General features: G+C 57.6%; 1 protein-coding gene across 1 annotated transcript; it reads right to left on the bottom strand.

The window, feature by feature from the left end:
• Positions 1-11,003: 11,003 nt before the first annotated feature.
• Positions 11,004-52,121, bottom strand: LOC309603405 (scavenger receptor cysteine-rich domain-containing protein SCART1-like; the record flags this gene model as incomplete). The annotated part of the gene is made up of 5 exons (XM_082338261.1): positions 11,004-11,014; positions 45,209-45,523; positions 45,610-45,930; positions 46,517-46,831; positions 51,791-52,121. The coding sequence occupies 5 exons, from the start codon at positions 52,119-52,121 to the stop codon at positions 11,004-11,006; spliced, it is 1,293 nt and encodes a 430-aa protein (XP_082194387.1).
• Positions 52,122-53,540: the final 1,419 nt, after the last annotated feature.

Raw genomic sequence — 53,540 nt, 5'->3', positions numbered from 1 at the left:
CCTCCTAACCATTGTGGGAGGTAATCCACGGGCCATGATCCCTGCTGGGGCTGGCTGGGGTGTTCAGGGCACTGCAGCCACTTCTGTGGGGCCATAACCCAGGGCTTACCCTGACATGGCAGCTCTGTCATGGCCTCTGCACTGTGGGACCAGCATGGCCCAGGCAGGGCATGGGGGAAAGAGCAGCTGGAAACCACAGGGTGAGGAAATGGGTGCTCCCACTGGGGTGCATCACGGCACCTATCAGAGAGCCATTTTGACTAGAAACTGCCTGTGGCCAGCAGGATGGAAATGTCTCTGTCAGCAGAATTATTCCCCAGGCACCAGGGCCTCTCGCAGCCCCACAGCCTGACCACGAGCCTGCTGTCCCTGAGACGTGCCCCTTCCCTACCACTGTGTCTTTGTTCTCTGCTCCCCCTGCTCAGCCTCAGGGACATGACCCGACACCTGGGCAGGCAAGCAGCAGCTCTGGGTCAAAGCCCCCAGAGACTTTTAATAAGAACCAATATGGATGCAGAGTGTAAAAATGGGAACAAAAATAGAGGAAACCCAGGACATTTCTGCTGCCTGTGGTAAAGGGAGATGGTTCCCTGGTGCTCACAGCTCTCCCAGCTGCACAGGCCTCTCCTCCCTCCTGCCTGCACCCAGCTGCACAGCAGGGATGGGGTCTCCTGGCCTGGGGCTCAGGGACTGTTGGACACCAAGCTCAGCTGTCACAGCCTTTGTGTCCTCACGGGGATGTGCCAGAGACACCTCTTCAGCATCATCATAGCCCATGCTCCCCAGGGACATGGACGAGGTGTCTCCTTCAGCTCCAGGGACCTCAGCACTCCTCCAGGAGTGCAGGCTGCCCTCTGCAAGCAGCAAGGCAGGGCATTGCAGATTGCCCCATGGGGTCTGTACATCAACTTCCTCCCCACTCCTCACCACATTCAGCTCCTTCTCCCACCCCAAGTCCCTCCAAGGAAAACTCCTGGGTCAGGTTCCCCCTTCCCAGGAGCTCTGGGTGTCCGTATGGTAGCAACTTGCATGGCACCAGGGATGTCACCCCAGGAACCGGCAGCGCTATCTTTCCCTCTCACCTCCGAGTGCATCCCTGGGCCCTGCTCCCTCCTCTGGTGCCCTGGGCATTTCCCAAGCTCCCTGCCCAGGGGCAGCATCATCCCCAGGGTCAGAAACCTCCCTGGCATCATCATAGCCATCCACTGGGTCACCTCCGGGCAGGACAAGAACATCTGAAAGGAGAGGGCAGCTGGTGACAGTGAGAAGATACGTCCTGCAGAGCAGAGGATGGGAGGATGCGCAGGGACACAGGGCTGACACACTGGTGTTGGCAGCACCACAGGAGACCCCCATGTCCTCCCCATCTCTGACGGTGACACCTCTGTCCATCACATGGCTGCAGGGAGATCAGCCCCTTCCTGCCTCCATTACCTGGTGCTGATCCCACACCATCTTCCTCCTCCTCACTGTCCCCAGGGGAGGGCTGCAGCTGGGTCAAGGAATCCTCTGAATAGGAGCCTGGCGAGATGCACAGCGGGTGTTAGGGAGCGAGCCCCACGGACCTGTCTCATGGTCAGCGCTGCTGGGGAAGGGGGACCCACAGAGCTGGGGCTGCATGGGGAGGAGGGCTGGGAATCTACCCTGCTCCCCCAGGACAAACACTGTCTCAAAGGTGCTCCCAGAGCTGCCCTATCGTAGCCCCTTCCCTCACTCCTCGGGTGTCACATGAGGTGTAGGGGCAGGAAGAGAAGGGCTGTCCAGCTGGGATGGGCAAACTGGTTGGGAGGAAGCTCCTCTCCCGGGCCCAGGACCTGGATGCTCGCCCCACAGACCACACGGCCCCAGTGCTGCAGGGACCATGGGCTGGGAGGCTTCAGGGGATCAGCCCTGTGTTGGGGCCAGGGGAAAGGGTCCTGTAGATGGGCCTGCAGGGAGGACCCACACCCACCTGAGTGACCAAACCTTGCCTGCTTCTCCCACACCAATCTCCTCATACATGGCCTCGGGGAAGAGCTCCTGAGCCCTCCTGGAGCCTGGGGACAGAGGCAGGGCTGGCACAGGGACAGGCAGAGGGGTGATGGGACCTCACTGTGCTCCCCCAAACCTGTTCCTTTGGCCAGCCCAGGACTGGTCTGACAGCACAGCCCCATTGCACTGTCCAGGCACGGCTGCCACATCCCCAGTGAGGGCAACATTGCTGTGGAGATTATCTGGGGCAGCGTCACCCTCGCATCATCCTTTTGGAGACAGCACTCGTGCCCCTCTGGCCCCTGAGTCATTCCCCGCCTTGTCTGACCGTGGAGCAGCTCCCATGTTTCCTCGCCACCTGGAGCTGCCCCTTGTCTGCCCCATGGGTCTATAGCAGGGCCCCTGCCCTGCCAGGGGATGGGCGAGGATGGGCAGGGCTGGGCAGAGGGACAGCTTGGGGGCCTGACACCATGGAGATGGACTCTACTGCCCCATGCTCCTCCTGCCATCTCCCTTGCCCCAGACCCCCCTCCAGCACTACCCAGAGCACTGCCAGCCTTGGCCATCTCCACTCTGCCATTTCTCTCCTCGCCCCGTCACTAGCTCCCCCCGCCTCTGGGCTCTCTCCACCCCTTGCTGCTGGTGCCCCACAGCCAGGCAGTCAATGGGGCGGTGCATAAGACAGGTGAGAGCACACAGTCTCATCCCCCCAGCTCTGCCTGTACCCCTCAGTGGCACCCCGCAGCACCCCACAGCCCTTCCAGGAGGCATGGTCCCTGGGACTGCTATGGAAGGACCCACCTCTGCGCCCAGCCCTGGCGCTTAGCACTTGCCCAGCCAGGAGGGCTAGGAGCAGGCAGAGAAGGGCCCCCAGGATGATGCAGATGATGACGGGCACTGAGACTCTCCCGCTGCTGGTCAAACGATTTCGGGTAGGATCTGCATGGGCAAGAACATGGAAGGGGCAACACCAGGCCTGGGAGAGGTGGGGGCAGCACCAGTCCTGACTCCCATCACTCAAGGCAGCAGAGAGTGGAAGACCCCAGAGCTGAGTAATGGGGAAGCTTCCACCCTGCTGAGCAAATTACAGACCTCCCCAACTCTCCCACCACCACCCCAGTGCCTCCTCCTGGGAGCTTCACACCCCAGCAAGGAGCCCCTTCCATCCAGCTGTGGGTCACAGCCTGGTGATGGGGATACCCAGCCTCGGGCGGGAGGACAAGTTACCTGCTCGGGGTGGGGATGCTGCTGTCCTGGCTGGAGCTGCAGAGGAGGAAAAGGAGAGCTGGGCTGAGAGGACGGGTGTGTGGGTACTGGGGAGCCTCCTTCCCAACACGCCCTGTGTGTGTCTGGAGATGTCCCTGACACATCCCACCCAAATTGCCCCTCCAGTAGTGCTAGAAAGGCAGGCCGGGACAGGGCCCACGGCCTCTGCTCTGGGCGGCAGGCAGGGTGGCACAGGCAGCCCAGGGGACAGCCCTGGGGCTGCAGGGCCCCACAGGCAGTGGCCTGAGGACACCCAGCTCCACTGAGGCTGCTCCCCACCTGGCACCAGGCTCCTGCACTCTGCAGGAATGGCCTCGCTCTTGGGAGGTCAGGGGCCATGCCAGGACCAAGTGGGTAAACGGCCTTCTCTAGCTCCCTGCCAACACCTGAACAAGAGGTCCCCGTCCTGCCACTCACCTGAGCAGCGCACAGCAGCGTCTTCCTTATGCCGGCAAGCACCACCATCCCCGGGCCGGGCCCAGCAGTCCTGCAGGGACAGCTCCATCCCACAGCACTCCACCTGCTCCAGCCAGATGGGGCCTTGCCCCATCCCAAATGCAGCCCCATTCAGGGCAGACACCGCAGGGCCACAGCCCAGCTGCCTGCACGCCACCTCGGCATACTGCATGTCCCAGGAGTCGTCGCACACCGTCCCCCAGGAACCACGGTGCCAGACCTCCACTCTGCCTGAGCACCCGTCCTCGCCTCCCACGGCACGAATCTTCTCCCTGTCTGGAGAAGGCAAAGACCTCCCATGGCACCCAGACAGCAGGCAGAGCCCTGCCAGACAAGAAGCCTCCCCACACTGCACGTTATCCAGCCACGCAGGGCCAGACAGCCTGCCATAGGGCAGCCGTGTTTCCAGGGATCCTCCATCCCCGCAGCCCAGCTCCTTGCATGCCAGCGACACCGTGTCGAGAGTCATCGAGTTGGAGCAAATGCTCCCCCACGTCCCGTTGTAGAAAACCTGCAGGTGCCCGGAGCAGCCGTCGCTGTTGTCCAGCCTCAGGGCCACGAACTCTGGGAGGGAAGGCACCAAGGGGGAACAGGCTGGTCTGGGGCTGTGGGAGAGGGGGTGCCTCTGCACTCCCCAGGCCCTCAGCCGGGCAGGGGCATGGCCAGCACATCCCTCTGGCACCCAGGGGCAGAGAGAAGTCCCTGATGCACAGACACCCCTGCCCTTCCCGCTAACACTGGGGAACAGCTGAGCTCCCCAGGGCCCCCCAGTGGGACTGAGGGTGCCTGTGCATGGGTGTCTGCAGGACAGGCTCAGGCAGGAGCTCAGAGGCAGCCAGGGACAGCCTTTGCTCTGCCAGGCTCTCCCCACGTCCTGGCCTCCCCAGGAACCAGGGTCCCACCACAGACCTGAGCAGATGACTCCTGCGTCCTCTTTGTGCCCGCAGTCGTGCTGCCCCCAGGACCCTGCTGGGCAGTCCCAGAGAGCAGCTTCGGCCCCAGAGCAGTTCACGCTGTCCAGCCATATCTGACCAGAGCCTTCCCCAAACCGAGCGGAGCCAACCGTCTCCACCGCCCCTCCGCAGCCCAGGTGGTGGCAAATGACGGCAGCATCAGACAGGTCCCATTGGTCATCGCAGACAGTCCCCCAGCTGCCCTGGTGGTAGATCTCCACTCTCCCCGCGCAGCGCCCAGACCCATTCACCAGCCAGACCTGCCGGCTCCCTGCAGTGGAGAGAAACCCCAGATGCTGTCAGGGGCTGGCTGCCCACCCACCTGATCATCTTGGGGGCCTGTGCAGTGCCGCTCATCCCAGCAAATGACTCCCATGTCCTCCACAACCCCTGCCGCCAGTGCACTCTCGGGCAGGGAGGTGTTGCATTGGGTCAGGTTGGTCTCATGCCCTGCGCACCGGACCCCTCGCAGCCCTACGGGGCCCGTCCCTCGCTCAGGCTTTGGGGGGTTGTAGGCTGTCTCTCCTTGTCCACACTGCAGCTGCTGGCACACAACGTTGGCCTCCCGCATGTCCCACTGGTCATCCAGGACTCTGCCCCACGTCCCACGCTGGAAGATCTCCACTCGCCCATTGCACCGGCTCCCTCCACCCACCAGCCGCAGGGATGCAAAGCCGGCTGAGCCTGGGGAGAGCAGAGATGCTACAGCCACTGGAGGCACCGGGGGACATGGCACCCTTCAGGGAGGAGGGCAAGGGGGAATTCTCCAACCACACAGGACAAGATTGAGCCTTGTGCTGATGAGAAGCAAGGGCAGAGCCCAGGCCCGCTCTGCAGCTCATACCCAGGTCTGCTGCTGCTGGGGGCACCCAGGCAGCTCCTGCCTGGGTGGTGGGAGGAGGCTCTGCAGGGCTCTCTGTGGGGATGGGATGCGGTTGTCTGCAACTAGAGGGATGGAGCAGAGCCCTGCAGCCCTGTCCCGGGCTCATCCCACAGCAGAAAAACACAGGAGCCCAGGCCTGCCAGTGGCACCAGGGCCTAAGCCGCTGCCCTGGGGGCAGATGGCTGCCTCCATTCAGTCCCCTGATCTCCCACAGCAGAGCAGTCACTCTGAGCAGGCAAAGCCCTCCAGAAGGCTCCTGGGGAAGCAAGGGTTTCTCCAGGGAGAAATTCAGCCTGGTACTGCCATGGGACCCCTGCTTCAGGTGGCCATGTTGCACACAAAGGGCAAATGGAGTTAATGCAGCGTTTTCCAAGCGCTCACCTGAGCAAATGACAGCGGCATTGTTCCCATGGGAGCATGGTGAGGCCCCCAGGGTGATCACTGGGCACTGTCCCAGGTGGGCTTCAGTCCTGTCACAGTGGAATGAGTCTCTCCAGACAGGGCCAGTCTCTCTCCCAAAATGTTCTCCTCCAGGAATGGACTCAGCAAACCTGCAGTTGAGTTGACGACAGAGAACATGGGCATCCGAGAGATCCCAGCGGGAGGCACAGAGGGTCCCCCAGGTCCCCAGCACCTGGACCTCCACCCTCCCTGCACACGCCGTGCTGCCGTTCACCAGCCTGAACCCTGTGTACTCTGGGGACAGAGAAGGAGGACTCAGGGTGGATTGGTGCTCTTGTACCCTCAGTAGCTTGCAGAGAGGCCAGAGGGACAGCATGCCTTTCTTCTCCTTCTGCACTATTTTCATGCTGCAGCCAACCCATCACCCATCCTGTCCTCACACCTGGCCCATCATGGTCCTTGCTCTGATCCCTGACCCCCGGCACAGCTCAGGTGTTCAACACCCCACCCTGAGTCCTTACGTGTGCAGCTGACAATAGCGCTGTTCACATGGGTGCAAGGCTGGTCCCTGGGAGACCCCCTGGGGCAGGAGGCGAGGAGGGATTCATTCCCCACACACTGCAGCTCTCCATCCCACATGGGACTCATCCCTTCTCCAAAGTGAGCAGCCCCAGCCACAGGCAGGGCCACACCGCACTGCAACTCCCTGCAGACCACGTCGGCAGCTTTGGGAGCAAAGTGGAAATCACAGACAGTTTTCCACTTTTTCCCATCATGGATCTCCACACATCCTGAGCAGTGGCTCTTCCCTTCCACCAGCCAGACAAATCCTGGGGAAAAAAAAAAAAACCAAAAACAACCAACTGAGACCGGTCTGGCAGTTCCCACAACACCTCCAAGCAAGCCATGACCAAATGGCCCATTGCACATCCCAGGGGAAGCTGTTGGGGGAGTGCTGGTGACACAAACACATCCAGGCCCCCCTGCAACCCTTCTCTACACCATCACAGCACTCAAGGGTGTGTGTCTATCTCAGACCCACAGCAGACCCTGCAGACCATGTTGCCACCTTTGGGATGAAAGCATGAGTCACAGGCAGTTTTCCAAGGGTCCCCATCATGGATCACTATATGTCCTTAGAAGGGGCTATTCCCTCTGACCAGCCAACCAGATCCCTCAGCAACCAAAGACCCCTGAGAGTTCCCACAGCCCTCTGGCAGTCCCTTGACCACATCCCACCTGATCTCCAAGGTGGCCAAAGGCAAAAAGCCTCATGACCACCCCAGCTGCTCTCACAGGGTGCTGATGGCACAAAGAGAGCAGGGCCCGCCTGCCGCTCCTCAGAAATCAGCCCAGCCCTTGTGGGCTTGCTTCCCTCCCAAACCCACTGCCACAGGCACTGCTCAGACGAACTGCTGCTGCCCCACAGACCTTGGGCTGCCTGGCACTGGTCCCTGGGCACTGCAGCACCCAGAGCACTTGGGGTCTAGGGAAATGAGCACAGACACTTTTGGTTGCTGAGCGCTCTCTGTCCCGCTGAGCTCAGGGCCAGGCATGAGGAACCTCTTGGTGCCACCAGAAACATGCCCTGTTCCCAGGGGGGTCTTGGGCTGTTGGGGCACCTCTGGGAGATGGGACATGTCACAGGGCACAAGTGTAGTGAGGCTGAACCTGCGGTCGGTGTCTGTGCCAGCCACCTGCTCTGGTGCCTGCCCAGAAAAAAGGTCCCCAGTCATGGCCAGAGCGCACTGCTGGATGCTCATGTCCCTGGCCAACAGCCAGGCAGAGGGCGGGAGAGTGGACAGAAGAGCAGCCCTGGGCTTACACAAGCTCCCAGTGCAGGGGCAGGGACAGAGGAGAACCAGTCAATGCTGGCAAATCCAGAAGTGCAAGGTGGCCAGGGGCTGGGACAGACATAAGAGGCTGGGCAGCAGGTCAACACTTCTGGATGGGACTGTGTCCCCATAGGCAGGCTCTCATGGTGTGACCCTGGGAGAAGTACGAGGTGCCACAAGCCACCTTGCTCCGCAGACCAGGCCAAGCACTCCTCCTCTCCAAGCAACCCCTTTGCTTCAGCCAAGGGACTTGTGCCTGCCAGGGAGCACAACCCCAAAGCAGCTACCATCCCATGCCCTTCCCTGGTACCGTGGGTGGCCACATGAGTCACTCTTGGTGCCCCTGGCATGGGGGCACCTGGCCCTTGGCACTGCCAGGCAGGTCCTGGGTGAATAAGAGGAGAAAGATGGGAATCAAGAGACAATGCAGGGCAGGGTGGGGGATTCATCTGAGCCAGCTCAGGGGCCAGGCAGAGTGTGGGCACCTTAGGTTAGGCTCTCTCTGGGCTTTTCCCAGGGACTGGGAACACCAGCAATGAAAGCCTCAGCTCGGCAGTGCGACTGGCCACATTGGGCAATGCTCTGGTGCCCACTTGTTACTCCCTGAGGGCACAGCCAGGTCTCTTTTCCATCCCAGCCCCAGAGGTGGGGAATAGGCTCCCCCCTTACCTGAACACATCACTCCAGCGTCACCAGCATGAAGGCAATTATTTTCACCCCATCCTCCATGTGGGCAGTCAGAGAGGGCAGATTCAGTGCCATTACAGCCAACAGCATCCATCCAAATGGGGCCAGATCCTTGCCCAAAGTATCCAGAATGAGGAGCTCCAACAGCAGACCCACAGCCCAGCTGCTTACAAACCACTGCTGCATTGTTCATGTCCCAGTAGTCACCACACACTGTCCCCCACCGGCCCTGTTGTTTCACCTCCACTCTCCCAGCATCGTGCCTGCTGCAGTTCACCAGCCTCACCTCCACAGCACCTTCAAACACTGACACAAGACCAGTCAGGACAGCACTGAGCCCCGGCACTGTGGGTCTGAGGGAACCCCTGCCCAGGTGGAGTCAGAGGTGCCAGGGTGGGAGCCCACTCCCCTCCAGGCTGTCCCCAGGGCACTGCAGGGGTCCCTTCTATCCCCACGAGCTGCGCAAGGCTGGGGATGCCCAGCTCCGGTCCTGCTGGGTCATTTGTGGCCCCACAGACTTTGGCACCTCCTTCCATCACAACGGCCCCCTGCAACCTGCCCTCGGCCCACACCCACCCAGGGCACCCACCCCTCCCCAGACAGCACCCTGAGAAGAGACCTGCCCCCACCAGGGCTCCCCCAAGCATACACTGCTGCTTCTCCCCAGGGCCCCGAGATCCCCTGCACTACAGCCTGCCTTGGGCATCTCCCAGCTCATCCTCCACCCGCAGTACTTTCTGTGTCCCCTCTGGTGCAACATGATGATCCCAGTGATCCCTCCCAACCCATGCCCCCTCCTTGTCCTTGAGCACCAGCCCAGCCCTGCCCTTGTCTAGGATCCCCCAGGAAGGTCACCTCTCTGCCAGCCTGCGGGAACAGACACCCCAGGTCCCTTGTCTCCACAGGCTGCCCCCTCAGGCTGGAGCTCACCCCAGTGCTCAGCACCCCACCCTGAGTCCTTACATGGGCAGGTGACTATAGCACTGTTCGCAGGGGTGCAGGGCTGGTCCCTGGGAGACCCCCTGGGGCAGGAGGCGAGGAGGGATTCATTCCCCACACACTGCAGCTCTCCATCCCACATGGGACTCAGCCTTTCTCCAAAGTGAGCTGCCCCAGCCACAGGCAGGGCCACACCGCACTGCAACTCCCTGCAGACCATGTCAGCAGCTTTGGGACCAAAATGGGAGTCACAGACAGTTTTCCACTGGTGCCCGTCATGGATCTCCACCCGTCCTGAGCAGTGGCTCTTCCCTTCCACCAGCCGGACAAATTCTGGAAAACAACAAAATAACCGGGAGTTCCCAGAGCCCTCTGGCAGATACACGGCCACATCCTGCATCACCTCCAAGCAAGCCGTGACCAAATGGCCCATTGCATATCCCAGCGGAAGCTATTGGTGGTGTGTTGGTGACACAACACATCCAGGCCCCCCTGCACCCCTTCTCTACACCATCGCAGCACTAGAGGGTATGTGTCTGTTGCAGCACCCCGCACCACCCAGACAACCTGCTGCTGCACAAGGCACCCTGTGCTGCCCAGCATGGTCCCAGAGCAGTGCTCTGGTGCCCATTTGTTACTCCCTGACAGCACACCCAAGGTCCCTTCCCCCGTCCCAACCTCAAGGGTGTGGAACAGGCTGTTCTTTTACCTGAACACATCACTCCAGCATCCAGCTCATGAACACAGTTATTTTCACCCCATCCTCCGTGTGGGCAGTCAGAGAGGGCAGATTCGGTGCCATTACAGCCAACATCATCCATCCAAATGGGGCCAGATCCTGGCTCAGTGTCCATACTGAGGAGCTCCAACAGCAGACCCACAGCCTAGCTGGTTGCAAACCACTGCCGCATCGTGCATGCTCCAGTAGTCATCACACACAGTGCCCCACTGGCCCTCGTGTCCCACCTCCACTCTCCCAGCACAGTGCCTGCCCCCATTCACCAGCCTCACCTCCGCAGCACCTTCAAACACAAACATGGAACCAGTCAGGCACAGCACCAAGCCCCAGCACTGTGGGTCTGGGGGAAGCCCCTGCCCAGGCCACGTCAGAGGTGCCAGGGTGGGAGCCCTCTCCCCTCCAGGCTGTCACCAGGGCAGTGTGGGGGTCCCTTCTATCCCCATGGGCTGCGCAAGGCTGGTTGTGGGCAGTTCTGGCCCTGCTGGGTCATTTGCCATCCCACTGCACAAGGCACCTTTTCCCACCCCAACGGCCACCTGCCCCCTGCCCACACACACCTGCACACTGTGCCCAGCCCTGCACAGGGCACCCTCTCTTCCCCAGCCCAGCACCCCCTGGACAGCCCCGTGTACCCAGGCCTGCAGCTTCCCATGCAAACCGCCTGCCCCGGCACCATCCATCCATACCCACCCCCACCCCCAGGGCTTTCTGTGTTCCCACCAAGACGATTCCAATGATGCCCCCACCCACATCCGCTCCTCACCCCTGGTGTCAGGGCCACTGCACTGGGCCGGGCCCCCCAGGAAGGATGTCTCTCTACGCAGGTGCCCCCGTCCCCTTCTCTCTGCGGGGCACAAACTGCCCGCATGGGGTCAGGGCTCCCCTGGAACAAGGGGGGCAGTCAACAACACACAAACCCTCCGGGGTACCCCAGAGGCTGGCAGTGCCCTGGGCATCTCTGGGTGCTGCCGTCACCAGCTAGGCCACCACCGCCTCCAGAGGCACAGTGCTGGGCAACAGGGGGTCCCAAAAGGGTGCCCCAGGACAGGCTGTCTATGAATCCAGCCAGGCACAGGCTGCCTTCAACACCGGAGCCCTGGAAAAGGAGGTACTCTCCCATCCAGACAGGCAGGCACAGGGTCCATGGACTTGAGCACCTTCTGACCCTTGTCTCAGTAGCACCTGCAAAGCAACCCCATTCCCAGACGGATCCCAATGACCCTGCGGGTACCCGCTGGCCCTGGGCTGTGGGACAATGGAACTGGCACTTACCTCTGCACAGCTGTACCCAGAGGAGCAGCCACAGCATCTGAGGGGACAGGAGTCCCCCTGTGCCCATCCGGAGCCTCCTGCCCTGCCAGCACATCCCTGCCGCGCCACACTCCCTGCCACAGCTCCTGGGTACTCATGGGGACAGTGACGACAGGAGGGCAATATATGTCTGCAGATCCCAGCCCAGCTACAGGATGAGCCAATCAAAGCAGCAGGACCTTTTTAGACATTATCGGGAGCTATCTCCCCTCCGACACAGCCCAGCCCTCCGATGAACTTCTCCAGTGCCATTCATGACCATATATGAGAGACGGCTCTGCTGCAGGTGTCACGTCACTGTGGTGGGGGGCTGTCACAGGACAGGGCTGGTTGTGGGGGAGGAAAATGGGTTTTTCACCCCTTGAGCCCTGCTGTGTTGACCAGGAGCGCTGAGCATCTCCTATGTCAGGCACATCCAAGAGCCCAAGGTGAGAGCATCCAGCCACCCCCGTGCCATGGGAACCACAGGGCTGGGACTGCACCGGAGGCTGTGTCAGGAAGGGAAGGAAGGAGCCCCTGACCCTGCTACAGACCCCGCTGTGCTGGGAGCAGCAGCTGGGAAAGGGCCTTAGCCCAGGCCAGAGCCCCATCCCAGGAGTGCTGGCTCACCCATCCTTCCCTGGAGAGCCCCTTGGAAGGTCCCTCATGTCCCTGCCCTGGCAGCAGACCCACAGCCCAGAGGCTCAGACATGTCCCTGACTCTCAGCCTGTCACCAAGGGGCCGTTATTCCCCACAGGCGGATCAGGAGCTCCAGCCTGCAGGTGCACAAACCACAGCCCCCGTGGCCTCGCAGCACTCCCCGCGCTCCCCCACAGCGCCCAGGCAGGAAGTCTGTGGTTTCCTCCTGGCACCGTGCCCAGGCACATCCCTGCGGTGCCCAAGAGCCACCCCCACCCCGACTGCTCCAGCCAGGGCTGCAGGGGCTGCTCCTTCGGCCTCACAGACACGGGGCGGGCAGCTCCCGTCCCCTGTGATGCCCTTGTGAGAGCACACAGCCGCTCTGCACCGAGCCCCACAGCCATGGGGTGCCATTGGTGATGTGACCACTGCCACCCTCCTACTGCCACCTCTGTGTGCTCATGGGTTATACTGATGGTGACCTCACACCCTCCTACTGCCAACGCTGTGTGCGCATGAGTTACACTGTCACACATGTGCGCGGTGTATGGACTTCTGCTGATGATAGTTCTTTCAAAAAGTCGTATTTGGGCATGGTCTAAATATTATTTTGGTGCCATCAGAAGCACCTACACGAGCTATGTGCCAGCTCCTGACCTATCAGCTGCTCAGGCACCAGTGACATCACAAGTTCATACACAGCCCCTGGCCTATCTGCTACTCAGCCACAGATGATGTCATAGCATCTGCCTCTGATGTTGGCCTGCTCCTGGCCTATTGGCTACTTGGGCACCAATGACCTCAAAACCACCTACAGAAACTGTGGGCCTGCTCCTGCCTTATCAGCTACTCAGGCAGCAGTGACCTCAAAACAACCTACACATACCCGTTATCGTTTAACCCCAGCCAGCAGCTAAGTCCCACACAGTCGGTCACTATTTCACTAAATAGAAAGGTAATTCTACCCCAGCCAAAATCAGTACAATGCCAGATGCCTGCTCCTGCCCTATCAGCTACTCAGGCACCCGTGACCTCACAAGAACATCTACACCCATTTGCCATGTACTCGCTGTTGAGGTACTCAGCCTCCGGCGACCTCACAAGCACCTATCAGGGCCATGCACGTGGTCCTGGCCTATCAGCTATTCAGCCAAGAGTGACATCACAAGTACATACCCAAGCCATGTGTCTCCTTCTTGCCTATCAGCTACTCAGGCACCGGTGACCTGACCACCACGTATCCACCTACTTGCTATCCACTCGCCTATGAGATACAAAGGCACAAGTCACCTCACAAGCTCCGACACAAGCCACGTGCATGCTTTTGGCCTATCAGCTACTCAGGCATCAGTAATCTCACAACCACTTACACAAGCCGTGTTCCAGTTCTCAGCCTGTCATCTGCTCAAGCACATACTAACCTTTTTGCTATGTGCTGACATGGTGGAGTGACCCCAGGTGGCAGCCCCCACCCAGTCACTTGTTCACTCCCCATCAACGGGATGGAGGAGGGAGCTGGAAGGGCAAAAGCGAGAAAACACATCTCGTGGGTCGAGATAAAGACAGTTTAATAAGTGGAGGAGTAAGCACTCACAGCAGGAGATCGATGCCCAGACAGTCTCTGAGCAAAGGACACTTTGGAGAACACACCCTCCTCCCCAGTTTTATTGCTGACCATGACATCATATGGCATGGAATATCGATTTGGTCAGTTGGGATCAGCTATCCTGGCTTTGTCCTCTCCCAGCCTCTTGCCACAGCCAGCCTCCTCGCTGTTGGGGCAGAGCGAGAAACAGAGCCTTGACGCTGTGCAAGCACTGCTCAGCAATAGCTACAATGTCGGCTTGCTGTCAAAGCTGTTTTGGCCACCAAGGCAAAGCACAGCACCACAGGGGCTGCTAAGAAGAAAATTAACTTCATCCCAGCTGGACCCAGTACAATCTCCACCTCTTATTCCATACCGTGTGCATCCTGCTCAGGTTCTACAGTATTCAACATATTTCCATCCACCACCACCACTCCCTTCCCCATCCTTTGACATGACATAGACACAGCATACTGGGTTTGGATTGCTCAGGGGGATCTGGACAAGTCCCAGCACACTCCTGACTTCTCCCCTCACTCAGTCAGCCAGAGCTTATTTGAAACGTTCAACCAGGTTATCAACCTCAGGACAAGAAAACACGTGTATCACTAGCCCACACCCCACACTGGTCTTACAGCTAGCTGTCAGATCCCCCACAACCCTGGGGAAAGGGAGTTCCCCACCAGCACCCTTCCCCTCTCTTTGGCACCTCAAAATCCAGTTTGCTGTTCATGGGCTCATTGGCTAGTTCCTCTTGTTCACATGGTCTTTGCTCAGATCCTCTGTGGGTCTTCTCCATATGGTCCCCATGCACATATTCTTCTGAAGCTGGCATTTTGTCCTGTTTTTTTCATGTTCGCAGACAGCTTTGCCTGTGTCACAAAGAAAAGCTGAGAGTCCTCCCCAGTTCACCCTGCGTGGCCATCCTGCTGGCCTGGGCTGGGATGTGGGGTCCTCCTAGGCCAATTCACAGCATTGGGCTCTTCTTTGTATGCTTACAGGATTTGGGCCAAGGGCCCCTTGGTGGCCTCCTGGGAGGGGGCCATAGCCCTCGGGCATGTTCCAGCTTGGCTGTGTCCTCCCCACCCTCTTGACGTTCCTCCCACCCCAGACATGTCTGGGCTGCTTCTGCAGCCCGGTAAAGTGGGGGACCTTGACCCACCCTTGTACTTTGCTTTCTATTCACATTTAAACTCTGATTATTCCTTCCAGTAGCTCTTATTAAAGCAGGTTTTATCCATTTGATACCTATGTTGTAATGGCTATATAGATTCAATTTCTCTGCCTTTATAAATGTTTACATATATATATAAAAAGGCATACACATGTAAATGTTTATAGAAGTATATGTATTTAAAATATTGTATCTAATCATAAATAAATAAAAATATAGTTATACTTATTTGTACACTCAGTTTTAGATATATTTCTAAAAATGTGTCTATTGTACATCAATCTGCCTATTTTTCTATCTGAGCACTTCCTTGTCCAAAGGAGGCAGGCAGCCAATCAAAGGGCTGCATGGGAACACATGGGTCTGACGGTGTCAAAGAAATGGCTGCCAGCCAACCACAGCGCAGTATGAGATCACGTGGGGAATGAGGCTGTCACAAGTGGCGGCCTCTCTGTACATAATGGCAGGGGGCTTCCCTTGCCGACTGCTTCTGGGTGCAGTGGGAGGGGAGGCTCCTCTTGCCAGCCAATCACAGGATTTCCTGAGAAGACGTGGGTTTGATGCTCTCAAACAATTGCTGTCAGCCAACCACAGAGCAGTGTGATGTTTAAGAACATGGCAGCTCACTGTCGTCAAATGGTGGCACCACGTCATAAAATGGCACCACCACGCCCCAAATGGCAGCCTAAACAAAATGGTGGCCAAAACAAAATGGCAGCCCCAGTGTATGCAGGGTACGGGCCTTCTGGGTCAGATGTACTTCCGGGTCAACCAGAAGGGCGGGGGGGGGGGGGGGGAGGGGGGGAGGCTGCTCCTTCCAGCCAATCACAACCAAGCACGTGACCCGTAGAGGGGAGTGCCTTCCAGGGCAAATGGCCCCTGAGGCAGCTGGGAAGGGGCGGGACTTCTGCTGGCAGCTGGTGGGCAGGGCGTGGCGCATGTCTGCCCTCTGGTGGCTGTGGTGCCTGTGCTCCTGGTGTGTTCCAGGGCCATGACCCAAACGAGCACAAGGAAGGCCCGTGGTGAGGTAAAAATGCTCCTTTGAACCGCTGTCAGAGAACGGGTCACTGCGGTGTCAGAGCTTCAGTGTCTGTGCCTGACGTGAGAACTTTCCCACCTCCCTGTGCTTCCAGGCTGCACAACCCTTCTCCAAAAAACCGCTGCGGGACCCTCCTGGGTCTCGTGGGAAAATGTGCACGACTGTGCTGAGGATCCCCTGGGAGCAGGGACAGCACAAAGCCTTTTCCGCGTGCCTCCTCCCCTGGCCGTGGTCTCCCTCTTTATCAGCACCTGAAGGCCGCCTCCATCTCCTCCCCATCCCTGGGTCTGGTGATGGCAGCTCCGTACTCAGTGGTGCCTCCAGCAGTGACCCCCCTCATCTACAGCATGAGGAACCAGGAGCTCAAGGATGGAATTAGGATTACATGAAAGTTTCTGCAATAGTGATCAACTCTCCATCTCTCTCTGCAAACAACTCCCAGGATATCCCATCCAAACCTGCTGCTTTGGTGTATTATCATTATTGTTACCAATACCATTATCATTACCTTTCCCATTATTGTTACTTGTGGTTATTGTGTTCCTAGAGAAATGTTTGGATTTGTCTCGCTTCTCCAGAGGCATGAACCTGCTCTGTCTCACCTGGAGCCTGGGTAAGAGTGTGTCTAACACTGGGGCGGAGCTGACTGCCCCATAGCCTCTCTGTAATAAAACGGGATCTCCCCCGTGCAGTGGGGAGATGAGCAGCAGTCATCCCCATCCAGCTGGAGCTGCCCCACACCCTGAGCAGCAAGGCCAGTGTGGAGTCGCCCTGTGACCCCAGGCACCACAGCCAAATCACCCTGCAGAGCACCATCGCCAGCTCGGGGCCCTGCAGGGGTGGTGGGGAGGGGGCGAGGAGCAGCCAGGTAGATGAGAGAAAGGTTAGGGAGAGATCAGAACAGAGATGACCTGGGCTGGAAATTGCCTCAGAGACAAAAACACCAGCGTTCACCTAATCCAAGACAATGCCCAGGGTGTGGGTCCCCTAAAGTGTGGTCATGGTGCAGAGCCAGAAGTCCTTGCTGTCCGGGAGCTCCACCAAGCCTGGGAAGCGGATGAAGAAGGACTGGTGCTGACGACTGTGCATCCCTTTGTGCCATCGCCCCGCCTCAAGGGTGGCATCAAAAGGGAGGCTGGGACTCTGCGTCAGGGCTTGCATGAAGGAAGCATGACTCAGCCCAGAGTTCCCCTCAGTCCCTAGCCAGGCAGGGCTGGCACCCCAGTCAGTGCAATTGCTCTGCGGACCCAAGGGACACGCTGGGTGGGGAGATGCAGGGAAGCCAGGATTGACCCCAGCACTCCCGGTAGCCTCTCTGCAGCCAGAGCAGCTCTCCACAGCTGGGAGGAGATGCGCTGCTGCTTTCTCCATGGTCAGGGCTCTTTGGGGGCTGTAGCCACTGGCACTGCCTGCTGGGAAGCCCAGACCTAGTTCTGAGCCCCGGTGCCCTGCACCACAGCTCTTAGTACCTCCCCTCCCATGCCACCATCCTCTCTCAGAAGCACCACCAAGTGCATTACTCCCTTGGCAGGTATGCAGAGGAGCTGCTGGAGGTCTTCTCTGCTCCCCCATGCTGCCCCCAGCTCTGCCTCAGTGTCAGCCCACAGGCACTGCCACATTCCCTCCCTGTTAGGTGCTGGGTGTCTCCACATGCCCTCCTCTGAGCCCATGCAGGGATCCCCAGGGTGTCTCTCTCCTTGGAGCTGTCACCAATGCCTGGCGGTGCAGTCGCAGGGGATCCCAGTGTTGCCACACTTGGAGAGAAGGTTGTGATTGTCCTTGGTCAGAGTAGGCATCAGGATCTGTCTAGCGGTCAGGAGGGAACAAGGAGTACAAGAGACAATGAGGACAAGAAGCAGGAGGGGGATTTTCAAATGAGGTTTAAGGAAAAAAGCCCACACCTTTATAGTTGCTTCGTGTTGGGTCTGGGGCCCAGAGATTTTCAAAACTCAAGTGGAGAAAACACTGACCAGCCTGATCTAAGGGACAAGCTCTCCCTGCTCAGAGCAGATTGTGGCACTAGAGACCTCCATTGGTTCCTTCTGACTGTTCTTCATGGTATCTGTGGAGACTGCCTAGTCTAGTCTAGACTAGGGCACCTACTGGGGTTGCCCAATACAGGGTGCAGCTGGGTTTGGAATATCTCCATGGATGGAGACTCCACAACCTCTCTGGACAACCTGTTCCAGTGATCCACCACCCTCACAGGAGAAAAGTGTTTTCTTATGTTGAGACGGAAGCTCCTGTGCTTCCATTTCTACCCATTGCCTGTCACTGGGCACCACGGAGAAAAGTCTGGCTCCCTCTTCTTCATTCTCTCCCATCAGGTGTTGATACACATTGATAAGATCCCCATGAGCTTTCCCTTCTCCAGGCTAAAAAGTCCCAGCTCGCTCAGCTTCTCCTCCTGAGGGATTCTTGTGTGCCTTCATCATCTTTGTGGCCCTTTGCTGGACTCGCTCCAGTAAGTTAATGTGTCTCTTTACTGGACAGCCCAGCACTGGAGGTAGTGCTCCAGATGTGGCCTCACCAGCGCTGACTAGAGGGGCAGGATCACCTCTCTCGACCTGCTGGCCAGCCTCTCCTGAATGCGGCCCAGGAGGCTGTCGGCCTGCTTTGCCACACAGCCACACTGCTGGCTCGTGGTCAGCTTGCTGTCCACCAGGACCCCCTGATCCTTCTCTAGAAACCTGCTTTCCAGCCAGCCGTCCCCCAGCCTGTCCTGGTCCATGGGGTCCTTCCTGCCCAGGGGCAGGGCTCTGTGTTTCCCTTTGTTGAACTTCATGAGGTTCCTCTCTGCCCGGTTCTGCAGCCTGCCCAGGTCCTTCTGAGCAGCAGTGCAACCAGCCGGTGTATCAGCCACTCCTCCCAATTTTAGATCATCCACAAACTTGCTCAGGATGCCCTTGGTCCCATCCTCCAGGACTGTAATGAAAGGCTGAACAAAATGGGACCCAGTATCAACCCTTGGGCTACCCCACTGGTGATTATCCTCCAGCTGGACTTTGTGCCACTGGACACAACCCCCTGGGACTCAGTCAGTTTTCAGTCCCTCTCATTTTCCACTTAGCCAGTCCATACTCGCTCAGCTTGTCTATAGGGGTAGAATGGGAGACAGGCTGACAGCTCCCTGCATCCTCTTTCTTGTTCTGCTTCAAGATAAGGTTTCCATTTGCTTTCTTCCCATCCTCAGGAACATCACCAAATCCCCTTGACCTTTCAAACATGATTTCAGGTCACCTTGCAAGGACATCAGCCATCTTCCTCAGCACTCATGAGTGCATCCTCTCAGGTCCCAAGGACTTATGTATGTGCGGTTTGTTTAAATGTTCCCTAAGCTGAGACTCCTGCACCAAGGGTAAGTCTTCCTTGCTCCTTGCCTCTGGTCTTGGGGCCTGGGATTCCTGAAGGTTGGTCTTACCAGTAAACACAGAGAGGAAACAGGCGTGGAGTACCTTGGCCTCTTCTGTCTTCTCTGTCACCAGGGTCCCACCCCATCTAGCAGCAGGCCCACATTTTCCCGAGCCTTCCTTTTGCTGCTGGCATCATTGTTAAATCCTTTCTTGATGCCCTTCATGTCCAGATGGAATCATCAGATTGAGATCGAGATGGGCTTTGGCTTTCCTAACACCCTCTCTGAATGCTCGGGAGGTTCTTGGTGCCCTCCAGAAATCTCCTGAGTGTCTTGTGCCCTGCTGTGCTGCCCCTCCGGCAGATGTCCAGCTGGGTAATGTCCCCCATGAGGACGAGGGCCTGCAAATGAGAAGCTGCTTCTACTTGCCGGAAGAAGGCTTCATCTGTTGCTTCTTCCTAATCCAGTTCATCCACAGCAGACACCAACTACAACATTACCCGTGGTAATGTTGGTCTGCCCACTAATCCTGATCCATCGGCTCTCATCTAGCTCCTCACCTGTCACTAGCAGAGCTCCATGCTTTCCTTTTGCTCACCCACAGACAGGGCACCTTCCCCTCCTCAGTGACCTGCCCCATCCTTCCTAAAGAGGCAGCTTCCATCCATGGCCACGCTCCAGTGCTGTGAGCTATCTGACCATGTCTCTGATACCTAAGTGAGATTTCAGCTCAAGAACTGCCCACAGACTCCTAATTCCTCCTGTTTGCTCCCCAAGCCATCTGCATTCCTGTGCAGGCCCATCAGAGGTGTGCCCAGCCATGCTGATTCCCCGCTGAGACTGAGGGCTACTTGACAGGTGCCCACAAACAGCCCTGGTTGTACCCTTTGCTTCACCTCCAACTTTCTTATTCCCTGTTTCCCCCCTCCCGAGTTCTTCCCTTTGGTCATCCTCAATCCCTCTCATTCAAGAAGCCCACCCCTGATTTCCCTTTACCCGCTGGCCCTGGCTTTGCTTGCCTGTTGCCCTCCTTTGGTGTTTCTGGGCTGGCAGCATTGGGAATTCCTACCTTGGTCAGCAAGGCCATTGAACTACTACCTCCTTATATTATCCATCATGGCCTTCAATTCCTCATGCTGTCATCTTGTTAGAGGCACCACAGGACAGGGTGAGCCACCTACACGCACACAGGAACAGCTGACACAAGGAAGATTCAGTTCATGGGGACCTTGGGACCAAACGCTGGGATTTGGCCAACAGAAAGCTCATCAAGTTTGACAAGGAGAAGTGGCCAGTCCTGCATCCAGGGAAGAATAACCCCATGTATCAGGGCAAGCTTGGAGCTGACCATCTGAGGAGTGAGCCTGTGGAGAAGGCCGTGGTCGCTACAAGGGATGCAATAGGAGCCAGTGGAGCATGCTGACCATGAATAAGGCCAGCTGCACACGGGGCTGAATTAGGATGAGCAAGACCAGCCAGACAAGGGGAGTTACCTTGACTCAGCGCTGTTGTGGCCACATCTGAAATAATCTGTCCTGGTGTGGGGCTCCATGTTCTGCAGGAGTGGGGAGGAACGGGAGAAGGTCCAGAGGTGGCCTGCCAAGCTGGGCTGAAGGGGCTGAATCACATGGCTTGTGTGGAGAGACCGAGGGACCTGGGCTGCTTTGGCCTCATGGCATAGAGGCCAAGGGCAAGGTTGTAGTAGCCTGCAGTCGCTTGAAAGGTAGTTTCAGGCAGGCTGAAGATTTCCTTTGTAGAGGAAACGGCATGAGGAAGGAAAAGCTTTGGAGTCTGAGCCTGGGCATGAGGAAGATGAAATGTCACTTGAAGGGTGGTGGCGTGGTCCAACCGGTCACTGGTGGTGGTGGTGTTTGTCTGTGATCAGCCCATGGCTTTCTGTTTCAGAGAGAGATATTGGTACAGGCAGGGACATGGGAGGATGAGAGCAAGGTGGGGAAGTGGATCGTGTGTCTACAGCCTGTAGGGAAACAGGCACAGCCATGGGACAGTGTAGGACATCCTGGGGTGGAGATGGCCAATGATGACAGCCATACAAGAACTGCTTTTGACAGAGAGATAGGAAGGGATAGATATAAATGCCATGAAGCAGATGATTAAAGAGTTCATTTGACTTCTGAAAGATGGGGCGAGTTTCTAAGTCCCTGAAGCTCAAAGCATCGACGAGATAATCAGGAGGTATCTGAATGAACAAAAAGCAGGGGGAGGGGGGAGCCTGGAGAGCAATGGGAAGGGCAAATGTCCCGCTACCTCTGCTGAGAAGATGCCCTTAGACATGGCCATTTAATCAAGAGAGGTGGGAAGACCTGAAAGATAAGGGAGATGGAATACGCAGCGTAATATAATAGATAGAGCAGCCATAATGCAAGTACAGGAGATCAATATTTTTTCTCCTATGATTAATGCACTCCCTGCAAATTCCCATTCTGGCATGATGGGAAAACCCTGCCACTATATTAAAAGTACTCAATTGTTTCAGCTGGTGAAAATGGGCTCCTATTTTTTTCTCAGTGTTGCAGATTTGTTCACCTTTCCAGGCAGACCTTGTTTGCCTGACCATAAAACACCCAGGGCGGCTTTTAGAGGCCTCCGTGTACCTGAGGTGTTTGCCGGGGGCTGGCAGCTCTCAGGCAGGGCGTGTGGGAGAGCAGAGCCCCTCGGGATCTGCAGGCAGAGGCTGGGCAGGGGGTTCCCAGGGCATCTGCACTGGCAGGAGGTGTCTGTGTCTCTGTAGCTGAAGGCATTTGGGTCCTACATCCAACCACAATAAAATTTAAAAGCTGAAAAGTGTTTTCAAAAATTTTCTTTGCTTTGCAGCTTTCTGTTTAATTCTTTGTTTTATGTTTATTGACATTTTCTAAACATTTTTCTTTTCAGGCTAGCAGCATTTAAAGAAAAGGTCATTTTGTGTCTTGCCCACAGCCCTGTGCCCCCAAGACAGCTCCTGCCCAGGACTGTCAGCGATACCCCTCAGTCTTTGCCGAGAGAGAGTCACACTGGGGTATCGACCTCTTTTCGCTGCCTGAGATGTTAGTTTAGGTGGTCACATACAGCACAGGAAGATTCCTGCCCCATAAACATTTGCTCTGTGGTTGTCAGAGAAGGGGCCTGACACCATAGGATCAGTTCAAGTTGGAAGGGACCTCGGGAGTCCTGCAGTCCAACCTGCCAGAAAAAAAAGGGTCAGACCAGGTTGTTCATGGCTTGATCCAGTCTGAGTCTGGAAACCTCCAAGGACGGAGTCTGCACAGCATCTCTGGGTGACCTGCTCCAACGCTTGGCTCAGCTCACACTGAAACAGACTTTCCTTATCTGCAGGCTTAATCTCTCCTCTTTCACCTCCCACCCCCTGTCTTTTGTCCTCCCACCATGCCCCATGGTGAAAAGCCTGTCTCTCTATTCTCCATCAAGTCCTTGTAGGTACTGGCAGGCCTCAGTGAGGTCCTCTCAGCCTTCATTTCCCCAGGATGGGCTAGCTCATCTCCCTCAGCCTCTCCTCAGGGGAAAGGTGCTCCAGTCCCTGACCATCTTGGAGGTCCTTTGCTTCAAGCAGAGGGATTCAAGCACTGAGCCCAGCAGGAGGATGGAAATGGCCAAGCAGGACAATTCACCCATAAACTTGGGGTGTGCTGCCAGTGCTGGAAATGGCCAGGGAGAAAGGCTGGGGGGTTACAAATGTCCTGGGGCACCTGCCCCAACTCTCCATGGCACCAAAGGCACAGAGCAGCCTCCTCTCTCCTGCATCTGCAAGTCTCAGCTCCCTTCCATGAGCCCTGGCTCTGCAGCACCAACCCCTGGTGTGAGTCCTCACCCTGCAAGGTCAGACAGCTCAGCTAACTTCAGTGCGTTCCTCTCCCGAGCACTTCCCAGCCCAGCCCAGTCCCTCTCTGGTTCTCCCCATCACTTCCCACCCCCTACCCATCTCCCCCCTGTCCAGCCCAGAAAAGCAGCCCATTCTGGGCTGACCCCATGGCAGTGCCCATTGATGGGTACTGCAGAGCTCTGCACACTCAACCCCACAGCCCCAGCCCCTCTGAAGGTCACAGTAGCTCCTGGGAGGCAGAGAGGTGTCTCAGCCTCCCCATCAGGTGCAGGGCTGAGGGCCAGCCATGGCATGAGGAGATGGAAGCCAGTGGCTGCTCCTGTCTCCAAGACATCCTTATTGTCCACTGCCAGCAAGCCCCTCTGTGCCAGCCCCTCTCCCAGGAAAAGACTCCTGGCCCAGGGGATCCTCAGGCTTCTCCGGCTGCCCAAGCAATAGAAAAGCCTGCCCGAGCTGGTGCATTCAGAAATAGATTTCTCTTTGTCATTTATAACCCCCTGCAAGCACAGAGGTGCTGCTTTGCTCTTCTCCAGGCATGTCCCTGCCCCCAGAGAGCCTTTCACCAGGGAAGTTTGTCCATGCTGGCCTGACCTGCCACTCCTACCCCCTCCCCGTGCTCTCCACAGGGCCCCAAGCTGTTGGTACTGCTCTGCAGAGCGAGTGGGCCGTGGTGCCTGAAAGCCATGGGGTGATGTCCCAGGCAGATCCCTGTTGATCATTCACCATCTCCAGAGGAACTGGGCACCCACAGGTGAAGGCTCAGCCCAGGCCCATTCTCTAACACATTGCCCCATGCCCTCCTCCCCTCATCCCATGGAGAAGCCAAGCAAAGCAGCATGGCATTGTGGGGGCAATTTCTTCAGCCTGACCTCAGCTTTGGCAGAAGAGCCCAACCTCCAGACACCAGCACTGAGGAAATCCCCTTTTATTCCAGAGATGCGACATGGGAGGCGAGCTGTACCATTGTGCCAGCCACATGTGAACAGGCCTCTGGGTCAGACAGGCTGGGTTCAGGCCTCTGGTGGAGTGGAGTGGATGCAGGCATGGACAGACACAGTTATCACAGGCAAAATGCCCAAAGCACAGGGGGTTCCGAAGATGAATTTGAAATCACTTCTGAAGAGACACGAGCAGGTTAATGCTGCTGAAAAGAGCTGATTGAATCAGCTGCTTCAATGTGTCTTTAAGCTCCTTGTTCCTCATGCTGTAGATGAAGGGGTTCACTGCTGGAGGCACCACTGAGTACAGAACTGCCACCACCAGATCCAGCGATGGGGAGGAGATGGAGGGAGGCTTCAGGTAGGCAAACATGGCAGTGCTGATAAACAGGGAGACCACGGCCAGGTGAGGGAGGCATGTGGAAAAGGCTTTGTGCCGTCCCTGCTCAGAAGGGATCCTGAGCACAGCCTTGAAGATCTGCACATAGGACACCACAATGAAAACAAAACACCCAAATTCCACAAAGGTGCTAACCATGATAACCCAAACTTCCCTGCTGTTTGTGTCTGAGCAGGAGAGCTTGAGGATCTGGGGAAGTTCACAGAAGAACTGGTCCACAGCATTGCCTTGGCAGAGGGGTAGTGAAAATGTACTGGCAGTGTGCAGCACAGAACTGAATAAACTACTGCCCCAGGCAGCTGCTGCCATGTGGACACAAGCTCTGCTGCCCTGGAGGGTCCCATAGTGCAGGGGTTTGCAGATGGCAATGTAGCGGTCGTAGGCCATGATGGTGAGAAGAAAATATTCCCCTACCATCAAGAAGGGAAAGAAAAAGATCTGGGCAGCACATCCCTGGTAGGAGACAGCCCTGGTGTCCTAGAAGGAATTGGCCACGGCTTTGAGAACAGTGGTAGAGATGGAGCCCAGGTCGAGCAGGGCGAGGTTGAGGAGGAAGAACTACATGGGGGTGTGGAGGCATTGTTCACACACTACAGCGGTGATGATGAGGCCATTGCCCAGGAGGGCAGCCAGGTAGATGGCCAGGAAGAGCCAGAAGTGCATGAGCTGCAGCTCCTGTGTGTCCGTGAATGCCAGGAGGAGGAACTCGGTGATGGAGCTGGCATTGGACATTTGCTGCCTCTGGGCACGGGGACCTGTGCAAGGAGGAAAAGTCATTGACAAGTTAGGGGAGATTTTTCTGAGCAAAATTAAAGCCATTTACTACAGACCCTCCCCTTGCTACACACAAACACGCATAAACACACACACATTTCCCTTTTCTAGGAGACCTTCCTTCAGCTCCATGGCTGAAGCTGTGCTTTGGTGCTGGTTGAATGTGCCATGAGGAGCTGGGCCTCTGCCCTCTGGCTGCTGAGGTGTCAGCCCCGCTGTGCAGCAGTGCGTTCATGGGAATGGTGGAAGCAGGGTCCAGTCCTGGTGTTCAGCTTTGTCAGATGAAACCATCCCTAATGCAGAAGGGCTTGTCAGCATCTGCACTCCCAGTGCTAAGGAATGAGGATTGCAGAAGGCAGACTGAAAGTTTTTTTTAAAAAGAATTTCCCCCTCTTCTTTGAGGATTGTTTTGGGATGTCAGAAACCCTCAGCATTTCTGTTGCACTCAGGGAGAACAGAGCAAATCCTGTAAGGCAAGAGGATTGCCTTGGGATTAGAGCAGAGTGAGGGGAGCTGGTCTGTCCCTCAGTCCAAGAGGCCCTGGCCTTGCACCTTTCTGAGACTGAGGGCAATCACACTGCTATGTTCCTGTGAAAAGCCAGCAGACACTGCTGAGAGCAGAGGGATCCAGTGCAGACCACTAAATGTCTCACCCTTTCTCAAGGTGTCAGCACCCCACTTCCAGCCAAGGACACGCAGGGCTCATTTCACCAACCCAAGAGCATTTCCTTGGCCATTGCATCTCTGTGCTTCTCCATGGGGCTTTCAGGTAACGCAAAGATGCTATGGGACAGATTTGCCTTCTGGAGGGCAGCTCACAGCTTGGAAAGATACCTCAAGGAGATGCCTCAGTTTTTTCATGATGGTATCTCACTAAGGGCAAACGAGCTCATGCCCCAGCCCCACAGCGTGCATTGTCCACAGCCTCACAGATGAGAGGAAGGCTGGGACACTTGTTCCCAGGGACACACCTGCACGAAAGGCCCCACAGGATCAGTGTGTGACTCTGCAGCTGAAACTGCCACCCCCAGAGAGCCTGACAGCAAGACCAGGATAACAAGAGCAATCACACAGACAAGTGGAGAAAGAAGGAAAAATACAGGGAGGTTCTGGCTGAGAGAGGCCAGGGCAGAGGCATTGGGGCACTCAGACAGCGTTCCCCTTCCCCAGCTGTGCACGCCACCTCCCAGACCCCAACATTGCCGGGCAGCTGCTCTCAGCCCCTGCGCTCTGCAGAGGGAAGTGGGCCCGTGGCTGCAGAGCTGCACCATGGCTCTGCTGGAGCTCTGGCTGCAGAGGAGGTGGTTCATGGCTTGGACCCCACAGCCCTGAGGGCAGAGGCTTTGGAGGGTGGGAGAGGAGGCAAGGGGGCTTGCTCAGAGGAAGGGGTCTGTGTTGGAGGGGATGATACGGAGTTTTCTGAATTCTCCCTCCCACAACATTGCTCTTTTAAGTAAGTTTCCTCTCATTCCCTGATCGTAATGCTGCTGCCTGGAGATTTTCCTCCTGGGAAGTGATTCCCTGTGCCATGTCTTTTCCCTGTCAGCGCTCACAGACCCCATGCCAACCTCTGTGCACTCCCCTTGGCCCTCCAGAAACCTGCCTGTTTGCAGGGCACTGGCTGGGCACATGTTCCTGTTGGGAGGTTCAGAAGGGCAGGTCAGAACAGCCCTGAGGGGTGCAGCAGAGGTGATGCTGGTGCTGTCCCTAGGCAGAGGAGGGGCTGAAGGCACTTTAGGAGGCTGTTAGATGACCTACTGGCCACTCCAAGTTACAGCTCAGGAGTCTCAAAGACTTCTCAAAGGGGTCTGAGTGTCTTCTCCAGAGCAGAGACATAAATTTCCATCTCCCACTGCCCACCCACTCACCCAAGAGGAGAAAATTCAAAGCACCGACTCCTTCCATTTAATGTAATCCCCATTTTGACCTTCCTCTTGAAAAGTCCCCTTGGAAATGCCCTGGGGGTAATCTGGAGCTGTGAGCAGCCCTGGTCCATGCAGCACCCTCTCAACAGCAGGACCCTACCTGCCCTGCCAGGAGTCACTCCTTCCACACAGAGCTTCCCCCCACCGCGTCATGGGGAGCTCCCTGGGCAGGCTGAGTGCTGATCCTGGCAGGCGGCAGAGTCCCTGCCCTGGCACACAGCCCCCTGGGGTTCAGGGACCCTCCTCCGAACGACAGACCTGGGCACCCTTGGCGGCACAACTGGCTTCACAGCCCTGCAGCCATCCGCAGGAGAAGGCAGCCATCGTGCCCTGTCCATGTCTGTGACTGTGCAGCAGGGAAGCCCTGCCCTGGAGTACGTCCTCCTTCTTCACACCAGGGAAGCCAAGACAGACATCCTGACAGGTCCTAGCAGTCATGGGATGTGCCAGCTCTGGAAGACCTGTCCAGGATACTCATCGGCATTGCCCTGCTGCCAGAGACTTACCGTGTCAAATGCTGTGAAGATTTCCCTGGGAACAAGCTCAGCTCTGTCCTCCCACCCCAGACTGCCTTTAACCTCTCTCTGCCTCACTCATCTCCTCTCGGTGCCTGCGGGCAGTGCCCTCAGCCCTGCTGCACTTTGTAGAGGAGCCACTCCTGGGCAGAGCTGTCTCTCAGCAGTGCTGCCCACTTGCCATGAGCTCCCTGCATCCCAGGAGCCTGGGCCACCTGAGCAACAGAGGACCAGCCCAAGGCAGCACTTTGTCTCAACGCTCTGGGCTCCCTCCAGGTGTCCCTGGGGCTCCAGGGCAACCTACTGTGAAACAGGCTGAATGTTCCCTCCCTCAGCTGGGGAGAGACTTCTTTCCTGCAGTGTCATTTCTCCTATCTGAGGCAGAGTTAGGTCTAAAATTCACCTTTGTTGTCTTATTATTAGGCAGGACACCCAGACAAAGATAGGCAGGGATCTTCTTTACTCCTGCTGAGGGAAGGGATTCAGCTGAGTCAATCGAGGCATCTCATCCTGCGTTTCTATTGTTAGCGCTGGAAGGGGACTGAGCTCCCTCCCTTGCCTGTCACAAACCCACAGGACGTGGGATTCCTCTTGCCTCAGTTCAGGCGTGGGTTAAATAGGCACCTGCATGTGAGTTCCTTGTCTCAGCTCCCATGGTAATTGCTGAAGATGTAGGTTAGGAGTTGGCTGTTCAGGTGAAATAGCTGGTGATGTTTGAGGTACCAGAGGTTGTCCGAGGCATGTGCAACACAGCTGCACCTGTCCCTATTTACTATTTCCTTGGCATCCTATGCTGCCATCTGACCAAATACTGTCCTGTATCATAGGGAGAGCTACGTTTCTCTGTCTTTTCCATCAGCTGGCTTGACTAGATCTCCATTGACTATAATGATGGTTTTCATCCCCACGTTGCCCAATCACATTCCGGACAGCACTGCAGACAGGTTCGGTGCCTTTGTGCAAGCCACTGACAGCCACCACTGCACTGTGGCAAGGTCTGTCCCTTCTCTATCCAGCAGATGTAGGGCAGTCCACGAGCACAAGGCACATCACACTGGGCTCTCCACTTGGGTGCCTACATTCTCAGGCTGCTGGTTTTGCTCTGCATCAACCTTTACTCACCCCCTTGATGATACAGCCAAGGAACAGACCAACAGTTTTCACAGTGGGTCTGTCAGCAGCACCTTGTCATTCATGGAGATCAATTTCACGTCCACTGAAGGCCCTCAGGGGCAGCAGAGGCACCACTGAAGTAAACCCATTTCTTTCCAGGGCTGCATTTCCCAGCCCTGTTTCTCTCTGTCCCTGCAACAGCAGGGTTTGCTCACTCTCTTGGCATCCAGTTTCAGCTTTATTTTTCCATCTGCTGTACACTCTGGCATGTCTCTGCTCTGATGCACACACGTGGTCTTGGACGCTTGGTACCAGGTTTCCCTAAGACAAGTCAGAGCTTGGCCTGGTGCTGCACCTGAGGTGCTACAGCCCAAATGTGCACCGATGCCCCCAGCCAGGGGCATAGCCAGGACGAGCTGGAGCCTGTGCTTTCTGACATTGATGGAGTAACTGCCAAGGCGTGGTAGAACAAGTCACGCAGCTTGGTGTGCTGCAATGGAAGGGTACAGGCTTTTTAGGACAGACAGGATGAAAAGATCAGGAGTGGGGTTTCTCTCAAAGTGAAGAAGCTACTTGGATGTATGGGGATCCTGTATGGGGCCAGTGAAAACTCTGGTGAGCCCTTGTGAGTGAGGATCAGAGGAGGGGCCAGTAAAAGTGACATTGTGGTGGCAGATGAGGAACCCACGGTCAGGGTGGAGAAGTGGGCATAGTCTTTTCTAAGCACCCCAAGGAATCATAGAATCATATGTCCTGAGTTGGAAGGGACCCACGAGGATCATCGAAACCAACTCCTGTCCCTGCATAGGACAACCCCAAAATTCACACCCTATGTCTGAGGGCGTTGTCCAAATGCTTCTTGAATATTGTCAGGCTTGGTGCTGTGACTGCTTCCCGGGGGAGCTTCTTCCAATGCTCCACTACCCTTTGGGTGAAGAACCTTTTCCTAATGTCCAACCTAAACCTCCCCTGGCATATCTTCCTGCCGTTCCCTCGGGTCCTATCATTGGTTGTCAGGGAGAAGAGATCAGTACCTGCCCCTCCTCCTTCCCTTGTGAGGAAGCTGTAGACCGTGATGAGGTCTCCCCTCAGTCTCCTCTTCTCCAGGCTGAACAGACCAAGTGACTTCAGCCGCTCCTCATACAGTTTCCCCTCTAAACCCTTCACCATCTTCATGGCTCAGGAAGTCTCTGGATGTAGAAGCCTGGGCCTCACTGGGGATTTTGATGACTCTGTCATTTTCTGGAAGGGGAACAAAGCAACATGCAAACAGTCCAGGCAGATTCTGGAGTTTCTTGGGACAACTTCTGAGCACAGCTGCCAGGTGGGCCAACAAAGGTAATGCAAACCTGGATCTGACACTTGCCAGCAAGCAAGAGCTTGGCAGAGACGTGAAGATCATTGTAAGTCTTGGCTCTCATCACCCTGAAATCATGGAATCATAGAATCACAGAATCATAGAAACATTGAGATTGGAAAAGACCTTTAAGGTCATCAAGTCCAGCCGTTAACCTAACACTGCCAAGTCCACCACTAAACCATGTCCCTAAGCCATGTCCAGGGATGGAGACTCAACCACTTCCCTGGGCAGCCTGTGCCAGTGCCTGACTACCGTTCCGGTGAAGAAGTTTTTCCTAATATCCAACCTAAACGTCCCCTGGCTCAACTTGAGGTCATTTCCTCTCGTCCTATCACTTGTTACATGGGAGAAGAGACCGACCCCCACCTCACCACAACCTCCTTTCAGGTAGTTGTAGAGAGCAATAAGGTCTCCTCTCAGCCTCCTTTTCTCCAGACTAAACAACCCCAGTTCCCTCAGCCGCTCCTCGTACTACTTGTTCTCTAGACCCTTCACCAACTTTGTTGCCCTCCTCTGGACATGCTCCAGCACCTCTATGTCCTTCTTGCAGTGAGGCGCCCAAAACTGAACACAGTACTTGAGGGGCGGCCCCACCAGTCCTGAGTACAGGGGAATGATCACTTCCCTGGTCCTGCTGGCCACACTACTCCTGATACAAGCCAGGGTGCTAGTGGCCTTCTTGGCCAGCTGGGCACAGTGCTGGCTCATCTGCAGCCAGCTGTCGACCAACACCCCCAGGTCCTTTTCTGCCAGGCAGCTCTCCAGCCACTCTTCCCCCAGCCTGTAGCGTTGCTGGGGGTTGTTGTGACCCAAGTGCAGGACTTGGCACTGAGCCTTGATAAACCTCATACAGTTGGCCTCGGCCCATCGATCAGCCTGTCCAGGTCCCTCTGTAGGGCCTTCCTACCCTCCAGCAGATCAACACTCCTGCCCAACTTGGTGTCATTTTCAAACTTACTGAGAGTGCACTCGATCCCCTCATCCAGACCATTGATAAAGATATTGAACAGAACTTGTCCCAGTACTGAGCCCTGGGGAACACCACTTAAGACCAGCCGCCAACTGGATTGAACTCCATTCACCACAACTCTTTGGGCCTGGTCATCCAGCCAGTTTTTTACCCAGAGAAGAGTATGCATGTCCAAGCCATGAGAAGCCTTTTTCTTTTGTTTGTTTTTTTTGTTCTCTGTGCATTTAAAAAAAATAAAGGACCCTGCAGCAGCTTCTTTATCTGACATTCTTTTTCTGAGACTTCTTCTGGTGCCGCAGTGGCAGTGCCTCTGTGCAGAGGTGGAGGGGAAAAGAGTCCTGGCACAGCAGCACTGCCAGGGAGCGCCAGCGCTTGGTCTTTCTGGAGCCGTTCTCTTTTAAATTCCACACTCTCTTTCTGAGCCCCTGCGTTGCTGTAAGGAAGGATTGCTCTTGCAGCTTGGTCACAGGCCTTTTGTGTGGCAGTCCTGTGATTGCACGCAGTGACAGGCAACGGGCACTTCTTTGGCAGAGCTGACCTCCATAATCGAGCTTCCACCATACAAGGGGATCTCCTGATGGCAGTGCCTGAAAGCTCAGGTTTTCTTCCAAAGTTTCTCTCAAGAACAAGCCCAGGAAAGTGCCCTCAAGAGGAAAACACGGTTGAACAGCTAAATGGTTTGAGTATTCAGGGTGGGAGCATGTGGCAGTGTCCTTGCACAGGCAGACCTCCTGGGGGAGATAGGAAGGACCAGCAGAGCAGGCTCTGGTCTGTGCCTGTGTTCGCTGGACACCCCAGGGAAGCTGCCCCAAGGCAACCGCCACAGACCAGCCAATAATAATCACCATTTCCAGCACTGCACTCCCACCCCTGCTCATACAGGTTGTTTATCCCTCCACAGTGGGACACCGAATGACTAGTTTGGAAGTCCATGTTTGTGTTGTACAGATGTAAGATCATGGAGCAGATCCTCCTGGAAGACATGTCAAAGCATATGGAAGAGAGGGAGGTGATTAGAGACAGGCAACATGGCTTCACAAAGGGCAAATTGGGCCTGACTAATCTCGTGTCCTTCTGCCATGGAGTAACTGCCTCAGTGGAGAAGGGAAGAGCTACGGATGTCATCTACCTAGACTTCTCTAGGTCCTTTGGTATGGTCCCCCACAACATTCTTGCTGCTACATTGGAGAGATACGGGTTTGATGGATGGACTGTTAGATGGATAAGGAAATGGCTAGATGACCGCATGCAAATAGTTACAGTCAATGGCTAATGCCCAAGTGGAAACCAATAACGGTCCCTCAAGGGTCCGTACTGGGACCAGTACTATTTAGTATCTTCATCAATGACAGAGAGAGTGAGATTGAGTGCACCCTCAGCCAGTTTGCAGAGGACACCAAGCTGAGTGGGACAGTTGATTCACTTGAGGGGAGGGATGCCATCCAGAGGGACCTGGACAGGCTTGAGTAGGAGGTCCATGCAAACCTCATGAAGTTCAACAAGGCCAAGTGCAAGCCCATTCACCTGGGCCGGGGCAATCCCCGCTGTCAGTAAAGACTGGGAGGTGAATGGATTGAGAGCAGCCCTGCAGAGAGAGACTTGGGGATATTGGTGGGTGAAAAGTTGGACACGGGCCGGTAATGTGTTCTTGCAGCCCAGAAAGCCAGCTGTATGCTGGGCGGCCTAAATAAAAGCATGGCCAGCAGGTTGAGGGAGGTGATTCTCCCCCTCTACTCTACTCTTCTGAGACCCCACCTGGAGCACTGTGTCCAGCTCTGAGTTCCCCAGTACAAGAAAGATATGGACCTGTTGGAGCGAGTCCAGAGGAGACCCTCGAAAATTATCTGAGGGCTGAAACACCTCTCCTATGAAGAGAAGCTGAGAGAGTTGGTGGTGTTCAGCCTGGAGAAGAGAAGGGTCTGGGGAGACCTCCTTGTGGCCTTTCAGTATATAAAAAGAGCTTATAGGAAAAATGGAGAGAGAATTTATATGAAGGCCTGTAGTGAGAGGCCATGGGGCAATGGTTTTAAACTGAAGTATGTTAGATTTAGATTGGACATGGGGAAGAAATTTATTTATGATGAGGGTGGTGAGACACTGGAAGAGGTTGCCTGAAGAAGTTGTGGCTGCCCCATCCCTGGAAGTGTGCAAAGTCAGGCTGGATGAGGCTTTGAGCTATTAGTGGAAGATGTCTCGGCCCATGGAAGTCTGTTTGGACTAGATGATCTTTAAAGGTGCCTTCTAGCCCAAATTGGTTTTTGATTCTATGGGATGAGTCTGAAGACATGGTGTGCATGTGGTGAGATGAACCTGAGCGAGCACAAGTGTCATCAGCTATTCTTGGGGTTGCTGTGGAGGCTTGTGGGAAAGACAGTGTCTTGAGGTCACTTCACATTGAGAGGAATGTCCCCTGGGAAACCACCTGAATGCAGCACTGGGATGTGCTGCCTTGGCCCGAGGTTCCTGTGTCCAGTCCTCATGCCTTGGGGCATCTCTAAGGCATGCAAAGCAGGGTGATGCACTGCAGTGCTTAGGTGCTTCCCAGCCTCTGGGAGTGGCAACAGGAGGCCAGGGAGGCACTACCACTGTTGCAATTCACTGCCTCTACGTCTGCAAAGGAAGGGCTCCTGTCTCTGAACACCCGTGTGTGTATGAGGAGTGCACGAGGCCAGCTCAGATGTGGACACCTGACAGACCCCTGAACTTTCTGTGTGTTACTCCAGGAACAACTCCCACTGTCCCAGTGAGATCCATCTCACCTGCCTCGGATAGGTTCATTGCAAATGATTCTGGTCTTCTACATTACCCTCCCTGGCCTTTCTGGCCTGTGCCTTCAAATACACAGTATGAAAGAAGCTCGCCTGTGGAGTATCTCACCTGTGCAGTCAGAAGTATTCCTGCTAGCATGAGCAGCATTGCCATCTAGATGGCGGCATTTCTCACCTTTCAGAAGGCACAGAGCACATCTGGGGAGTACGAATATACTCAGAGGCACACACACCTTCATGTTTCACCTCTCTGGACTTCCTTCACAATTCCTTTAAGCAACTAGCATAGAAAAAGGAATGTTCTTCCTCCTAGGTGTCCTGCCAGGAGAGAGGGGATAGGAAGGACATAAAACCTTCAATGGAGAAAGGGGAAGGGGACAATCAAAGCTCATCAACGGAGTTACCTGTACTGCAAATAGGGAATGTCCCCAAGCCTTAGAGAAATCCTCCTCTCTCTCATGACCTGCCCTGTGACTGGTGTTGGGCACTTGTCATCATTGTGCTGTTGGTGCTCCACCACCAAGGCCCTGACCTGACCACACTGCTGACCAGACTGGACACACCGCCATCTCTGCTGACAGCGGTGTTAGTAGTACTTGCTGCCCCTTTTGCATGTACTGAGTGTTTCCTGCTGGTGGCCACATCCTACGATCAGTACTGGGCTGTGTGCCACCTGCTTCTCTCTGCAAGACTCATGACCTGGAAGGTCTCTTTTGGGAAGGCAGCTACACCTTGGCTAGGGGCATTTCTCTCATCTACAATAGTCACTTCATTCCTGTCCCAGATACAGGTCTGTGGCCCCAGTGCAGTGCGCCACTTCTTCTGTGATTTCACTGGAGCTCTCCTGCAGTGACACTGTGACACTTACACTCTTTGCTCTCATAACCTCCTTTTTAGATCTGGGCCTCCCCTTCCTCTTCACAGGAGCATCCTGTGCGTGCACCAGAGCTGCCACCCTGGGGCAGCTCTCCCACCCAGCATGGACAGGCAGGAGGCCTTCTCCACCTGCTGCTCTCACCTCACTCGTGAAACTGTTTTCTACAGCATCCTCATCCTTGTCTGTCAGATGCCCAGAAAAGCCCTCCCGAGATAGCTGGACAAAGCCCTTTTGCTACACCGTCCTCAGGCCCCTGCTCAATCCCCTCATCGGCAGCCTGAGGATCAGAAAGTTTGGAGGGGAGTGGGACACGGAGAGAAGTGCTCAGAAAAGCTGTGGGCTGCACAAAGAGCCAATTGGAGTTGTGGGCCTGCTGGGAGCAATGACTTCTGGTTCTCTTCTGAACAGGCCCAGAAAACCCAGACAGGTGTGTGCTGTGTCCTGGGCACTCTCCTGGAAGTGTGAGATGTGGAGAAGGTTCCTGGTGCAGACAGGTGCAAGTGGGGCTGGCTGGTTTCATTGTGAGACCTCTGTAAAACGCCTTGTAAAGGCAAGAGCCATCAGAGAGGTTGCATAGCTGGCCTTTAGCAAGGCCTTAACATGGCCTCCCATAGTTTCCTTCTAGCCAGATTGGTGATATCTGGACTAAAGAAGCAGACGATGAGGTGGACGGGAGGATGACTGCACGATCCGTCTCAGATGTCACCACTGGCACAGAGTCCTCCTTGTAGCCAGTCATTATCGGCATCTCTCTGTTACCAGCACTTGGGCCAACACTGTTGAACATCATTATTATGTCCCTGTATGATGGGATGGAGCTCATCTTCAGCTCCCTTGGCAAGGGACTTACTCTAAACATGCTGTTTTCTCTTCCGTTACCCAGCCAAGCTGAGGGGTGGGGGTCCTGTGTGTCTGGGATTCCTCAGGACATCTTCATATTGACAGGGAGAAGGCGGAAGTTGAATCAAGCCCTTCCACTGGACATGTCTAAATCTGAGCAGATGAATCCCATCCCTCCGGTTCTCTGAGCTGTCTAGCAGAGGAGAACTGTGAAAGCTAGTCTGATAGGGCCAGCCTCTCTGGAAGAAAAAAAAAAAAAAAAAAAAAAAGTAGATCCTTCTTCAGAAGAAGGGTACACGGGGTGGGTCTCAGCTTCCCAAATTTATTTAACACAGAAATCATTACTTTCCATTTCTTTCCTTCTCCTAATCTGACCCCCCTCCAGCCCCCCTCCCCCAATGTAATTACGTATTTGTTTCCCACTGACTGACTTCAATATTGCAACCTGAGTCCTCCTATTTTCTTCTTTCCTGCAAAAGAGAGCAAGGTCATGCTCATGGGGCATGACTGCGCACGTCCACCCTCAGCAGTGGGCTTTCCGCATTACCTAGGCAGAGGCGTGTGCACAAGATGGAAATGTCTCCATCACCCCTGATTTGCACAAGGGCCTTCAGCCCTGACATACTCCCACAACACACTTATTCCTCCTCCACCCACAGACATAAATCCCTTCCCACTTCCAGGCTCAAATCATGGTTGCAAGAATTTGATGCACTTCAGAAGAGGCCTTGAGCTTCCTGAATCTTCTTGGTGCTTATGGCAATGTTCCTGGCTCCCTCCAGATTTGATGGACTTCCTGTCTATAACAAGGGCTTTGTGACAAGCTTTTATGAAATGTTTGGTTTTCTGTCATTCCTATGTATGGAAAGAGTAGACACAGAAAAGAAAGAAATATCCACCAAAACGGATGCTGAGTGAAGTGCCAGTAAGAACCAGGTGAGGCACCCCCCTGGCTGTGGCTGCCTGGCAAGAAGTCTGTCCTGAGAAGGGGATCCAGCCTCTGCCACTCTGGAGTGGGGAATCAGCAGTGTCCATGCCACCTGGCAGAGACTGTCCAAGCACAGTTACTGTCTTGTCAGCTTTGAGCACGAGCTTGAAAATGCTTGGCTGCAGGGGTAGTGCCTGTGGGATTATCAGTGCTCCAAAAGAGCAGTCCTTCCAGGTCTTTCTTGAGCAAGAATGGGAGAGTCATTGCTGAGGACGGGTTTTGGGGCCATGTGTGCAAAGCAGAATCGATGAGCAGCCCATCCCCTTAACTCCACTCAACCACTCCAGAAGGTCACGGTGACCGTGCTCTGGTTTTGATTCCCCTAAACCCTCTCTGCTAGGCAGGGGCCCAGCAGGGAAAAATCTATGGCACTGGGCAACGCAATTGCCCCAGCTGTACCAGCGTGAGGACACCATCCCTGCATGTGGTCAAACCATCAGCCTTTGGGTTAACAGCCGAACACGCTCACCCACCCTGCCACAGGGACCCCAGCCAGGGCTGTCCCCGGGCACTGCTTTGCTGTCAGGACAGACATCAGTGCTGAAAGAATGGGAAGGTCCCTGAGCCCAGCCCCCTTCCCCAGCCCCATGGAGATGGAAGCCTGCTGTTCACCTCACCTGCAGGGCTGCTGGGGAACAGAGGGGTGCAGGGAGAGGCCTGGTGCCTGGAGGAGGGGGTATAAGATTTCTGCCTCCATGTGCCCTCCACAGCATGCCCTGGGATGCCATTGGATCCTGGGGGCACATCAATCCAGGGAGGGCATTTCCCTCACCCTGTTGCACTGCTGCTGCTGCAGAGTTGGGGACAGACGTGGCACAGATGGCTGTTGCCCTGGGTGGCAGAGGAGGCTCAGGGGAAGGGATTTTCTCCTCTCCATTGACCCAACCTGGAGTGGGCCAGAGTGTGGGAGCAGCACCTGCAGCAAGAGCCTCCTTCTGCCCCATTGCCCTGCAGAGACCTTGAAGGGGCAGTGCTCTGCAGTGCAGCCCTGTGCCAGGATCAGGCCCCAGCAGAGAGGCAGTCCCAACTTCCCCCACATCAGAAGGATTCAAGTGCTGTTTACTGCAGAGGGTCCCTGGGTACCCCAGGGAATACAGGACTTTGCTTGTCATAGGCACATCACGGGAGGAGAGTGCCTCTCCTGCTGGCAGGTGTCAGGGGGATGTAGCTCAGTGGCAGAGCACCTGCTTCGCATTGTGGGAGGTCCTGGGTTCAATCCCCAGCATCTCCAGGGGTACTTTTGCCCTGACTCCCCAGCCTCAGGCAGGTGCAGGCTGGAGCTCGAGCACTGGTCCTCTCCAGGCCCTGTGGGCCTGCCCTGCCCACCCAGGGCTTGCCTGTGGGGTGAGGAGGGCTGTGTGTGCTGCCTCTGCTGAGCCCCCTCTTGGAGGAGAAGCAGGCAGCTGTGCTGGCCCTGAGCTCAGGTCACTGCCCTGCACCACAGACCCACCCCACCGCCCAGGGACAATGCTTGGCAGCAGAGTGTGGGGGGACCTCAGGGAGGGGAGAGGTGTCAGCAGCACACTAGGAATCATTTCTGGCTCCACTGAGAGATGTGGTGTGAGGGTGCTGGTCCAGCCCAGGCGTCCTTTGGGATCAGGGCCACACTGCCCTGGTGGCTTTCCAGGGATAAGGGTCTGACATTGTCCTGTCTCCAGGGAAGCGCTCCTCTGTGCCAGCAGGGAGGGCTGTCTGAGTTGGACGAGCCTGGGCAGGGCTGTGGGACTCCCAGCTTTGACATTTCTTATCCTGACCCTGTCTCCAAGTGCTTCTGCTTCCACCATCACCACTGGCTTAAGCAGAGCTTCAGCTCAGGGCATGTGGAGCTCCTGAGGTCAGACACAGCCCACAGACACGGGGCTGGTGCCCACCTCTTGTTCCTGGGGTGTTTGGTGTCTCTCGATGCTGCGCTGGTGGGATCAGGGAGGCACAGGCCTGTCCACAGCCATGCACAGGCGGGAAAGGCCAGATGGTGCCTTGGCTGCTCTGCCAGCTAAAACATCCACAACCAAAACGGAGTGTGAGACATGGCCTTTCACTGCAGGGTGCTCAGCCCCCGAGAACAGTGAGCCCAAACTAAGAGAAATAAGGCTGCCCTCCTGTGGGCTTTCCACAGCCATGCTCTGCCCAGCGTGGGGCAGCAGTGCTGAGAGTTGGGGGTCTCACTGTGACCCCCCCTCAGGTAGGTCCTCAGGAGCGGCAGGAGCAACCACAGATCTGGGGCCCAGTGACAATCCTCCTTTGCTGCATAGAACGGACCCAGCCCACAGGGCCAGGCTGTTCAGGTCCCAAAATGCCAGGGCTGGAGCTTATCCCAGTGGGAGTTTTCCAGGGGATGGAGGCTGTGCTTGCAGTGCCCATGTTATGTCACCCATTACCGTGGGAGTCTCGCCCTGGGAACGCTACTCTCCTGTGGCAGCTGCCAGCAGGAAGGCTCCAGGGTATGGAGCAGAGGGATGTGTGAGCCTAGGCTTCCTCCAGATTCCCCCAGGGTCCCCCCAGGGGTGGAGGAGCTCCCAGCAGGGAATGGGGCAATGCGGAAGTGGGAGAGGATGTTGGTGACAGCCGCCTCCTGCCCTCTTCTCCTCTAGGGCCAGATCCTGCTGTTGGCAGCAGTACTGAGCTGCAGCATCTCCCCACAGGGAGCCAACCCATCTTCCAGCCTGCAGCAGAGGAGCCTTTTAGGGAAGAGCTGGAGGGGTGTGGACACCCACCAGTGGGAGCAGGGAAGGCAGTCTAGGCTCCAGGTCCTGCCCAAGTGTCAAACTCTTCTCCCCTCCTGTCTCCTGTGTAAGTGGTTTTTCTGTCCATGGGCGCAGGGGCTGGTGAAAGCCCCAGCCAAGGGAGAGGGACCCTGGCTCAGCTCCCAGCAGCACCTGTTTTAGGGGAGGGACACAAAATCTCCTCTGCCATGGAAATGTGCCCACATGAGCATCCTCCTGGATGGGTCCTTCTCCAGGCCAGGGGCCAGACCACGGCTTTTGGCTGCAGCACACGTCTCGTGGGGATCCTTTCTCCATCCCCCGGCCCTCCAACAGCGCTGAGGGAAAGGTGCCCCCATCCCCCCTGCTCCCATCCCTCCTGTACCTGCAGACAAGTACTGCCCCGACACAAATCCAAACTGAAGCCCCTGGCGAGGCAGCAGGGGGGCAGGGGTGGGGGCTGGAGGGGAGGAGGAGGAGGGGGTCCCAGGGCTGCCGCGGGGCCTTACAGCCCCTGCTCAGGAAGAAGGCAGCTCTGTGCCTGTGACAAGAGTGCTCGGGGTCTGTGAGGGCCCAAGAGAGCAGAAAGAGCCCATGGAGACTGGGGTCCTGGCAGAGCATGAGGAGAGGGAATTCCAGCCCCGTGTGTCCCAGAAAGTGGCTCTGCACCCTGTGCTGGGGCAGTGTGGAGCACAGCTGCCTCCTAACCTTTATGGGAGGTAATCCACGGGCCATGATCCCTGCTGGGGCTGGCTGGGGTGTTCAGGGCACTGCGGCCACCTTAGGGCTCACTTCTGTGGGGCAACAACCCAGGGCTTACCCTGACATGGCAGCTCTGTCATGGCCTCTGCACTGTGGGACCAGCATGGCCCAGGCAGGGCCTGGGGGAAAGAGCAGCTGGAAACCCCAGGGTGAGGAAATGGGTGCTCCCACCGGGGTGCATCACGGCACCTATCAGAGAGCCATTTTGACTAGAAACTGCCTGTGGCCACTAGGATGGAAATGTCTCTGTCAGCAGGATTATTCCCCAGGCACCAGGGCCTCTCGCAGCCCCACAGCCTGACCACGAGCCTGCTGTCCCTGAGACGCACCCCTTCCCTACCACTGTGCCTTTGTTCTCTGCTCCCACTGATCAGCCTCAGGGAGATGACCCGACACCTGGGCAGGCAAGCAGCAGCTCTGGGTCAAAGCCCCCAGAGACTTTTAATAAGAACCAATATGGATGCAGAGTGTAAAAATGGGAATAAAAATAGAGGAAACTCCCAGCCATTTCTGCTGCCCATGGTAAAGGAAGACGGTTCCCTGGTGCTCACAGCTCTTCCAGCTGCACAGGCCTCTCCTCCCTCCTGCCTGCACCCAGCTGCACAGCAGGGATGGGGTCTCCTGGCCTGGGGCTCAGGGACTGTTGGACACCAAGCTCCGGTGTCACAGCCTTTGAGTCCTCACGGGGATGTGCCAGAGACACCTCTTCAGCATCATCATAGCCCATGCTCCCCAGGGACACGGACGAGGTGTCTCCTTCAGCTCCAGGGACCTCAGCACTTCTCCGGGAGCGCAGGCTGCTCCCTGCAAGCAGCAAGGCAGGGCATTGCAGTTTGCCGCATGGGGTCCGTGCATCACCTTCCTCCCCACTCCTCACCACATTCAGCTCCTTCTCCCACCCCAAGTCCCTCCAAGGAAAACTCCTGGGTCAGGTTCCCCCTTCCCAGGAGCTCTGGGTGTCAATACGGTAGCAACTTGGGTGGCACCAGGGATGGCACCCCAGGAACTGGCAGCGCTATCTTTCCCTCTCACCTCCGAGTGCATCCCTGGGCCCCGCTCCCTCCTCTGGTGCCCTGGGCATTTCCCAAGCTCCCTGCCCAGGGGCAGCATCATCCCCAGGGTCAGAAACCTCCCTGGCATCATCATAGCCATCCACTGGGTCACCTCCGGGCAGGACAAGAACATCTGAAAGGAGAGGGCAGCTGGTGACAGTGAGAAGATACGTCCTGCAGAGCAGAGGATGGGAGGATGCGCAGGGACACAGGGCTGACACACTGGTGTTGGCAGCACCACAGGAGACCCCCATGTCCTCCCCATCTGTGATGGTGACACTCAGTGACACCTCTGTCCATCACATGGCTGCAGGGAGATCAGCCCCTTCCTGCCTCCGTTACGTGGTGCTGATCCCACACCATCCTCCTCCTCACTGTCCCCAGGGGAGGGCTGCAGCTGGGTCAAGGAATCCTCTGAATAGGAGCCTGGAGAGATGCACAGCGGGTGTTAGGGAGCGAGCCCCACGGACCTGTCTCATGGTCAGCGCTGCTGGGGAAGGGGGACCACAGAGCTGGGGCTGCATGGGGAGGAGGGCTGGGAATCACCCTGCTCCCCCGGGACAAACACCGTCTCAAAGGTGCTCCCAGAGCTGCCCTAGCGCAGCCCCTTCCCTCATTCCTTGGGTGTCACATGGGGTGCAGGGGCAGGAAGAGAGGGGCTGTCCAGCTGGGATGGGCAAAGCTGGTTGGGAGGAAGCTCCTCTCCCGGGCCCAGGACATGGATGTTCTCCCCACAGACCACACAGCCCCAGTGCTGCAGGGACCATGGGCTGGGAGGCTTCAGGGGATCAGCCCTGTGTTGGGGCCAGGGGAAAGGGTCCTGTAGATGGGCCTGCAGGGAGGACCCACACCCACCTGAGCGACCAAACCTTGCCTGCTTCTCCCACACCGGGCTGTAACCAATCTCCTCATACACGGCCTCGGGGAAGAGCTCCTGAGCCCTCCTGGAGCCTGGGGACAGAGGCAGGGCTGGCACAGGGACAGGCAGAGGGGTGATGGGACCTCACTGTGCTCCCCCAAACCTGTTCCTTTGGCCAGCCCAGGACTGGTTCGACAGCACAGCCCCACTGTTCTGTCCCGGCACGGCTGCCACATCCCCAGTGAGGGCAACATTGCTGTGGAGATTATCTGGGGCAGCATCACCCTCGCATCATCCTTTCGGAGGCAGCGCTCATGCCCCTCTGGCCCCTGGGTCATTCCCCCCTTGTCTGACCTTGGAGTAGCTCCCATGTTTCCTCGCCACCTGGAGCTGCCCCTTATCTGCCCCATGGGTCTATAGCAGGGCCCCTGCCCTGCCGGGGGATGGACGAGGATGGGCAGGGCTGGGCAGAGGGACAGCTTGGGGGCCTGACACCATGGAGATGGACTCTACTGCCCCATGCTCCTCCTGCCATCTCCCTTGCCCCAGAGCCCCCTCCAGCACTACCCAGAGCACTGCCAGCCTTGGCCATCTCCACTCTGCTATTTCTCTCCTCGCCCCATCACTAGCTCCCCCTGCCTCTGGGCTCTCTCCACCCCTTGCTGCTGGTGCCCCATGGCCAGGCAGTCAATGGGGTGGTGCATGGGACAGGTGAGAGCACACAGTCTCATCCCCCCAGCTCTGCCTGTGCCCCTCAGTGACACCCCGCAGCACCCCACAGCCCTTCCAGGAGGCATGGTCCCTGGGACTGCTATGGAAGGACCCACCTCTGCGCCCAGCCCTGGCGCTTAGCACTTGCCCAGCCAGGAGGGCTAGGAGCAGGCAGAGAAGGGCCCCCAGGATGATGCAGATGATGACGGGCACTGAGACTCTCCCGCTGCTGGTCAAACGATTTCGGGTAGGATCTGCATGGGCAAGAACATGGAAGGGGCAACATCGGGCCTGGGAGAGGTGGGGGCAGCACCAGTCCTGACTCCCATCTCTCAAGGCAGAAGGCAGCAAAGGGTGGAGGACCCCAGGGGTGAGTAATGGGGAAGCTTCCACCCTGCTGAGCAAATTACAGACCTCCCCAACTCTCCCACCACCACCCCAGTGCCTCCTCCTGGGAGCTTCACACCCCAGCAAGGAGCCCCTTCCATCCAGCTGTGTGTTACTAGCCTTGTGCTGGAGATACCCAGCGTCGGGCGGGAGGACAAGTTACCTGCTCGGGGTGGGGATGCTGCTGTCCTGGCTGGAGCTGCAGATGAGGACAAGGAGAGCTGGGCTGAGAGGACGGGTGTGCAGGTACTGGGGAGCCTCCTTCCCAACACGCCCTGTGTGTGTCTGGAGATGTCCCTGACACATCCCACCCAAATTGCCCCGCCAGTAGTGCTAGAAAGGGAGGCCGGGACAGGGCCCATGGCCTCTGCTCTGGGCAGCAGGCAGGATGGCACAGGCAGCCCAGGGGACAGCCCTGGGGCTGCAGGGCCCCACAGGCAGTGGCCTGAGGACACCCAGCTCCACTGAGGCTGCTGCCCACCTGGCACCAGGCTCCTGCACTCTGCAGGAATGGCCTCGCTCTTGGGAGGTCAGGGGCCATGCCAGGACCAAGTGGGTGAACGGCCTTCTCTAGCTCCCTGCCAACACCTGAGCAAGAGGTCCCCGTCCTGCCGCTCACCTGAGCAGCGCACAGCAGCGTCTTCCTTATGCCGGCAAGCACCGCCATCCCCGGGCCGGGCCCAGCAGTCCTGCAGGGACAGCTCCATCCCCCGGCACTCCACCTGCTCCAGCCAGATGGGGCCTTGCCCCATCCCAAATGCAGCCCCATTCAGGGCAGACACCGCAGGGCCACAGCCCAGCTGCCTGCACGCCACCTCGGCATCCTGCGTGTCCCAGGAGTCGTCGCACACCGTCCCCCAGGAGCCACGGTGCCAGACCTCCACTCTGCCCGAGCACCCGTCCTCGCCTCCCACGGCACGAATCTTCTCCCTGTCTGGAGAAGGCAAAGACCTCCCATGGCACCCAGACAGCAGGCAGAGCCCTGCCAGACAAGAAGGGTACACAGAGGAGCAGCTCAATACCTGTGCAGCTCGTGGAGTTGGGGCATGGGGCCAACGGGGCCAGGGACATTCCTGGGTGTTGCCCTGAAGAAAGAAACCCTGTAGTGAAGGGGGCTGGTTCAGGGGATCATGCAGAACACAGCAAGGCTGAGCTCTACTTGTGCCTCCCTGTACCATCTTGGTCATGGCAGCATCTGAATCCCAGTCATTCAGGGGACACGCGCAGGTCTAGGGGGACCCTGACTGCTCAGCCCCTAAAGGTCCCTGGTTCACAGAGCAGCAGTCGTGTGTCTATGGAGGGAAGACTCTTCTGAACCCCATCTGGTCTCTTCTGAGACCTCACCTGGAGATGCCTCTGCCTTCCCCAGGCGCTGCTGGCAACCTGGGTGGCAACTGCTGCTGGACGTGTGTTGCTGGGGTCACATTTGTGCCACCGGCAGGAGTAGGGTCTGACATGGGAAGGAAAGCCCCTCCAAGCTCTTTCTCTGCCTTTGGCTGTGTCCAGTGGGGAGCAGGAGCTGGGGTGACACTGGTGCCCGAGTGGCTCAGAGTTACCGTTGCAGGTGATGTGGATCTCATCTCGCAGGTCTTCACATGACTGCGCGTCCCAGGGAGTGGAGCGACACTGCCAGAAGGAGCTGGTTTTCTCCCCACACTGCACGTTATCCAGCCACGCAGGGCCAGACAGCCTGCCATAGGGCAGCCGTGTTTCCAGGGATCCTCCATCCCCGCAGCCCAGCTCCTTGCATGCCAGCGACACCGTGTCGAGAGTCATCGAGTTGGAGCAAATGCTCCCCCACGTCCCGTTGTAGAAAACCTGCAGGCGCCCGGAGCAGCCGTCGCTGTTCTCCAGCCTCAGGGCCACGAACTCTGGGAGGGAAGGCACCAAGGGGGAACAGGCTGGTCTGGGGCTGTGGGAGAGGGGGTGCCTCTGCACACCCAGGCCCTCAGCCGGGCAGGGGCATGGCCAGCACATCCCTCTTGCACCCAGGGGCAGAGAGAAGTCCCTGATGCACTGACATCCCTGCCCTTCCCGCTAACACTGGGGAACAACTGAGCTCCCCAGGGCCCCCCAGTGGGACTGAGGGTGCCCGTGCATGGGTGTCTGCAGCATGGGTTCAAGCAGGAGTTCAGAGGCAGCCAGGGACAGCCTTTGCTGTGCCAGGCTCTCCACACATCCCGGCCTCCCCAGGAACCAAGGTCCCACCACAGACCTGAGCAGATGACTCCTGCATCCTCTTTGTGCCTGCAGTCGTGCTGCCCCCAGGGCCTGGCAGGGCAGTCCCAGAGAGCAGCTTCATCCCCGGAGCAGTTCGTGCCATCCAGCCAGATCTGCCCAGAGCCTTCCCCAAACCGAGCAGAGCCAGTCGCCTCCACTGCCCCTCCACAGCCCAGCTGGTGGCAAACGACGGCAGCATCAGAAAGGTCCCAGCCATCGTCGCAGATGGTCCCCCAGCTGCCCTGGTGGTAGATCTCCACTCTCCCCGCGCAGTGCCCAGCTCCATTCACCAGCCGGACCTGCCGGCTCCCTGCAGTGGGGAGAAACCCCGGTTGCTGTCAGGGGCTGGCTGCCCACCCACCTGATCATCTGGGGGGCCTGTGCAGTGCCGCTCACCCCAGCAAATGACTCCCATGTCCTCCGCAACCCCTGCCGCCAGTGCACTCTTGGGCAGGGAGGTGTTGCATTGGGTCAGGTTGGTCTCATGCCCTGTGCACCGGACCCCTCGTAGCCCTACGGGGCCCGTCCCTCGCTCAGGCTTTGGGGGGTTGTAGGCTGTCTCCGCCTGTCCGCACTGCAGCTGCTGGCACACCACGTTGGCCTCCCGCACGTCCCACTGGTCATCCAGGACTCTGCCCCACGTCCCACGCTGGAAGATCTCCACTCGCCCATCGCACCGGCTCCCTCCACCCACCAGCCGCAGGGATGCAAAGCCGGCTGAGCCTGGGGAGAGCAGAGATGCCACAGCCACTGGAGGCACCGGGGGACATGGCACCCTTCAGGGAGGAGGGCAAGGGGGAATTCTCCAACCACACAGGACAGGATTGAGCCTTGTGTTGACAAGAAGCAAGGGCAGAGCCCAGGCCCGCTCTGCAGCTCATACCCAGGTCTGCTGCTGCTGGGGGCACCCAAGCAGCTCCTGCCTGAGTGGTGGGAGGAGGCTCTGCAGGGCTCTCTGTGGGGATGGGATGCGGTTGTCTGCAACTAGAGGGATGGAGCAGAGCCCTGCAGCCCTGTCCCGGGCTCATCCCACAGCAGAAAAACACAGGAGCCCAGGCCTGCCAGTGGCACCAGGGCCTAAGCCGCTGCCCTGGGGGCAGATGCCTGCCTCCGTTCAGTCCCCTGCTCTCCCACAGCAGAGCAGTCACTCTGAGCAGGCAAAGCCCTCCAGAAGGCTCCTGGGGAAGCAAGGGTTTCTCCAGGGAGAAGTTCAGCCTGGTACTGCCATGGGACCCCTGCTTTGGGTGGATGTGTTGCACACAAAGAGCAAATGGAGTTAATGCATCACTTTCCCAGCGCTCACCTGAGCAAATGACAGCAGCGTTGTTCCCATGGGAGCACGGTGAGGCCCCCAGGGTGATCACTGGGCACTGTCCCAGGTGGGCTTCAGTCCCGTCACAGTGGAATGAGTCTCTCCAGACAGGGCCAGTCTCTCTCGCAAAACACTCTCCTCCAGGAATGGACTCAGCAAACCCGCAGTTGAGTTGACGACAGAGAACGTGGGCATCCGAGAGATCCCAGCGGGAGGCACAGAGGGTCCCCCAGGTCACCAGCACCTGGACCTCCACCCTCCCTGCACACGCCGTGCTGCCGTTCACCAGCCTGAACCCTGTGTACTCTGGGGACAGAGAAGGAGGACTCAGGGTGGATTGGTGCTCGTGTACCCCCAGTAGCTGGTGCAGAAGCCAGAGGGACAGCATGCCTTTCTTCTCCTTCTGCACTATTTTCATGCTGCAGACAACCCATCATCCCTCCTGTCCTCACGCCCAGCCCATCATGGTCCTTGCTCTGATCCCTGACCCCCGGCACAGCTCAGGTGTTCAACGCCCCACCCTGAGTCCTTACGTGTGCAGCTGACAATAGCGCTGTTCGCATGGGTGCAAGGCTGGTCCCTGGGAGACCCCCTGGGGCAGGAGGCGAGGAGGGATTCATTCCCCACACACTGCAGCTCTCCATCCCACATGGGACTCATCCCTTCTCCAAAGTGAGCAGCCCCAGCCACAGGCAGGGCCATGCCGCACTGCAACTCCCTGCAGACCACGTCGGCAGCTTTGGGACCAAAATGGGAGTCACAGACAGTTTTCCACTGGTGCCCGTCATGGATTTCCACACGTCCTGAGCAGTGGCTCTTCCCTTCTACCAGCCGGACAATTCCTGGGGAAAAAAAAAACAAACAACCAACCAACTGAGACGGCTCTGGCAATTCCCACAACACCTCCAAGCAAGCCATGACCAAATGGCCCATTGCACATCCCAGGGGAAGCTGTTGGGGGAGTGTTGGTGACACAAACACATCCAGGCCCCCCTGCAACCCTTCTCTACACCTTCACAGCACTCAAGGCTATGTGTCTATCCCAGACCCACAGCAGACCCTGCCGACCATGTTGCCACCTTTGGGACCAAAGCGTGAGTCACAGGCAGTTTTCCAAGGGTCCCCATCATGGGTCGCTATATGTCCTTAGAAGGGGCTATTCCCTCTGACCAGCCAGCCAGATCCCTCAGCAACCAAAGACCCCTGAGAGTTCCCACAGCCCTCTGGCACTCCCCTGACCACGTCCCACCTCATCTCCAAGGTGGCCAAAGGCAAAAAGCCCCACGACCGCCCCAGCTGCTCTCACAGGGTGCTGATGGCACAAAGAGAGCAGGGCCCGCCTGCTGCTCCTCAGAAATCAGCCCAGCCCTTGTGGGCTTGCTTCCCTCCCAAACCCACTGCCACAGGCACTGCTCAGACAATCTGCTGCTGCCCCACAGACCTTGGGCTGCCCGGCACTGGTCCCTGGGCACTGCAGCACCCAGAGCGCTTGGGGTCCAGGGAAATGAGCCCAGGCGCTCTTGGCTGCTGCAGCTCGCTCTGCCCCACTGAGCTCAGGGCCAGGCATGAGGAACCTCTTGGTGCCACCAGAAACATGCCCTGTTCCCAGGGGGGTCTTGGGCTGTTGGGGCACCTCTGGGAGATGGGGCATGTCACAGGGCACAAGTGTAGTGAGGCTGAACCTGCGGTCGGTGTCTGTGCCAGACCCCTGCTCCGGTGCCTGCCCAGGAAAAAGGTCCCCAGTCATGGCCAGAGCGCACTGCTGGATGCTCATGTCCCTGGCCAACAGCCAGGCAGAGGGCAGGAGAGTGGACAGAAGAGCAGCCCTGGGCTTACACAAGCTCCCAGTGCAAGGGCAGGCACAGAGGAGAGCCAGTCAATGCTGGCAAATCCAGAAGTGCAAGGCGGCCAGGGGCTGGGACAGACATAAGAGGCTGGGCAGCAGGTCAGCACTCCTGCATGGGACCGTGTCCCCACGGGCAGGCTCTCATGGGGTGACCCTGGGATAGGTACGAGGTGCCACATGCCACCCTGCTCCACAGACCAGGCCAAGCACTCCTCCTCTCCGAGCAACCCCTTTGCTTCAGCCAAGGGACTTGTGCCTGCCAGGGAGCACAACCCCAAAGCAGCTACCATCCCATGCCCTTCCCTGGTACCGTGGGTGGCCACATGAGTCACTCCTGGTGCCCCTGGCATGGGGGCACCTGGCCCTTGGCACTGCCAGGCAGGTCCTGGGTGAATAAGAGGAGAAAGATGGGAATCAACAGACAATGCAGGGCAGGGTGGGGGATTCATCTGGGCCAGCTCAGGGGCCAGGCAGAGTGTGGGCACCCTTGGGCAGATTCCCACTGGGCTTTCCTCAGGGGCCACGGACAGCAATGACAGTCCCAGCTCGGCAGTGCAACTGGCCACATTGAGCAGTGTTCCGGTGCCACTTGTTGCTCCCTGACGGCACAGCCAGATCTCTTTTCCTGTCCCAGCCCCAGAGGTGGGGAATAGGCTGTCCCCTTACCTGAACACATCACTCCAGCATCCTCAGCATGAACGCAATTGTGTTCACCCCATCCTCCGTGTGGGCAGTCAGAGAGGGCGGATTCAGTGCCATTACAGCCAACATCATCCATCCAAATGGGGCCAGATCCTGGCCCAAAGTGTCCATACTGAGGGGCTCCAACAGCAGACCCACAGTCCAGCTGCTTGCAAACCACTGCTGCATCATTCATGTCCCAGTCGTCACTACACACTGTCCCCCACTTGCCCTGTTGTTTCACCTCCACTCTCCCAGCACCGTGCCTGCTGCAGTTCACCAGCCTCACCTCCACAGCACCTTCAAACACTGACACAAGACCAGTCAGGACAGCACTGAGCCCCGGCACTGTGGGTCTGAGGGAACCCCTGCCCGGGTGGAGTCAGAGGTGCCAGGGTGGGAGCCCACTCCCCTCCAGGCTGTCCCCGGGGCACTGCAGGGGCCCCTTCCATCCCCACAGGCTGCGCAAGGCTGGGGATGCCCAGCTCCCGTCCTGCTGGGTCATTTGTGGCCCCACAGACTTTGGCACCTCCTTCTACCACAACGGCCCCCTGCAACCTGCCCTCAGCCCACACCCACCCAGCGCACCACCCCTCCCCAGACAGCACCCTGAGAAGAGACCTGCCCCCACCAGGGCTCCCCCAAGCACGCACTGCTGCTTCTCCCAGGGCCCCGAGATCCCCTGCACCACAGCCTGCCCTGGGCACCTCCCAGTTCATCCTCCACCCTCAGCCCTTTCCATGTCCCCTCTGGTGCAACATGATGATCCCAGTGATCCCTCCCAACCCATGCCCCCTCCTTGTCCTTGGGCACCAGCCCAGCCCTGCCCTTGTCTAGGATCCCCCAGGAACGTCACCTCTCTGCCAGCCTGTGGGAACAGACACCCCAGTTCCCTTGTCTCCACAGACACAACCTGCCCCTGCCCAGGCTGGAGCTCACCCCAGTGCTCAACACCCCACCCTGAGTCCTTACGTGTGCAGGTGACAACAGCGCTGTTCGTGTGGGTGCAGGGCTGGTCCCTGGGAGACCCCCTGGGGCAGGAGGCGAGGAGGGATTCATTCCCCACACACTGCAGCTCTCCATCCCACATGGGACTCATCCCTTCTCCAACGTGAGCTGCCCCAGCCACAGGCAGGGCCACACCGCACTGCAACTCCCTGCAGACCACGTCAGCAGCTTTGGGACCAAAGTGGGAGTCACAGACAGTTTTCCACTGGCCCCCATCATGGATCTCCACCCGTCCTGAGCAGCGGCTCTTCCCTTCCACCAGCCGGACAAATCCTGGAAAAAAAAAAAAAGATAACTGGGAGTTCCCAGAGCCCTCTGACAGATACATGGCCACATCCTGCATCACCTCCAAGCAAGCCGTGACCAAATGGCCCATTGCACATCCCAGGGAAAGCTGTTGGGGGAGTGTTGGTGACACAAACACATCCAGGCCCCCCCCCTGTACCCCTTCTCTACACCATCACGGCTCTAGAGGGTACGTGTCTGTCACAGCACCAGGCACCGCTCAGACAATCTGCTGCTGTACAAGGCACCCTGTTCTGCCCGGCATGGTCCCCCCAGCACTGCAGTGGTGCGAGCAGTTTGGGTCTGGGAGAACTGGCCCACATGACAATGACTGCTGCAGCCTGCTCAGCCCCTCCAGAGCTTGGGACCAGGCAGGACCATCACCTTGATGCAGCCAGAAATGTACCCCTCTCCCAGGGGAGTTCTGGGGTGTTGGGAGGTTCCTGTTAGGGGCAGATGTCACAGAGCACAGCAATGGTGCGGCTTTTACCATGGCTGGTGCCTGTCCAGACCCCTCCGATGCCTGCTTGGAGGGGGTGTCCTCAGCCAGGCACACAGTGCTCTGCCCAGAGGTGAACAGGTCCCAGGCCAACAGCCAGGCAGAGGGACAGGAGATCCGCATGCCCCCCTGGGCTCATGCTGGCTCAGAGGGTAACAGCAGGCACAGATGAGAGTCAGTAAATGATGCCAAAGCCTCTGTTTCATGGGGCAGTGTGGGGAACCATGGGCAGGCAGGCGAGGCTGGCAGCAGGTCAGCGCTGCCTGCATGGGGCCATGCCCCTGTGGGGCTGTCACAGCCCCAGGCACCTCCCAGTACGAGCCTGTGCATGCCGTGATGCAGAAGGGAGCAGCCAGAGTCAAGCAGCTGCCAAGCTCCTAAGCCTCGCAGTGCTGGACCACACAGCTGAGCCCCAGGGACATGCAGCGAAGGGCTGTGTGCCACCCTGCTCCTCTCCCATGGCCCAGCACTCATGCTCTCCAAAAAGCCCTTTTGATTCAGTTGAGGTACTCATGCCTGTCGAGGGGAATGACCTGGGGGACCAGCCATCTCATGCTGTTCCTCCAAGGTGTGGAGTGCCAAGCAAGTCCCCCCTGGTTTCTCCAGCACAGGGACCCTCAGCATTGTTGGCTGAGAACTGGCAGAATGGGTGGAGACCAGTGGAGATCAGTGGACACCCCGGGGCAGGGATGGAGGATTCATCTGCAGCCCAAGACACTGACTGAAGAGGGCCTGAGACACTGTGGCAGGGTCAGTTCACCCTGCGGTAGGCTTCCTCTGGGCTTTTCCCAGGGCCTGGGAACACCAGCAATGACAATCCCAGCTTGGCAGTGCAATCGGCCCCACTGGGCAATGCTCTAGTGCCCACTTGTTGCTCCCTGAGGGCACAGCCAAGGTCCCTTCCCCCGTCCCAACCTCAAGGGTGTGGAACAGGCTGTTCTCTTACCTGAACACATCACTCCAGCGTCCTCAGCATGATCACAGTTATTTTCACCCCATCCTCCGTGTGGGCAGTCAGAGAGGGCGGATTCAGTGCCATTACAGCCAACATCATCCATCCAAATGGGGCCAGATCCTGGCCCAAAGTGTCCATACTGAGGGGCTCCAACAGCAGACCCACAGTCCAGCTGCTTGCAAACCACTGATGCATCGTTCATGCTCCAGTAGTCATCACACACAGTGCCCCACTGGCCCCCGTGTTTCACCTCCACTCTCCCAGCACAGCGCCTGCCACCATTCACCAGCCTCACCTCCGCAGCACCTCCAAACACAAACATGGGACCAGTCAGGCACAGCACCAAGCCCCAGCACTGCAGGTCTGGGGGAAGCCCCTGCCCAGGCCATGTCAGAGGTGGCAGGGTGGGAGCCCTCTCCCCTCCAGGCTGTCCCCAGGGCAGTGTGGGGGTCCCTTCTATTCTCATGGGCTGCACAAGGCTGGCTGTGGGCAGTTCTGACCCTGCTGGGTCATTCGCCTTCCCACCGCACAAGGCACCTTTTCCCACCCCAACGGCCACCTGCCCCCTGCCCACACACACCTGCACACTGTGCCCAGCCCTGCACAGGGCACCCTCTCTTCCCCAGCCCAGCACCCCCTGGACAGCCCCGTGTACCCAGGCCTGCATCTTCCCATGCAAACCGCCTGCCCCAGCACCATCCATCCATACCCACCCCCACCCCCAGGGCTTTCTGTGTTCCCACCGAGATGACTCCGATGGTGCCCCCGCCCACATCCCCTCCTCACCCCTGGTGTCAGCCCGGCCTCTGCACTGGGCCGGGCCGCCCAGGAAGGATGTCTCTCTACGCAGATACCCCGTCCCCTTCTCTCTGCGGGGCACAAACTGCCCTCATGGGGTCAGGGCTCCCCTGCATCAAGGGGGCAGTCAGCAGCACACAAACCCTCCGGGGTACCCCAGAGGCTGGCAGTGCCCTGGGCATCTCTGGGTGCTGCCGTCACCAGCTAGGCCACCACCGCCTCCAGAGGCACAGTGCTGGGCAACAGGGGGTCCCAAAAGGGTGCCCCAGGACAGGCTGTCTATGAATCCAGCCAGGCACAGGCTGCCTTCAACACCGGAGCCCTGGAAAAGGAGGTACTCTCCCATCCAGACAGGCAGGCACAGGGTCCATGGACTTGAGCACCTTCTGACCCTTGTCTCAGTAGCACCTGCAAAGCAACCCCATTCCCAGACGGATCCCAATGACCCTGCGGGTACCCGCTGGCCCTGGGCTGTGGGACAATGGAACTGGCACTTACCTCTGCACAGCTGTACCCAGAGGAGCAGCCACAGCATCTGAGGGGACAGGAGTCCCCCTGTGCCCATCCGGAGCCTCCTGCCCTGCCAGCACATCCCTGCCGCGCCACACTCCCTGCCACAGCTCCTGGGTACTCATGGGGACAGTGACGACAGGAGGGCAATATATGTCTGCAGATCCCAGCCCAGCTACAGGATGAGCCAATCAAAGCAGCAGGACCTTTTTAGACATTATCGGGAGCTATCTCCCCTCCGACACAGCCCAGCCCTCCGATGAACTTCTCCAGTGCCATTCATGACCATATATGAGAGACGGCTCTGCTGCAGGTGTCACGTCACTGTGGTGGGGGGCTGTCACAGGACAGGGCTGGTTGTGGGGGAGGAAAATGGGTTTTTCACCCCTTGAGCCCTGCTGTGTTGACCAGGAGCGCTGAGCATCTCCTATGT

This window comes from Platalea leucorodia (genome assembly GCF_965183815.1).
Source record: "Platalea leucorodia genome assembly, contig: HAP1_HAP1_SCAFFOLD_75, whole genome shotgun sequence".
Taxonomy (NCBI): Eukaryota; Metazoa; Chordata; class Aves; order Pelecaniformes; family Threskiornithidae; genus Platalea; species Platalea leucorodia.
This window is presented reverse-complemented; position numbering and strand designations above follow the sequence as displayed.